The 50470-nt window shown below is 37.6% G+C and overlaps 2 protein-coding genes and 1 long non-coding RNA gene across 3 annotated transcripts; 1 reads left to right on the forward strand and 2 right to left on the reverse strand.

The window, feature by feature from the left end:
- Positions 1–16716: 16716 nt before the first annotated feature.
- Positions 16717–18689, reverse strand: LOC131440736 (probable glucosamine 6-phosphate N-acetyltransferase). Its single transcript, XM_058612267.1, has 4 exons — positions 18497–18689; positions 18023–18233; positions 17775–17964; positions 16717–17715 (listed from the first exon to the last, which is right to left on the reverse strand). Exons 1-4 carry the CDS (start codon positions 18509–18511, stop codon positions 17499–17501), a joined length of 633 nt encoding a protein of 210 aa, XP_058468250.1. The 5' UTR covers positions 18512–18689; the 3' UTR covers positions 16717–17498.
- A 6081-nt stretch (positions 18690–24770) lies between these two features.
- LOC131440737 (ubiquitin-like modifier-activating enzyme 5) lies at positions 24771–27455 on the forward strand. The gene is made up of 3 exons (XM_058612268.1): positions 24771–24874; positions 24932–25169; positions 25632–27455. Exons 2-3 carry the CDS (start codon positions 24947–24949, stop codon positions 26597–26599), a joined length of 1191 nt encoding a protein of 396 aa, XP_058468251.1. The 5' UTR covers positions 24771–24874; positions 24932–24946; the 3' UTR covers positions 26600–27455.
- A 21020-nt stretch (positions 27456–48475) lies between these two features.
- Positions 48476–48952, reverse strand: LOC131440004 (uncharacterized). The gene is made up of 3 exons (XR_009231299.1): positions 48871–48952; positions 48652–48813; positions 48476–48584 (listed from the first exon to the last, which is right to left on the reverse strand). It is a non-coding gene; the product is annotated as an uncharacterized LOC131440004 (long non-coding RNA).
- Positions 48953–50470: the final 1518 nt, after the last annotated feature.

Below are 50470 nucleotides of genomic sequence, written 5' to 3' on the forward strand. Positions count from 1 at the left end.
CAACAACCGAATGAACAAGGCTTCAATTTCGGAGCACTAGTTTCCGGAGATATAATCGACAGTGCAATAACAAGATATTGGATGAAAATCATGTCTTGGTCTACTTGGCTTGGAAACATCACTTCAACTGCAATTGGATTATACATGATTGGTCGATTAGTAAAATTCGTCATCGACACAATCGTGCATGGAAGAATCATATACGATATATATGGATTCGGATGGCAACTACTAGCATCTTTTTGGGACTCGCTAACTACATTGATATCGCATCGTAATGCAGTACGACAAATGAGGGTCATCTCTGTTGACCCAAAAGATGGAGCATCTACCAACAATACTACAAGAGACATCCAGGAGACAGCAATACTCGTCGAAGAATCAGCTACACCGGTTACTTCTGGACGTATATATCCGAGACTATAAGTTTGAAATAAGTGATCAGTTTAGAAAATATAGCACTAAAATTTTGAAATTAAATTCTTTAAAACAATTATGTAATAAAATTCTTAGAAAGGTAAATCGAGTAGGTAGATTTACGGAAGGGGTAATGTAACGCATCAGAAGAATTTTCTTACCAGGTAAAGCAGGAAACCTAAATAAATAAAAGATAAAGCACCGATCGAGTAGGCCAGACATTCTGGCGCAGATAACGTTTTGAGCATAGGTTATATCAGCAAGAGGTGCAATAAAAGTTGGATTCATCCCTTCTCATTTTATCATACGCGATTAGTAGAATTTGTTATTAGATATGTAAGCTGAAAACTTGTATAAAAACCCAAGAAAATTGAATAAAGTCAAGCATTCCTTGGAAGAGTGTTCTCGTAGTCACTACTTCGAAAATCCCTTCTTGGCAATCTGACGATAGTTCTTCAGTTTTGAAGATTTCTAACGTTCGTTGCAATAATCAATTGATTTGCGCACGGAGTTCAGGAATTATTCATCCTCGTTGATCCTCTCGCTCAGATAGTTCTAGAACGTGTTTTTTCCAAGCTTCCGTTCTATACTCACTCCTTAGTGGAGTTTGTACGAAGGCAGCGGGTTTAACCGTTCAAAGAAGTTTCTACCGTGACTTGACAGACTTCCAATTTGCTTCAAGTTAAAAGTGTCCCATCTTAACTCAGTAGGGTCGTTTCCTTCGCACGACCGAGTTCAAGATTGGATACAAAATTTACACTTCCCGTGTAACCACCGCCTTGGTTACAAGTGAGAATCATAGAGCCCGTGTACGTCATCCGATTCTAAAACCTCCACCCGCTGGAAGTCGTGCGATTAGTTCCGCCATTTAGCGGCAAAGAAGGGAGCAGCAACGGTTGGAACAAGAAAATTGATGGTTATGCTATAGTGTACGAATGGTCAGACCGATCTTGTTTACATTACGCACATCCAACACTGACCGGAACAGCGAAAAAGTGGTTTGATGCAAAGGAGGAAGCTACGCTTACGTGGAAATGCTTCAAAACGTCAATTTACAGAGCATTTCCAAGCCGTTTGAATGAAGCCGATGTACACCTCCAAATGGCAAAACGAATACGCGCGAAAGGAGAAGACAAAGAAAGTTACGTTTACGATATGCAACGTATTGCTAAAGAAGGTCGCTTATCGGAAGAAGCTGTCATTTCCTATGTTATTCGAAACATCACCGATGAAAAACTGCAAGAACATCTGATTTCGAAGTTATCGAAGGTTGATGATCTCATTGCTTGCTCATAACGTTATCTACGTTGGAGAACTGTTGTCAGTTCCTGATACAACGTTGAACGAACCACCATTTCACGGGTGCAAAAAGATAACACGAAAAACTGCCTCAGAAGAAACCTCGTTGCACCAAATGTGGTAAAGTAGGTCATCTCAAAGTCAACAACAGAAAAATCAACGGCTGAACCGGCTCAAGTTCGGTTTATGCAAGAAAACAATCAATCGACGAATTCTAACGTCATCACCAACCCTTATTTTCTACACATAAACGAAGAAAATTGAAGAGCGGCAACTATTATTTTCGGAAGCCGGTGTAGTCCGGTTGAGATTCTTTTAGGCCTAGGATCTCCGGTGAGTTTGATAAAAAGTTCAATTTTGCCATCTGATTTTGACTATTCTTTTAAAGTACCATTGGGAGAGACTATTGGAATTAACGGCGCGCGCTTAAGAATGCACGAATCATTTAAAAGTTCAATCATTGTAGGAATTCGCGTTTTTGGTACGTGACTTATTGTCGTACCAAACGACACTATTTCGGAAGAAGTTAATGTTCTCTTGAGCCGTGACTTCATAAATGACATTGACATTGCCGGAGTTGTTATCGGCCGGAAACCTTCGGTTTCACAGTACGATTCTCAGCTCATGAATGATGCTTATGGTAATAACGATGACTTAGCTTTGCGCAATAGTTGATGATAAGATGACTTAATTGAACGTAGGTGACATTGACGAGACAAAGCGTTTAACCAAAGATAAACTCAAGATTACAATATCCCATACGATCCATCGAAAAATGTCGGATCAGTAATCGTGAACCAGTGAAGTAATAGTGTAATTTGGTTGACCCTCCTTTAATAAACGTCGATAAACATTTGAAAATGACGGTAAAATACCATAGTATTAATACAAGTTCGGAAGGAAGTAAACCTTTGTAAACATATCACACAAAATATTTTGTTACTTCCATTCACTTTAATGCTTCGTAAGATATGATTATAAAAATTGAATGTATTCTTAATAATAATTTAATTGATTTTCCAAGTTCCAAGATCTACTCGACATGCAGCAAAATACCGAGATTTCTTTTATATTGCAGCTTAGGCTTGCACAATGGTTCAAAAGCGCAATTTCACGCTCTTAATTGATAACTCATAGGATCGTGGTTTTTGAGGTACAGTATCTTCAGCAAAGTTGCTCAGAATGATAGACGCTATCTTTTGGCAAATTTTATTTTTGTGATTAATCCCCCTAAAAGTGAGATAAACATTTTATTTTAGCTCAGGGCCAACATAGAGGCTAAGTTACTTCGACAAAGTTGTGCAGAAAGTTATTTCAAAAAAGTTTGCTGAAGCTACTATTCCCGTAACTTGAGTGTAATTCAAGATATGATGTATTTTCTGAAAAGGGTGCCCAAAAACCAGTTTTTGTAAGAAAACATATATTTTCAATTTATATAAGTTTTTCATAATATACAAAGTTTTTCATCTTTAAAAACTATACAACTTTCTCGAACATAACAGTTCGGCTGAAAAGTACGTATCGTATCGTAGCTCCAAACACTGCTCAGAATCATCAATTCGTTGTTGTTTTTGATCGATTGTGAGCTCACGCGGCACCCATTCTGCACAAAGCTTTCTCATATCCAAATATTCGTGAATAATATGTCCTTTGATATCTTTAGGGTGTCAGCTATCTCGATCAACTTCACTTTACGGTCATTGAAAATCATTTTGTGGATTTTTTTCACGTTTTCATCGGTAACAGCCTCTTTTGGACGTCCACTGCGTTCATCGTCTTCGGTGCTCATATGACCAGTACGAAATTTTGCAAACCATTTACGAACTGTTGCTTCGGCCGGTGCAGAGTCTGGATAACACTCATCAAGCCATTTTTTGGTATCGGCGGCACTTTTTTTCATCAAAAAGTAGTGTTTCATCAACACACGAAATTCCTTTTTTTTCCATTTTTTTCACAATAACAAAAGTAGCTTCACTCAAAATGCAATATCTCACAAACTAATAATCAGACAGCTGTCAAATTTATACACGTATCTTTTGAAGGTAGGTCCTTACTGAAAATGGTATGGATTTAATTCTAGTGGCGCCCTCTCATAGAAACGATACGAACTTTTCAGCCGATCTGTTACATTCATAATGCAAGCAAATGTCAAACCGTGAGAACCCTTTAGATTCGGTAGCTGATTTGTATGTATTGAGATTTTATGGCACACTTTGGTTGAAATGATAACAATGCAATTAATCTCGCGCTCCACCAAGCGGTGAGTGCGGTCATTTCAGAAGGTACCGGGAACGAACCACATTTTTAAAAAAATATTTATAAGCACGTACATGTCTTCATTATGTCTATTATTTATCTATTATTATTTAACCGATTTTTTTCGTCGATATATAACAATGGACGAAACATGGCTCCATCACTTCACTCCGGAGTCCAATCGACAGTCAGCTGAGTGGACTGCACGCGATGAACCGAACCCAAAGCGTGGAAAGACTCAACAATCGGCCGGTAAGCACAGATTAACAGACAGGACACTCAAATTAGATTCTTCAATCATTTTAACGGTCATTTCGAGTATTCCTTTAGTTGGGACAGTACTCGCATATGTCATGATGGCGCCACGTTACCCTATCAAAAACATCCTGTCTGTCATCTAGACTGTGTTTATTTTTTTCATTTACCAACAGAGTTGCCATTCATACAGAATTACCTGTAATGTATTGATTTGTATACGTCCATGCGAATTTCATGCAGGATACAGATTTAATCTCGGATTTAAAACATATTGCCTATATTCATACCTATATACATAATTGTGCCTACTTCTTATCCTCCATCGCAATACAAAATCGAACCCGTTTTGTTAAAATATTTACTTGTTTCTGGTCTGCCGCCACTTTATTTCGGGTGAAAATTACCAACACAATAAAAAATAGTCTAGATGAACAACGTTGAGAAAAATAATTGGTTACCTTCCAACGTCGCTAAAAAAGTTAAATATATTATCAATGTAATCCAATAATTTATTGTGACGATTCATTTTCAAATATTATGATGAAATCAGGCATCCTTGCAAGCAGCTGATCGGTGTTGACAAGCGAGGGGGAACCAACTAGTAACAAAAATTTTACATAACACAAGGGATGTACCGATAGTAGATAGTTCGCGCAGTTCAATATAGGTGGAACTAGTGCATGACGAAATTTTTTTTTAATAATAATTTACTCATAGTGTCATGTCTGTTAGTCTGTGCGGTAAGGTTATGGCGTCTGTATTTTGGGATTCGCATGGTATAATTTTCATCGACTACTTTGAAAAGGGAAAAACCATCAACAGTGACTATTATATAGCGTTATTAGAACGTTTGAAGGACGAAATTTCAAAAAAACGGCCTCATTTGAAGAAGAAAAAAGTTTTGTTTCATCAAGACAATGCACCGTGTCACAAGTCGATGAAAACCATGCTGAAATTGAACGAATTGGGCTTCGAATTGCTCCCTTATCCACCGTATTCTCCAGATTTGGCCCCCAGTGACTTTTTCCTGTTCTCAGACCTCAAGAGAATGCTCGCTGGTAAAAAATTTAGAAGCAATAAAGAGGTAATCGCTGAAACTGAGGCCTATTTTGAGGCAAAGGACAAATCGTACTACAAAAATGGTTGGAAGATCGCTATAATCGCTGTATCGCCTCTGATGGCAATTATGTTGAATAATAAAAACGAATTTTGGCAAAAAAATGTGTGTTTCTATTAAACGATACGAACTTTTCAGCCGAACTGTTATGATGGGAACTCAGCAGTGCAACCAATTTATCTCCATTGGTGCCAGTTTCATGGAGGACCGTAGATGTGCGCCAAAAAAAGATCGTGACTGTCATGTCTGGAAATTCGTTTGTGGTTAATCTTGGATGAGTAATTGTAATAGACAGGTTTTTCTAATCAAGAGAAAAAAACGTCTATGCTTGGCAATAGTCAAACTTGGAATGAAATTTTATTGAACATAATTATAAATCTAAGGTTGCTATTATTCTGCATCGCCAACTAGATCTCCATTTCCAACGCTCCTCCTCGATGAAAGAATCATAGCTGCAGTACGGAATCTCGCTTGTTTGACACGAGACAAAGGTTTCGTCATCATATCTGCAATCATTTCGTTTGTAGAGAGATATTGCGGATTGATAATTCCCTGCTGCTTCAGTTGACGAGCGTAGTGAAATCGTGTGTCAACGTGCTTAGAACGTCGCTCACTAGAATTCGATTCTAATTGCTTGATCGAGCTTTGATTATCTTCATGCAATGTAATTGGTAGCTGAGTTTTGATGTCTAAATCGTTGAATAGGCGTAATATCCAGGATAACTCCTTACAGCTTTCGGTTATTGCAACATACTCCGCTTCTGAACTGCTCAGTGTTACACAATCTTGCTTCCGGGAACACCATCCTATTATACCACCTGCATACCGAATCAAATAACCTGTAGTTGACTTGCGATCTTTGGTGTCTCCAGCCCAATCAGCATCAACAAATACTTCCAATTTTGTAGAATCTACTCCTAGAATGAGTTCATGTTCAATAGTTCCTTTGAGGTATCGCAAAACACGTTTAGCCTCAACCCAATCAGCCTGCGATGGACAACTGGTTTTTCTACCCAGAATCGAAACTGCCACAGCAATATCAGGACGAGTACACATGGCAACATACAACAACCCACCAATCAGGCTAGCATACTGGTGATTATTGGGTAGTGCTATCTCCTCCTTTGGTTGTAAGTGGCCAGGATCCAATGGAATGGCTGATGGTTTTACATCTTCCATACCAAAACGAGTCAAGAGCTTCTGAATATATGATTTCTGGTTCAGTGCGATATATTTTGTGTTTGACCGTATAACTTGAATACCAAGAAAAAACTTGATGTCTCTCAAAGACGTTACTATAAAATGCTGGTTCAGCTGCTTATTGATCTCATCGTACTCATGTTCAGTCTGGCATACAATAACAAAATCGTCAACATAAACAGCAATGAAGGTATATGTACCGTTACTCCTCCTGACGTAAAGACAACTGTCGTTTTTCGATGGCGTAAACCCCATATTGATGAGTGTATTGTCCAATTTCTGATTCCAAATACGAGCGGCTTGTTTTAATCCATACAATCCCTTTCGCAAACGACAAAGTTTACCATCTGCTTCATATCCTGGCGGGAGACGCATGTAAATCGTCTCTTGAAGATCTCCGTTGAGGTAAGCTGTTCTAACATCAATATGTTTGATCAATAAATTTCTCTGGCATTCAATAAAAAACAGCACTCGAAATGTTAATGGCTTCACGACTGGAGCAAAAACTTCATCGTAGTCTACTCCAAATTTTTGTGTAAATCCTTGCGCAACCAGACGCGCCTTGTATCTAATAACATTGCCGTTATTGTCCACCTTTTTTGAAAATCCAGTGACACCCAATAGTTTTCTTGCCAGGCGGTAACGTAGTTAACTGCCAAACGTTATTCTCGCGCATTGACCGCAACTCATCTTGCATAGCCTGCTTCCATACATCTGCTTTTAGACTAACCACTGCTTCTTGATAGTTACGTGGTTCATCAATGCTATTTGCTAGTCTTCCTTCAGCATAATAATGATTGGGAGGAATGCCTTTAGTTATTCTAGTCGATCGGCGTGGTTCGTTGGGAATTGATTCTACTTCTGGTACATCTTCATCACAGTCAGCATCCTCATATTCACTATCATCTGCGTTATCCTCGAAATCATTCGAATTTTCATTCGTTTCAAGATTGACGTCTTCGATTACTGGCTCAGACTGCTTTATTTCACTTTGATTCTCGCTAAAGTTTGAATCGAATAGAGATAGCGGAATGAAAGACACTTCTTCATTTTGAATCGTATCGACATCGTTCTTTACTAACGCAGAAATCTAGCGTCTCGACTAATTGTTAACGCGTTCGTCTTCATATTGATGAAAAGCCACGCTTTATGTTGTGATGAATATCCAACAAAAACAAGTTTTTCTGCCGTAAACTGTTGTAGAATACCTTCAAACTTGAGGAATTCCATCAACTTTAAGCTTCGATATTCTCCTCCCTGGTCTGATCTTAGCACTTTCGGCGATTTGCCAAATTGAGTTTTCATTTTCTGTACATAATCTTAAATTGCCTCTAATGTTGAAGACTTATTCTGCAACAGATAGACTGTAGTATATCGACTATGATCATCGATTAATGTCAGGAAATAACGACGTCCACCAGGTGTAGCTGTCCGCATTGGTCCGCACAGATCGCTATGTACCAGATCCATTACAGAATTTGAACTTTTCTTCGCTTTCTTCGGAAAAGATAACCGTGCCATCTTGCCTTGTAAACAAGTTTCACAAGGCAGAACTTTACCACATCTTTTTATATTAATACCAGTAGCCAAACTCAGTCGTTCTAGTTCTTCTATGGCTTTGATGTCTCGATGACCAAGTTTACGATGCCAATCATGTAAACAACTAGTTTCGTTGCAGTGTTCTCTAACCGTACCTGCGTGCTCTCTCATTTAAAGATGATACAGACCGTTACAACGGCTGGCTACAGCAGCAATCCGGTTTCCACTTGAAATTGTACATCCATTTTCGTTAAACTCCACAGTAGCACCTTTTTGGACAAGTTTACCAACTGAGACTAAGTTCATGTCCAAATCCGGAACGTACAGGACATCCGTAAACAGTATGGCTTTTTCTTCATTGTCATGTCCGAAACAATGTATCCGACATTTACCAATACCTTTTACTGCAGCTTTTTTCCCATCAGCAACTGTTACTAAATTTGGAACACCTTCGTGAGAACTATTCATGGATATGAAAAAATCGACATTGGCACACATGTGCGAACTCGCACCAGAGTCCACGATCCATTTCATAACTGGTCCTTCTCGTGCACTGAACACAAAACTTTCTTCAGTTGATACTGTTTTGTTTGCCTTTGCTCGTTGCTTGGTAGCCTTCTTGGTATCCAAAGCAACTGATTGTTGACTTCGAAAATTTTCACTGGGATTCTGCTTGTGCCATAATATACAATCAAGCTTCTTATGGCCAACCTTTTGACAATGGTGGCACACGATAGCCTTCAGTTTTCCGTCCACTTTTAATACCGCTGAATCCGTCGGAATCACGTTTTTGCGCTTCTGCACATCGCTGATGATTTTATCTTTCACAAGTGCTAACGTAAGCTCCACCTCCGACCGGTTTTCTAAAGTAGTGGTTAACGCATCAAACGTACTTGGTAGACTGCGAAAAACTAGGATCACTTGCACATTTTCGTCGATATTCGTCCCTGCGTTGGCTAATTTCTCGAACAAATTTTTAAATTCCGCCAAGTGATTTTCAATGTCATCTCCTTCTTGGAACTTGAGATCACAAATCCGCTCCGGTAAATGGACCTTAGAAGTCAGTGACATCTTTTCGTGTTGCTTACGTAAATTCTCCCATAGATCTTTAGCAGTTCTCATTTCCCGGATATGACCATGCTGACTCCTGGTTAAAAGTAACCCGATTGTAGCACGTGCTTTGTGGTCACCTTCGTCCCAAGCTTCAAGCACTGCCGCATTCGCTCCGTTTTCAACCTCTTCCGGTTTTATTCCAGGAACAATATATTTCCATAAACCTTCTCTCACCAGTAGGAACTCCACCTCTAGCTTCCAGGTTTCATAGTTTCCGTTGGTCAGTTTTGCGATTCCAGATCATTCCACCATGAATATCTGCTGGGCCCATAACCTCTTGGATGAGTAATTGTAATATACAGGTTTTTCTAATCAAGAGAAAAGAACGTCTATGCTTGGCAGTAGACAAACTTGGGATGAAATTTTATTGAACATAATTATAAATCTAAGGTTGCTATTATTCTGCATCGCCAACTAGATCTCCATTTCCAACAGTTAAATGCTATGAAATCAATACTGATACCATCTGTTTCTTAGATTCAATAAAACGCAATCAAGTGGACTGTATAAAATTAATTTATTCGTTGCAAGTAAAAAACACGTCATCACGCGTCGGTTGATTTGCACTTGTTTCTTCTTCTGAGAAAATTTATACTGCGCACTTATCTTAAAAAATGGGTGCCAACATGACACAAAAAAAAAACTACCTGTCAAATACTGAACCAGGGACAATACACTGTAAAGAAATGGTTTTGTTTCGTTTGTTTTGTTACACTAAACATCCTCCCCCTGTTGAGTAAGTCTCAAAACTTTAGCTAATCATTGTCTTCTATTGGTAAGATGGCTATTTTGGTTGTCGGTCTCACGTAGTTCCCTCGACTGGTTCGAACCTTTACTACTCTGATGATTCCGTCATTTCCTGGGTAGACTTCAATAATTCGGCCTAGTTGCCAGGTCATCGGTGGTGCATCGTCCTCCTTCAGGATTACAAAAGTCGTTTCGAATTGCAGTGGGTGTTTTATTCCATTTTCCTCTAATTTGAAGTGTCGTAATATATTCATTAGACCAACGTCGCCAAAAACACTGTTTGTATTTTTGAACTAATTGGTATCTCGATAGTCGGTTTTCTGCCAGCTCTGTATAAAAGGGCTCTGCGATTGCTGTCAACTCTCGCCCAATCAGAAAATGTGCGGGACTTAATGCGTCATAATCTAATGGGTCATCTGATTGCGGACAGAGTGGTCGCGAATTTAGGATTGCCTCAATTTGCACAAGAAGAGTGCTCATCTCTTCGTAGGTTAAATGAGCTTCTTTCAATACACGATATAGATGATATTTTGCGCTTTTAACGCCTGCTTCCCAAAGACCTCCTTGATGTGGTGCCCTTGGAGGTATAAAATGCCAAGAAATACCTCGTACTTGGCAAAATGAATCAATTTTCATTTTCAGAGACTGTGACGAAAGAAGCTGACGAAGTTCCTTCAGCTGGCGTTCAGCGCCGACAAAGTTTTTGCCATTGTCCGAAAATATCTCAGAAACGTTTCCTCGTCTGCCAACAGCTCTACATAGCTCCTAAAAACGTATCAGTTGATAATGAAGACACTAATTCAAGATGCAATGCCTTTGTAGTCATGCAGACGAAAAGTGCTATGTATCCCTTCAATGGTGCCTTGGATCGTCCTTGCTTTAGAAAAATGGGACCGGCGTAGTCCACCCCAGTTCTCATAAATGGCAGAGCGGGTGTTACACGGCAACTCGGCAAATCACCCATAAACTGTTGAACATTCCTTGGATTTACACGAAAGCACCGAACACACCTCTTCAATATGCGAGAAATACATCGTTTAGCCTTCACTGGCCAATATTTCTGCCTTAATATTGCAAGTAACCCGTTCAATCCAACATGCAAGTTTTCACGGTGCAAGGTAATGATCAGTAATTCTGTCAAATGATGCCTTTCGGGTAGAATCAGAGGATGTTTCTGATCAATTGATAAGTTAGAAAATCGTAATCGACCACCAACTTTCAAAAGCCTCAAATCTTTATCAAATATTGGATTGATGTTTCGTAATGTTCCGCTAACTGGTAAGCCTTTAAGAATACAGTTGATTTCGTCTTTAAACTCCGTTAGTTGAACTGCCCTTATTAAAGATAACTGTGACTCACGAAACTCCTTTATAGTTAAACCACCACCTCGTCGCTGATCTGCTGGTCGTCTACAGTTATGGACGAATCTGGCAACATATGCAAATACTCGTTCTAGCTTACGAAAATCACCGTATCTAGAAATTACACTCGTTAAATCATTTTCTGAAACGGCTGTTGCCACCATCAACGTAGATGATCCCATTTTGAGAAGTTCGCCTGATTCAACTTCCATTGGGATTTCATGATTGTAATATGACGGTTTTGTCTCGCAAGTGTGCAGAAAGTTTGGGCCTCTCCACCATAAGTCTGTAGAAGTTAATGTCGCCGGATAAATCCCACGCGAGATAAGATCGGCTGGGTTCATAGTAGTCGGCACATAGTTCCATTTATATGTACATGTTAACTGTCGAATGTTGGAAATCCGGTTGCGCACAAAAATTGGTGATTCAGGCTTCAGATTTGCAATCCATGACAATACAATTTTTGAATCCGACCAAAGCACTGTGTCACTTATGGTCACGTCTATTGCAGGCATTACCTTTGTCACTTGCTCGGCTAGAAGGTTTGCTGCGCAAAGCTCCAAGCGAGGTATTGTCATTTCAGTTGGATCCGATTCTCCCTTTTGTTTTCGCTTTAATTCCTTCAAGGGCGCAACCCTTGATTTGCCACACAATAATCTCAATTCAGCAGATCCATCTTTTCTCACACTTCTCAAATATATACAACTACCGTATGCCTTCATGGATGCATCCGCAAACCCATGAATTTCATGTTGTGCTGTGCCACTCACTGTGACGTTTCTCGGAATCTTCAATTCACTAATAGCACACAGCTCCGACCTGAATTTTCTCCACACGTTCAACGGTTCACCAGAGACGATGTCATCCCAATTGATTTCCTCCTTCCAAAGTTGCTGCATTACGAGTTTTCCTATCACCACAACTGGTGCTAGTAATCCGAGAGGATCGAACAATCGTGCGATTTCCGACATTATTTGACGTTTTGTGAAAGATTTAAAGGAATCATCCATAGGCTTCGCATGAAATACAAACACGTCATCAACTGGATTCCATAACAATCCGAGTGTTTTGATGACACCATTCACATCATGGTTTTCAAAATCAAGTTGTTTCTCACAAAATTCAACGGGAATCTCATCCAAGATAGCAGCATTGTTGGCGCACCACTTTCGTAGCTCAAAACCTCCTCGCATTAACATTTCAGTTAAGTCACGTTGTAGCTTCTTCGCCTCTTCCAGATCATCCGATCCTGTCAGTACGTCGTCTACATAGAAGCTTTTCAATGCCTTGCTACTAGCTTCGGGATAATTCATCTGTTCGTCAATCGCCAGTTGGTTCAGGGATCTGGTGGCCAAGAACGGGGCTGCCGATGTTCCATACGTGACAGTTTGTAATTCAATTGTTCTTAATGGTTCAGTTCTATCGTCTCTCCACAGAATTTTCTGATATTTGCAATCGTCTTTGTGGACCTGAACTTGGCGATACATACGAAATCTCAAAACAATATCAAACAACGTGGGTTGCACTGTGGGTCCTGTCATCATAACATCATTCAGCGACAGATTCGTAGAGCTCATTGATGATGCATCGAATACTACCCTTAATTTTGTCGTGGAACTTTCTGGCTTAAGCACACAATGATGCGGTAGGAAATATCCCTTGCTTTCGTCGTCACATTTTTCATCAATAATTCGAGCATGACCCAGAGCGATGTATTCGTCAATGAATGCCTTATATTGCTGTTTCATTATTGGATTCCTATCAAATCTGCGTTCTAACTGCGTGAATCTCTTTTCTGCTACTGCTTTGGAATCTCCAAGTTCGCCGATACTCTCTCGAAACGGTAGTCGTACGGTGTAGCGACCACTTTCGCTGCGTTGATGTGTTTGAATGAAATGTCGCTCACACTCTTCATCCTCTCCTTGATCCAACACAGAATGACTCTGTTCATCAATCAACCAAAACCGCTTCAACATTTCAGTCAATTCTTGTTCAGACGACTCCTTGGACACTGCATGACACATACGAACAGTGGAAATCAGTTTCGAATCAGCTACGCGCCCCGATACTAGCCATCCTAATGAACTGTCTTGTAGCACCGGCAGGTCCACAGACATGTTAATCTTATCCTGGTACAATAAATCGTAAAACATTTCAGCACCTATTAACAGATCGATACGGCTCGGTTCATGGAAATATGGATCTGCCAACGCCAAGTTATGCGGTATTGGCCAGTTTTGAATCTCCACTCTAGCAGTAGGCAATGTTCCAGTAACTTTTGGAACAATCAAGTAATCCAGGCAGAAAGTGTGGTTTGACGTTCTTGACCGAACTTTCGCATGAACTTTAAATTTCACCAATGTTTTCATCCCATTGACTCCTACCACAGGAACATTCGCCGACTTCCTCTTTAGACTCAGAAGATCCACAAATCGTTGTGACATGAAGTTTGCCATGGCACCCGAGTCCAATAACACTCGACATTTGTGCTCCAATCCATTTACATCCAAAACATCAACAATCGCAGTTGCTAATAATATTTGTGTTGTTGTTTCACTAGAGCTGCAAGACACAGTGCATGTCGTTGCAGTCGGTGTCGGAATATCCACTCGCTTAGTAGATTCTTCGTTGATATTCATATCCTTATTTTGGGAATTCTTGTCTTCAGGATGCAACAGCACATTGTGCGTTCGAGAACACATTGAATATTTTTTCTCAGAATTGCAATCTGCTGTTCTATGACCTTTTTTCAGACAAGTAAAACAAAGCCCAATCTGTCGTGCTCTATTATATCGAGCATTTACGTTTAGCTTTCTGAACCAGTCACAACTCTCAATATCGTGATTCTCATCGCATACCAAACAGCTGTCGTCAGTCCTACCCACTGTACTCGTGTGAGCTTTACTAGAACCGGAATAATTCTCAGATCGAGACCTAGGATTTTGATAACGATTCTTCTGTGCTGGTTTCGCCTTTTCGCATCGTTCCAATACGGACTGCTGATTCCGTAATACAGCAATCATGTCTTTGTACGAAGGCAAACTTTTACGTTTTACACTTGATTCCCATACCTTTCGCGTGTTTTCGTCCAATCTAGAAGCAGTCAAATTCGTAATCATTGCCTCAGATAGTTTGTCCATTTTTAGATCATGATATGCTAGAGAACTTACGCATTTCTCGACATCATCGGTCAGCGTTTTCAACTGAGAGAATGATTCCAAAGTCATGGGTTTCAAGTTCAATAATCTAGCTATTGTTTCATTTATCAACGCGGGAAGGTTTTCGAATTGTTCAGTAAGCGACCTCCATGCACCTTCGTAGTCATTATCCCTTATAATCTGTTGATCAATAGCCCCATGTGCTTTCCCGATCAATGCCTTGTCGAGATAGTGTAGTTTGGTCGCTGCGGAATCCGCGGTGCATTTATCGGCGATATCACAAAACATCTGCTTAAACTTAAACCAATTCTCATACCGACCATCAAAGACAGGAAGTGCTGTTTGTTGTAGGACAGTCGTTTGTGGGAATGCCATTGGAAAATTCATACCACTGCTGCCTGGTTGAGTGCTGCCACTGCTCCCCCTACCAGCAACAGCTATAGCTTTATCGGCGGCTGTTTTTTCGTCCTCATATGCTTGCAACATCTCACATAGAGCGATTCGTGTAAATTCATATAACTCCTCAAATTCGAGAAAAACTGGTTCGAACTCACCCGCTTTTGCTGGATCCGCAAGGCAGATGCGATTATGAAAATCGTTAAACTCGTCGTATGCTGAGTCAGTCGTTTTAAGATAAAGACTCAGCGCATGAACACTGAATTTTCGATGATCAACATTTGCCAATTCAATGACTCTCCTTATTCGCGTCACCTTTGCCTGCGCCACACGACAACAACGGCTCAGCGCATCTACACTTTCTTCCATCTTTATTTTATTTTTCTGTGTTTCTTGTTCTTCACGTTGCTCATGCACTGACAACACTGGCGAACTTTTGCTAATGGAGACGGAACGGCATTGAAAATCAACTTTTTTTCCACCGGATCTTAGCATCATTATGCGTCAAGATATTTCGGCACTCGTTTTATCAAACAGTTTTTTCACTTCTATTTCTACCGATCACTTCACAAGCATGACCTTTTGCACGATTCAAACTTTTTCCATGCGCTCATGGAATCAATTCACTGCTTCCCATTTTTCCAACATGGCGTCAACAGCGTCGAAATCGAAAATCACTATCCCTGAAGGTATGTCACAATCTTTCACAAATCAATTCGTTCCGTGATCACGTCACGGTTTATATGCAACCAAGCATCAATTTTTTCACCGACACTGCTTGTTTTATTCTTCGATTCGCGTCACTTCGCACGCAAACAACAAAATTATCCAAGCGATGCCTCTAAAATCACTTTTTTGTTCACTCGCGGCTTTTGAATCCGGCTCGAAGGACCAATGTTTCTTAGATTCAATAAAACGCAATCGAGTGGACTGTATAAAATTAATTTATTCGTTGCAAGTAAAAAACACGTCATCACGCGTCGGTTGATTTGCACTTGTTTCTTCTTCTGAGAAAATTTATACTGCGCACTTATCTTAAAAAATGGGTGCCAACATGACACAAAAAAAAACTACCTGTCAAATACTGAACCAGAAACAATACACTGTAAAGAAATGGTTTTGTTTCGTTTGTTTTGTTACACTAAACACCATCAATACCATCATAATTTGATGTCAGCGGTGCTCTGTATAGGTGAGTTTGTTTATTTTGATCAGCGATGAGTTTTAATTTTTACCACGTTACTTAGAATCATTTTACGATGGACCAAAAAAAATCTAACATTTTAAGTAATATTAGAAACTATTATTAAAACCGCAATCTGTCTTTTGATTTTTATGTAAAAAATAAATAAAGGATAAGATTAAAATTGGGACATTCACTTCGAATTTTAGTGCTGCCCTAACCCTATTCTTATTAATTTGCATTCTGTAATTCGATCAAGTGTTGCTTTTTTATGGAAAACTTGAATTCGATCGAGAAACAGAATGCAGAATTTATATAAACATATATATATATATATATATATATATATATATATATATATATATATATATATATATATATATATATATATATATATATATATATATATATATATATATATATATATATATATATATATATATATATATATATATATATATATATATATATATATATATATATATATATATATATATATATATATATATATATATATATATATATATATATATATATATATATATATATATATATATATATATATATATATATATATATATATATATATATATATATATATATATATATATATATATATATATATATATATATATATATTGTCTGAATACTCTTATTATGTTGTAGTCTAAACCCAGTTTACCGATTTAATACATTCACCATAAAGTAAAGTTACAAAGTAATGAAGTAATTTAACAGAAAACATTTAAATTATCCAATCACGTGCCAGAGACTGCTACAGAATAAACAATCCAATCTAATATTTTTTCTTAATGTTCTTATATGTACTGTCAAAATAGCTATTTAGTGCAGACGTCGCTGGCACCAAGGTATAAGGAATTACATACATTTCGGCGCGAGTACAAAAGCCCGTGCCTTTCGATTCATCTTGAACGATCTTTCCCAAAGGGGTCGTGCGTGGCAACACACGGTAGCGCTTAAGACATTTCGCTTCGCTGCCGCAGTGCTAGGGTGAGTTTGAGAATCACCGATCTAGAAGATGCAAACCGAATTTTATTTCGATAAATTAAAAAGCAGCTTTGTTATGTTAGGGATGACAAAATTATGACCTCTGATTAAGAATTAGCTCACCTTACATTTAGGAATTATTCGATTCATTGGTTTTTGTGATGAATTCAAACAAAAAATCGTTTTGAGGGATGAGTCATTGAAACGACATTTCCGACGAATTACGATACAATTTTGTTAAACAGAAGCATACACTATTCGATACTTTTTGAATCATCGAAATGGAATCATCATCTTTTAGATGAATCGAAAGATGAGTTTATTCTCTCGCACCGAAAGCTATACTAACCTTTAACTAGAAGAATAGCTAAATGAAATGAACATATAATAGCTAAGAAATTTAATTAGAGTTTAGATTTTTTAATAGCAGTCCCGGCGGCTAATTGTCAAGATGGATTGAAAGGATCCAATAACTCATTAGACGACGTTTGATTAAGTGAAACTGGAGCTGATTGTTCGTAACGAATGTTCATTGTGTTTGCATTGCCAGGCTCTAAAACATAGCCAATAGATTTGTAGAAGGGAATCAGCTTATCTTTACAATCTAGCGACATCTTGTAGCATCCAAGACGTTCAGCAAGTAGCGATACCGTAACAACAATTCTGAAATTGAAAATAGAGTAATTTTAGTATTAAGTGATGATATGATATTCAATTCATACAGTTTTCCAAGCTGTTTTCCACGATAATTGTCGTTAACAACTACATCCTCAAGTCGACCGCGCACGGAACATCTATGAATGAATTTGTGTTCAAGTACAAGTGTTGCACTTCCGATTATTTTGTCCAATCGTGTATCAACGATAACAGTCACAAAATAATCTCCACTAGCTCGCATTTGTGCGAATCGATCTTTAAAGAAGACATTAAAATGATTATACATGAAAATTTAATTGTCATTTTTTAATACTTAAAAATTGTACCAACGACACCTCACCCACCGTCGTTAATTGTGAAAGAATTTGTAGAAACCCTCGATGATAGTCTCCTGTCTGCAGTGGTCTTATTTTCAACCATGGTTCACCTGGATTCTGGATAGATACTGGTGGGTGGAAAGTTGCTGATGATCGAGTAGTATCTAAATTTGTAAGCAATGATGGATTGTACAGCGATAATTCGGGCTAAAACGTTTTATAAATTAAAAAATAATAAGTTACATTAATCGTTAACAGTTGTGCGATCAAATTGATATAGGTTTGAGTAAATTTTGCTAAAATTACAGATCTTTAATGAATGTTTGATATTTTAATATAGAATGATCTTAAAATGATTTTTATAATTCGTTCATTCTAACTCGTTTGACATTCAGTTCTGGGCCACATCAATATTCTCCTTAGAATTTTTATTTCTGCCACGTTAACAATTGTTTCAAACAGGAACTTACCTCATGGGCACCCATGATTGCGAACACCTTCGAGTAGTGCTGACTAATAACTAAAACCAGCTCAACACTTAATGAAACTTTCACTAAATCATATGATTTCGTTATTTATTATTTACATCATGTTCTTATTTATATCCTTTAACGTCACATTTAACATAACTAATCTTGCTGTTTCAGAACTTTCAAAACACTGCGGGAAATATACACGATGTAGTATTAACACTGGTGGCGAGATAAGCGGGTTTGGCAGTGTATAATTTTCTTACGGAATTAAGTACGGCACCAAGATTTAAGCATGTAAACATCAGAACAAAACATAACTTAAAATTCTATTTCAGAGTTAATATGTGATGCTTTCGAGTATGTAGTTTAATTTCTACAAGTTATCAAGTATTTCCGTCCTGTAGATATTAAATAAAACCAAAGATAAATGATTATGTATCATTTGAATAGGACCCCTCGACGAGCTCGGTTCACTGTCAGTTTCAGTATTTGGAACCAAAACAACAGGCGTCCGATCACTAGATGCGTCGTAACTATGACAATTATATATATATATATATATATATATATATATATATATATATATATATATATATATATATATATATATATATATATATATATATATATATATATATATATATATATATATATATATATATATATATATTGGAATTTGCCGTAATAATTGAAAGAGAAAGTAAACCAAGAGAAACTATCATTTGCACTTGGGACCTTTTCTAATGTTCATCGAGATATGTTTGTTTCCATGGCATTTGGTCGGAACTAATCGACGCTTGTTATCAATAAAATTATATTATTACTGAATCAACTGGTTCACGATCACTGATTCAACATTTTTCTATGAATCGTATGGGACATTGTATTCTTGAGTTTATTTTTGATAACTTTTTGTTCTCGGTTAAATAAACTGGACGTAATTCAACGGATGATCCTGAAAAGCCATACGTTTACATTTTTCTTCCCCATATCTTTTTATTTTTCCCAAAAAAATGACAACACCATTCAAACGACGACACGACCAGACACTCCGAAGAAAAATCAGCAATAAAACTGTTCGCTAACGATTCACCGTCAGTTACCACAAATCTAGCGACCCCTTGTAAATGATAAAAATAATCTTCTCGAGCAACACTGTTTAAGTTGCTATGGACTAGTTACCAAGGAACCCCAAAACAAATAAACATGTTTTGACAGCGGTGGAATAGTTCTATTAGTGTTAAACTTAGTCCAAATTAAGCAGAAATGCATTTAAATGAGCTCGATTTTCGGAATTTAATCGAAACTATGGATGAAACCAACGAACGAGGACAATGATCTGCTTCCAGCGATTCATCCGTACACTTCAACTGCTAGCTTTTCTGGGCAAAAGGATTCGGTGTAATATGCCGGTGTCACAATTGTTGGTTGATTGCGCAGCAGTGGAAACAGTAGTTCACCTTGTTGGCCACTATTCGAGGATTACTAGTGGAATTTCACAAAGAAATCATTTTACCGTACGTTATACAGGTACCGCAGAGCACTAGCCTCGCTCAGCTCATTGTCGATCATTTCCATGTCTTCCTTCTCACACAACGGTTTCAAGTTAAGACCTGAATTTTGAACTTGGCTTTATAAAAGACATAACTCATACTCCTCAATTTTTACATTCCGCTCAAGACAGGTAAATTCATTAAAATGTTCCGTAATATAATAACCGATCTGAAATTTATTTTGTTTACATTCATCTTGCCTTCGATATGCAGTAACCAAGGTTATGGTGACTGTTATTCAAAATCAATAAATATATCAACTTGTGCTGCCAGTTTAAAAAAATTCACTAGCGTTTTTGATTTGACATTTCCAGTTACTGAGGGGTAGTTAAATTTACGATACAGTTTTGATAGACGAGTGGCAGGTCGTGTCGTAGATTCAAATGTAGAACCCAGCCCGGTGGCAAGGATAAGGCGCTCTAACCAGTGCTATCGTGGTTATAGCTCACTTTTACTATGAATGGTGGCGCTAGAATGGTAATATTGAACTGTATAACCACAGATAACAGATAAACAGGCTCGAACAATTTTTTGAAAATTCTGTGTAAATTAAAAGTTTGCTATACGTTGGAAACACTACTGCCACCTACTCGACTGTTCTCCGCGATCTTTCAAATCGTTCCACTACGTTCCGGAACGATAACAAAATCCTCCTGCCTGTTATAAAATATTCAAACTACAACAATTTTAACACTTATTACATGATTTCCCTAAGTTTTAGAGACAAATTTATTTCCATGTCGCATAAATCACACGAGAATTCGATTGGAATAAAACAATAATAAAATTGCCATTTTAACCAACAGCCAGAGATGCCAGATATTTTCATAGGAAATCTGTATTGCTCTCTATAAAAAATCTGAATTCATCTGTATTCCAATAAAATTAAATTTCAATAACAAAATGATGTTAAAAAATGTTATTCCAACACATTATAGCTGTAGAATGGTAAATTCAATGAGACCAAGACTTTGATTCTTGTCACTGCAATCAAATACTAATAGATTGCGGATACGAAAAAGTTTTTATTTTGCTTTTTGGCAAGCAAAGCCTTGGTATTACATTCCTATAGTGGAATTTGACCTTCTGTTTCAACAGGCTTCTCAGCCGATTCAGAGTATACAGAATTATTGCATGGCTGATGCTACGATTCTACTGACCCTACGAATCCTTCCAGGTCGGGACTCGAACATACGACAACTGGTTTGTAAGACCAGTGCCCTACGCATTGAACCGCCAACCCGGGTCCGTTGCTTTTTGGGAGATTCGTATTAAATTTAGAAATCTGTATCAAATTTGTATTCTGTATGCGTATGTAAAAATCTGTATAATACAGATAAATCTGTATAATTGGCATCTCTGCCAACAGCAATACAAAAATCTAGCGTGAAGTGAATGTTGCACCCAAAATTGTGGCTCATGCGAAAGCGGCACCGAAATAGTGGTGACACCTTGTGTCGACCGTGGTGGCATCTGCAATTGTTCGCCACACTGATTGAGCAAATTTTACACACAGTTCGTATGTGAGCCTGTATATCTGTTATCTGTGACTTGAATATCATCAAACTTGCTAGTTCTCAGTGGACTGCAACTCAAATAATTATAAATGTCTCGACAAACCTGTTCAATTCGGTCCGGGATGAAGTTGCAAGCATAAGACGAGCACAATGCCATGCTATGACAAATGCATTTCAAAATGAATAATGATGGACAATATTTTTTCAAGAATGCTGCTAGTGATTTTTCAGATCCAGTCATGTTGTTAGCACCATCCGCAGCGTATCCCAGAGGTTTGGATTTATATTCAATACTATCTCTTTGAAAGCACTCTGTAACTAAAGTATAAAGTGTTTTTGAATCTGTTTCAACAACATGAATCAAATCATAGAAGCAGTCTGATATGATCAACTTTTCATCCCACCAGAAAAAAGTGCGAACGATTAACGCGAGAGATTTTTTGGCAGCAAGATCTGTTAATTCATCTGCAATCAAACTGAATGGTGTTTTATTCAGGTGTGCACAGAGCTCTCCATGTTGGCCTTTCCCTAATACATTTGTAATAATTGCTGTCGCTTTTGTACGTCCCATTTTAATTCCTCTGGCGATCTCAGAGTCGGGGCATATAAGACGAATACAATCCGACACTTTTTCAATATCAGGTGCAGACATGTTATTTGATGCTCCCCATGTACATAATTGTAATTCTGCATTACGTATGTTGTGCTTGTTAGGCGATTTAAATATTTCTACGACACTTTGCGGCATTTCTTTGATTAATAATTCATTTTGTTTGTGTTTGAGAGTGGAGCCATGCTTCTGCAAATCAACGATTCCTACTAAATATCTGACTTCTTCGCGACAAATGTGACAATAAGCCGAATGTAGGTCAGAACAAGGAGCTAGCCAGGGCAGTTTATTTTTCCAGTCCTTGACGTACTTTTGACATCCTTTAGTCTTATCATTAGATTCCTGCGTGTGCATCTGTAAATACGTAGAATGAATTTTTTGATACGACAAGAATTAGGAGTAAATTTGTAGAGTAATTTGATGATTTATTTATTGCAAATATCAAAATCAGAATTAAATGTTTGATCGTTTTTGATCGTCCCAGAAAACCTTAATATTTTTACAATTTAGTAGGACTATTTACATGCTCGTAAGGCAATTTGATTCAACATGACCTATGCATATGACACAATCCTTGGAAATAGTCCTACTGAACTCTTACGGCCAAAAAACTAATAAAACATGTTGGCACACAGCAGTATAGCGACTAAACAGCTTAACATGTTTATGCTATTACAAAGCGGCCTTATGAGCTATTTATAGTATTATATCTGTTAATTACCTGAGGATATATGCGATTGGAAATATTTTTAGCGTTTGAAATATTCTGATTTTGTTGAAAGCATTTCACAGGACACGGATCTCCAGATATCTCTGAGTCATCATTCAACGGAAGGTCTTTATTAGACGATTTATCATACGGAAAGCTCGCTGGAATCCGAAATTTGACTTTTAGAAACTGCAATGAATGTTTATTAGCATTTGTTTCAACTTCATATTATTTTTTTTACCTGTCTCGACACTCCGGTGCTCAGTCACAATATGTCATTCCTTAAACTGTTCTGGTGCATCCATCTGCACTTGGGACGTATCATTAGACAAAGCTTAAAATAAAAACAGAGGAATTAGTTTTTAGATTCAACAAACAATAATTATCTACTTATTCCTTCACTACTGATAGAACAATCCATATTATAAATAAGTGTATCGGATTTATCTTCCGATGACTGCGGGGATTCTGTACAGTCCGATTTTTTCACATTCTCTGGATGTTCGATAAAAAACATTACATGCAATGTTTATGTGAGTCAAGTCATCTTACCTCTTTTTGTAAAATACTTATGCAGATCCACAGACTACTTTTTGCCTTTTTTTTTAAATTTGGACGCGGAATTTTTTCACACGAAAAAAGTAATAATTAACCGTCACATATGTTATTCAGGATTTCTGCAGCAACACTGAAGTCTTTTTTGACCAACATCATAAATTCTCGGTTGATTTTTCATTAGAGCGTATAAGCAACTGACAGTTTCTCTTTAATCACTCTTTCACTATTACTTTGTTTAAAAGTCGAAAGCTTCGGGTGTCATTTTTGCAAAGAGTAGAGTGACTATAATCAGAGTGGCGACAGCTGTTCGTTTGGAATGACAGCTACCAGTTCCAAACGAGCAAACGACCTGTCAAATCAATGTAAAGCTAATGGAATGTTTTTAATTGTTGCCAGCATTACGGATGAGATGTCGTCACTCTGGTTATAGGCACTCTAGCAAAGAGTTAAGTGATAAACGTGGAAAGCGCATGGTTATTAATAGAAGAGAAAGTAAATAAAGAGAAACTGTCACTTGCTTATACGCCCTAATGAAAAATCAGCCGAGAATTGAATTCATTATTTTACCCTATTAGAAAACAACACAACGTTCATCGCTATTTCAATTGATTTATTGCTAATGCATCACGAATTACAAAACATTTATTTACTTTTTCATTTAACTGGGAAAAAAATATGTGTCAGAATTTGTAAAATCTGGGAAAATGTGTAAAATCTGGCAAAAGATCTGGTCCGTTAGAGTGTCTTGCGAAGCGACAAAAATCTGGCATTTGCCAGATAAATCTGGCAACCTGGCAAGCCTGGTCGTTACCAAAGACACCATATTAACAAGATATCCAGCTCTCACATTTCCCGAACAAATCATTGGCAACATCCTTTTTTGCGAGCATGACGCCCTTAGGCGAGTCCGCATCGAATCTCGTACATAGACGAAGGGGAGAGAAATGTCAAATTCGTGCGCGCCAAAATAGCAGCACTGCGCACCCATACAATTGACATGATAAATTGAATATGATGCCGTGTGATGGCGTTGCTGAACTGAAGATTGACTTCGCTCCAAGCTGACAGGGTCTGTCGTTACTAATATTTGAGAGCATAGCAAGAGGTGGATCCCGTAGAGCAGTGTGCCAATCGCACATTACCACAATGCGTTGATGCATTTCTCAATATAGGCACTTTCGTTTTACTTCAGTTGCAAAGGTTGCGTCAAACACTGGTTCATTTTTGACAAGTAGCTGCTTTCATAACCTTCACTGCGAATCTTTGTTATGATAACGGTAAAATAAACACAAGTTGGATAGTTGAAATTACCATGAGGAACAGGTTGCGGTTACTGTAATATTTTTTCTGAGTGTACAAACACATCTAAATCCGCCCTATCTCGCCACCAGTGTTAATTCTACATCGTGGGTCATACAGAACTTACAGGTGACACGTTTCAAAATATATTGATATAAGGTCTATTGTTTCTTAAACAAATTTCAGACTAAAGGCTGTAAAATGTCTGTTGATCAATTAAAAACCCAAATTCAAAATTTACAAGATGAACTAAACCGCATTAAACGAAACGTCAGTAGTGAAGTAGTGGTCACTAGAGATAAAATCGAATCAATGTCTTCGGAAGTTACAGATTCTAATCCGTATAGCCGTTTGATGGCTTTGCAAAGAATGGGTATAGTGAACAATTATGACCGAATCCGACAACGAAGTGTGGCTATAGTTGGTAAGTTCGCCTAGTATACTATGAAATAGAATCGAGTTTGTCAATAAGTAGAAAGTAAAGTGGTCTCTGCTTTTCGTGTTATACATAGATTTAAAATAATTCTGAGGTAATTAAAATACTACTGTTAAGGCCAAGGCGATGTTTTAGGCGAATAATTTGCAAAGTTAAGGAAATTAATATGAACAGCCGCTAAAATATTTGCTTCCAAATGAGTATGAACCAAATTTTCTGTAAAAGCAAGGTATACACGTTTTTTTATAACGGCCAATAAGCCATATTATTTTATTTTTTTGAATCATTCACTAATTAATCTGAACAACACTTCAACATTTATGAGACAAAAAAATCATTAAAAGAAGCACGTATGATGAACAAGATTTTAGTATGCAGTATGCTTTATACAAAATTTTGGTATGCAGAATGCTTAGTAAATGATCTTCTAAAATTTTCACTTTTTTACAGGCGTTGGTGGCGTAGGTAGCGTTACGGCCGATATGTTGACTAGGTGTGGTATTGGTAAACTAATCTTATTTGATTACGATAAAGTGGAACTAGCGAACATGAATCGCTTGTTCTTCACTCCCGATCAAGCAGGACTATCAAAAGTTGATGCAGCAGCTAAAACTCTCAATTTCATAAATCCAGATGTCGAGATACTGACCAATAATTATAATATTACGACGATGGAATTTTTTGTACACTTTGTTCATGCGATTCAAACCGGTGGTGTTGAAGAAGGAAAACCAGTTGATTTAGTTCTTAGTTGTGTAGATAACTTTGAAGCTCGCATGGCCATCAACACGGCTTGCAACGAACTATCTTTAAATTGGATTGAATCAGGTGTTTCGGAGAATGCAGTTTCTGGTCATATTCAGTTTATTCGTCCAGGAGAAACTGCTTGTTTTGCATGTGCTCCTCCATTAGTAGTAGCTGAAAATATCGACGAAAAAACATTGAAGCGAGAGGGAGTATGTGCTGCTAGCTTGCCAACTACAATGGGCATCGTAGCTGGGATGTTAGTTCAAAATACACTAAAATATCTACTCAACTTCGGAACAGTATCTGATTATTTGGGTTACAATGCACTAATTGATTTTTTCCCGAAAATGATACTAAAACCAAATCCAACTTGTGACGACCGGTATTGCATCGAAAGACAGAAGGATTTTTCCAAACGCCCAAAAAAAGAACACTCAGAGGTTGTGGTGGAAAAGGATGAACCTATTCACGAAGAGAATCTCTATGGCATAGTACTTGTAGAGGAAAATGAAGCAGACAAATCTGCATCGATTGATAGTTGCAACCCAATAAGCGTTGGTTTGAAACAAGTGTTTGAAACTCCTAGTGCGGCGCCACATTCCATTACACCTGTTGTAAATAACGACGACGTTAGTTTGGACGATTTAATGGCTCAGATGAAAGCTATGTAAATCAAACGTCATATTTATGATTTCTAAGAATGGATATACAGGGTGATTTTTTAAGAGCTTGAGAACTTTTTTAAACAATAAAACGCATAAAATTTGCAAAATCTCATCGGTTCTTTATTTTAAACGTTAGATTGGTACATGACATTTACTTTTTGAAGATAATTTCATTTAAATGTTGACCGCGGCTGCGTCTTAGGTGGTCCATTCGGAAAGTCCAATTTTGGGCAACTTTTTCGAGCATTTCGGCCGGAATAGCCCGAATTTCTTCGGAAATCTTGTCTTCCAAAGCTGGAATAGTTACTGGCTTATTTCTGTAGACTTTAGACTTGACGTAGCCCCACAAAAAATAGTCTAAAGGCGTCAAATCGCATGATCTTGGTGGCCAACTTACCGGTCCATTTCTTGAGATGAATTGTTCTCCGAAGTTTTCCCTCAAAATGGCCATAGAATCGCGAGCTGTGTGGCATGTAGCGCCATCTTGTTGAAACCACATGTCAACCAAGTTCAGTTCTTCCATTTTTGGCAACCAAAAGTTTGTTAGCATCGAACGATAGCGATCGCCATTCACTGTAACGTTGCGTCCAACAGCATCTTTGAAAAAATACGGTCCAATGATTCCACCAGCGTACAAACCACACCAAACAGTGCATTTTTCGGGATGCATGGGCAGTTCTTGAACGGCTTCTGGTTGCTCTTCACTCCAAATGCGGCAATTTTGCTTATTTACGTAGCCATTCAACCAGAAATGAGCCTCATCGCTGAACAAAATTTGTCGATAAAAAAGCGGACTTTCCGAATGGACCACCTAAGACGCAGCCGCGGTCAACATTTAAATGAAATTATCTTCAAAAAGTAAATGTCATGTACCAATCTAACGTTTAAAATAAAGAACCGATGAGATTTTGCAAATTTTATGCGTTTTATTGTTTAAAAAAGTTCTCAAGCTCTTAAAAAATCACCCTGTATATATATATATATATATATATATATATATATATATATATATATATATATATATATATATATATATATATATATATATATATATATTTATTTATTTCTGTTTATGTCCATCGGATAAACGAATCTAAATGGACAGATTGGGTGGGAAAAAGCTCATTTGAGTTGAGTCTTGTTTGTCATTCTCATACGGGCGTAAAAACCACCATCTTTTAAAACAGTTACAGGAACAAAAACAAGAACAAAACAACTACAATAATCTTAAAACGGCTAACTACATACTAAATAAATAACATAAAAATAAATATTGTAAAACATTGTCAAAACATAATGGCACATCGTTTAATTTTACTAGCAAAGCGACTAGATGATTCACCAAACTCGAAGTGATCTTCGACTGCAGTGAACGTTCGAATACAAGCGGCTATCGGTTCATTATATCCGAAAAGAGTCCTGTGGAATCTGTGCTGAAGCAGAGTTGCATTTCGCAGTGTTCTACTCGGTGTCCGAAAATTCATTTCACAACGTAACTCAGGTGCATCAATCTCTCCGTTAATCAATTTTGCGACGAACAATGCTTGCTGAATTTTTCGGCGACGTTGCAAAGTATCGATACCAATTAGTTTACATCTATCAGGATAGGGTGGCAGATTTGCTGGATCTCGCCACGGCAGGTGTCGCAGTGCCAAACGAACGAAGCGTTTTTGAACACGTTCAATTCGCATGCACCATGAAATTTGATGAGGAAACCAAACAACTGACGCGGTCTCAAGGATTGGCCGAACCAGTGAACAGTACAAAGCCTTCAAACAATGTGGATCTTTGAATTCCTTAGCGATTTTAGAGATGAATCCCAATTGACGTAACGCTTTCGTGATTATTAATGATCGATGTGAATCGAATGTCAATTTTTCATCCATTTGTATTCCCAAATCATTCACCAGGTTCACTCTAGTCAGGACTGAACCACCAATACAGTAGTCGAATTTAACAGGATGCATATTACGATGAAACGTCATCACCTGACACTTTGAAACGTTGATGAAAAGTTTATTCACGCAGCACCAATTGACGAAGAGTTGTAGTTGATGCTGTAGTCGCCGACAATCCTCCACAGTTCTAACTACGACATACAATTTTAAGTCGTCTGCATATATCAGTTTGAAACCATCTCCCAGAGCCAATGAAACATCATTGAAGAACAGTGTGAATAGCAATGGTCCCAAATTACTGCCTTGTGGAACTCCAGAACAATTCGAAAATTGCGATGACGTACAATTATCCAATTTTACTCGTAAAATCCTACCAGAAAGATACGAGTTTAACCACGACACAAGCTGAGCAGAAAATCCGAGATGAGACAATTTGCACAACAGTATTTTATGGTCAATTTTGTCAAAAGCAGCTTTTAGATCCGTATAGATAACATCCATCTGTGCCTTAGTCTCCATGCAAGCGATGCACTTTGACGTAAACGTAATTAAATTAGTTGTTACTGATCGTCCTGGCATAAACCCATGTTGGTCGAATGAGATGTAGTTCTTTGCACGATCCATGATAGCCTCGCTGACGATAATTTCAAAAAGTTTTGAAGAAGCAGAGAGACTGGTTATCCCGCGATAATTTGCCACATTTCGTCGATCCCCATTCTTGAATACGGGGCACATGAATGATTGTTTCCATACAAGTGGAAATTTTGCTAGTTCAAACGATCGATTGAAAATAGTGCTAAGCGGTCCTGCTAAAGCAGTAATACAACGAGTTAAAATAGCAGCGGGTAATCCATCAGGCCCGGGAGCGAACGAGCATTTCAATTTTTTTGCAGCTTTTTTAACCATCTCTGGAGTAACGATAAAAGTGCTCAAATTCACCATATCCACGGGAACGTAGGTGGTAGCTTCTTCAGCCTCATTTAAAGACGTCGAATTTACTGAGTAAACACCTGCGAAGTGTTTTGCAAACAACTCGCAGGATTCTGAAACTGACGATGCAACCTCACTATGAAGAAAAACATCTGCCGGAATGGATGAGCATTTCCTTTTAGAGTTCACAAACCGCCAGAAACTACGTGGGTTACGTTTTAGATTAGATTGCATTCGAAGGACGTACGATTTATACAAGCTAGCATTAAGTGATCTATACGCATTGACTGATCGATGATAATTAGAAATATTGAGAGAGGTCCGTTGACGATGTAGTTTACGTTGAAATGCGTTGCGCTCACGTTTCAAACGACGCAGTTGAGTCGTACTCCATGCAGGGGAAACGAGCGGTTTGACACGAGGAACGTTTAGGTCAAGCCATCGGTTAATCTCCAAACAAAAACCATCTGCCATATCATCAACATCGCCAGTTGAGAACAATAAAGTCCAATCGATACTGTTCAAATGATCCGAAAGAGCAGAGAAATCTATCGAACGATAATTCAATGGGCGCACCGTACTGCTGCTACTGTTTGACGAAAGTTGTGCGTTTCCTTTTTTTTCAGGGATATATATACCAAGCGGTGGATGATGGCTGTCTACGGGAAGCAGCGGGGCAGGGCAACGATCGACTCTAGTCTGGCTACTTATCGGGATAAAAACCAAATCAAGTGTGCGTCCTAATAAGTTACACTCGAGATTCGCCTGTACGAGGCTCAGAAATTCCATACCGTCTAGTAAAGTGTGACTGGCTGGAGGCAATTGCGAAGTATTGCAAAAAGTACCGCTTTCACTCCGTGCCCAACGCATTCGTGGCTGATTATAATCACCACAGACTAAAACAGTATCACGATCGGAACTTTTATCAAGGAGTTCATTCACAGAAGCAATGTGCTCATTTATCACATTCAAATCTTGACTTCGATCCGGAGGGATATAAATGGCACATACTGTTACATACCTATTGTTTATACGAATCGAAACAGATAGCTGTTCTAGATTTTGTCCATTGGTCGTCGTTACCATCATGCTTGTGTACCGATGAGCGACTGCGATCAGAACGCCGCCAAACCGAGATTTATTACTGTTACGAGAAGAACGATCGCATCGAAACACGTTGTAGGCAGTTCCAAATAGCTGGAGCGACGTGATGCAATTGTCGAGTCCAGTTTCAGTTAGTACAATTATGTCGAAGTCACAATCGGTGGATGTCAGAAACAAATCGTCGATTTTCGTTCTTAAGCCTCGCACGTTTTGATAATAAATCGAAATATCACTATCACAAACAGGCAAATGCTGTAAAGGACAATGATTGAATGCAGAAGAACTAAATACATACATATATATATATATATATATATATATATATATATATGTATATATATATATATATATATATATATATATATATATATATATATATATATATATATATATATATATATATATATATATATATATATATATATATATATATATATATATATATAACAAGGGAGGGAGAAACCGTCCACGGCATCTGAAAGTAGAAGAAATCAAATTGATTTTCGTCTAGTAGTTTTCTATTATGGTTTGGATGAACGAAGCAGTTAAGATGAGTATACATGCTTCACGGAGTGTGATATTCATAAATATATATATATATATATATATATATATATATATATATATATATATATATATATATATATATATATATATATATATATATATATATATATATATATATATATATATATATATATATATATATATATATATATATATATATATATATATATATATATATATATATATATATATATATATATATATATATATATATATATATATATATATATATATATATACTTTATGAATTATGTTAATTTTGAGGAAATGTTAGCCTTGTTATTTCATTAAAATGGCTGTCCATGCACGATAATGGAAGAGAGCGAAAAATGTTCACCCATACCACTGTTTCTCCTTCTCTCGGTAAGAGAGAATGTTTAATTCCATAATTCATAGCAAGCGATTATCTTCACTGAACTAGATAGAGCTGAAGATTGAATTTCTCTTCATTCTTTCCATCGAATAGTCAAGGAAGATTTGTAGTTTCATCCATATAAGATTATCATCCAGCAGTTGAAACCGGCGGATTATGGAGCTAGTTCATCGCGAACTAGATGCTCGAAATGAGATTTGAGTGACAATGATGAGCGACGAAGCCCCTTACCCTTGCACGGTGCGACAAACAAGCAAAATTATCGTTGTTATGCTGAGACGAATCCTTTGCAGGCTGTGGAGAAGTCCCTTCAATAACTTAACATGTTTTTCAAACCCACGAAAAGTAACGTATAAATGATGGGTGTACGTTATTTGGCCGAATTTTGTTTGGCATGAATTTGACTGGCATAACTTTTGATTGGCATAAATTTGTTTGGCATAATGTCTTTTGACATAAAATAAAAGGATATACTGTTTCATTTGGCATAATTTTCATCTGGCATAATTTCAATTGTGCATATTTTATTTAGATATTCTGGTTATTTTGGGAATATTTCCGATTAGTGCACGATTCTTAGTCTCGATTTTAAAGTGAATATATTTGTTATGTGTCTATCAATGTGGCGTAGCCACATAAACGAAGCCAAGGAGGCTCGGTGGCACTCCGCACACAAACCTGTAATCCACTCGTTTGCCCGGTCTATTCAAAGCTAGGAGCTATCCCTTGCTCTCGCATTAAAAAACCGCAAGGCGGCGAAGCCGCCTTTTGTATTTATTTTCTAGTTTTAGACCACAACGAGGACAAGGCAACGTAGTCCGAGTCGTCCAATCACTAATCGGAACACTAATCGGAAAACCTATAATCCAAGTGTTTCAGGCCGTTATGTGTTTCAACCTTTTAAATTACTCCCAGAATAAAACGAATCAAAAGAAAATATGCACAATTGAAATTATGCCAAATGAAAATTATGCCAAACAACAATTATGCCAAATGAAATAGTATATATTTTTCATTTTATGCCAAACGACATTATGTCAAATAGATTTATGCCAAACAAAAGTTATGCCAAACAAATTTATGCCAAACAAAGTTATGCCAAACAAAATTCGGCCAAATAACGTACACCCATAAATGATTATTCAAAAAACGAGTTATAAATAAAAACGAGGTGAGCGACACTCCAATGCTCTACTAGGTGAAACTAAACCTTCATTCTTCTACTTTCCGATGCCGTGTTCATTTTCTCCCTTCCTTGTTTGGTTCCAGTGTAACCGGAGAAGAAAATGTGTCAGATTTTTTTGCGCAACCCTGTATATAAGGGGGAAGTCACTCTAAATTTTGTCTGCACTCAATCACAACGTTTAGTGAGTTCAGAAAAGTGATTGGTGAAACTAGTGGATGTTTAGAAGAGATTGTGCGGAAATAACTGTTTATGAGGGACTTTGCTGGATTATTTAGGATTAGATCCGTTTATTTGTCTGTGTTAGTCCAGAATTAGTTTTAAGTTATTTCCCCCTAGTATATGGTATATATTACGAATGTGTATATTTACATGTTGCTTATACAAATAACATTTTAATTTCTTATTTCGAATTATTTTTTCCGAAATTCAATCATTTACCCCATCGATGATTAACCGCTGCCGAGCAAACATTTAAGGTTAGTTTCCAATTTGTAGAGTTAAATAGAATCTTCATGTATAGCAAAGATTGACTTTGCCATTTCAGTGTTCCAACAAATTCAATTCGCTTCGCTCCTATAGGGATGTCGGAATGACGATAATTTAATGAAGTAATTAATTAATATCCCAGATAACCTTTTGTCGTGAATACGACTTACTTTACTATGGGGCGCCTTTTCAAAATTAGCCATGTGGAAGAATGGGCAGAACTTAATCGTGAATATCTCGACTTGTATTAATGGTAGCAACATAATTCTTTCACCATTTCATCAAAAATATGATCAAGAATTCAGGATAATATTTTGAACAGTGTGCGATAATCACAAACAACTCAAAAATTAAGTTTTCTTAAAATTTGAAAACAACGCGGAAAACTCTTTACTTTCGCTTGGGTTTTTCGCGCAAGGACGACGATTTTGAGGTAGTCAGGCACATATCTTCAACTGAATGCGTATAAAAGGGGAACCGTGGTAGAAAATCGATCATTCGTCATTTAACACTCGATGTGGATAGACGAATAACCTACTACGACTAATTTCGATTTTGTTTTATTTTTTATTCGCAGTTGTCTACCTACCCAAGCTATGGGTAAAAACCGCCATAGATCCGAGAAGGATCCAAAGGATGCTAAGCGTCTGAAGCCAAGTGATGTACAGGTAAACGACCGTTTGCTGAGTAAAAACCAATATGCTGATCTGCCAGTAGATGTCGAAGAGGAACTGCAGAAGAAGGAAAAAATGCCGCCTTTCTAAGTGAAGGGCTTCCCACCAACTCTACGCTCGGATTTCAACACACTGATCAGCAAAGGACTACAGGCAACAATCCGTTTATGTACTGAAGGCTACAAAATAACTGTTCCGGCTTTGAACCACTACAAAGGAGTGGAATGCTATCTGAAGCAGACAAAAGCGGAATACTTCACACACGATATTGCCGCCAACAAACCTATGAAGGTTGTAATTCGAGGACTACCCGACATGATGGAAGCCGAACTAAAGCAGGCACTGTCGGAGGCTGGACTAAAGCCTTTGATGGTATTCAAAATGAAGCGCCATAATACGGACAAAAAGTTTAGAGATCAACTGTACCTGATTCATCTGGAGAAGGGCTCCATCACCATGAGTCAACTAAAAACGATTAAATCGTTATTCCATATAATCATCGAATGGCAAAAGCATAAACCCGTACATCGATGTGTCACGAACTGTTTGAACTACGGCCATGGAGCGAGGAATTGCCACATGAAAAGTCGGTGCGGGAAATGTGCCGAACCACACAATACCAACGATTGCCTACTAGATGACATCGCTGTAAAATGTGTGAACTGTGATGGCGACCATCCATCTACTAGCAAATCGTGTCCCAAACGTGCTGAGTTCACAAAAATTCGACAACAGGCATCCCGTAAACAATCAACGCACAAGAATGTTCCACAGAAGGATGAAATTAATTTCCCACGGCTCCCACCGAAGAGGGATATTCCGAATTTGCCGCCACTTCCTCGCAGCAATCCAAAGACTTCAGCCTCTGGATCCCAAAAAGAATCTTCCTCAAGAATCCCTCCTGGATGGGGCAATAATCAACCACAAGCAAAGGATGACTCTGGTGATTTATTCTCTGCTGAACAACTGATCGTCATTTTTGAAACAATGACAACAAAACTACGAAACTGCAGAACGCGGTTAGATCAAATCAACGCCTTAGGCAAATTCATCATCGAATATGCAATATAATGAGTTGGTTATAGTAAATTGGAATGCTTGCTCACTCAGGAGCAAAACTGCTGAATTGTCCGACTTTCTTCAAGAGAAGAATGCCGATATTGCTATTTTAACTGAAACTCATCTTAAACCTGAAATTTCTATTTTTATTCCCAATTACAGGATTCACAGGCTCGACAGGACAACTACCAGAGGAGGGGGAGTTGCCATTGCCGTTAAACGATCCATTCAGCACAGGCTTCTGTCAGCCTTTAAATTGCAACTCATAGAAGCCATCGGAATTGAGATTACAACGACGATGGGACCCATCATCATCATTGCAGCGTACTGCCCCAAACAAACCAATCTTCGAGATGGTACGTGTGCATCATTGAAGCGAGATCTGGCTATGCTCACTCGACGACAGAACAAATTCATCATTGCTGGGGACCTGAACGCACGGCATGAGCTGTGGGGAAACAGAAGACAGAATCGAAACGGATTCGTACTTGCCGAAGATTACGAAGCTGGACAATACAACATCTTCGCTCCGGATCAACCAACGCGACTTTCCAGATCGGGAGTTCATTCCATTTTGGATATATTCATCAGCAACATCGCCATAGACAGCTCTCCGGTTGTCTTCAACGAGCTCTCTTCCGACCACTTTCCAGTAATATTGACGTTGGGATCTTCACCAGAAACAGTGCCTATTCAACCTCGGAGGAACTATTATCGCACCGATTGGGTCCAATTTCAACATATCGCCGACCAACTTATTAATATCGATTTGCCACTTGATTCCCCGATGGAAATCGATGCAGCCCTATCTTCCTTCCAGCATTCAATCACAGTCGCTCGTGATAGGACGGTTCCAGTACAACACATGCCGAGTTCCTCTCTTCAAATCGACAGTGTCACCAAGAAACTCATCCGACTTCGGAATATCTACCGGAGGCAGTATCAACGAACTGGCATTCTAGATAGGAAGACTACTTATAACAACTTAACTAGGATAATCCAGGAAAGGATATCTGAGCTTCGCAACAGGAACTTCCAGCAAAAGCTTCGAGTAATTCTCCCACATTCAAAGCCATTCTGGTCCTTAACGAAGGTGCTTAAGAAAAAACCGAAGCCTATTCCTCCTCTGATGTCACCCCAGGACGCAGCTGAAGGAATACCTTTAATCACACCAGTAGAGAAGGCAAATGCGCTAGGCCAGCAGTTTGTGTGTTCTCACAATTTAGGACTTAACATTGTTAGTCCATATGAAAGAGCCGTTGCTGATAGCGTAGCTGAGGTTGACCAATCAGACAGCTTGGTTCCTGAGGAAAGTAGAGTCACTGCGAATGAGCTGATGGCTTTTGTGAAAAAATCCAAAAATATGAAGGCCCCCGGTTTCGACAACACATTCAACATTGAGCTGAAACATTTGAGTATTCGCTCATTTGTCTTCTTAGCTAAAATTTTTAACAGGTGCTGGGAGCTTGGTTACTTCCCTTCAATGTGGAAGTTAGCTAAAGTTATCCCAGTTTTGAAACCGGGGAAAGATCCTTCCTTTTCCAAGAGCTATCGGCCCATCAGCTTACTCTCTGCCCTATCCAAGCTGTTTGAAAAGTCAATACAAAGGCGAATTCTTGCTTTTGCAGATGAACAGGATATATTTCTGGAAGAACAGTTTGGGTTCCGGAAAGGAAGATCCACCATCCACCAGCTCACAAGGGTTAACAACGTCATCCAGCAAAACAAATCAGTGTCCAAAACGACTGCCATGGCAATATTGGATATTGAAAAGGCATTCGATAATGTGTGGCACGATGGCCTGGTGTTTAAACTGCATCGGTATAATTTTCCCATGTATCTTATTAAAATTATCAAAAATTATCTTGCAGATAGAGCATTCCAGGTTTCTCTGAATAATGCACTTTCAGAAAGATTTACTATTCCTGCTGGTGTACCCCAGGGAAGTATCCTAGGTCCCATTCTATACAACATTTTCACATCAGACATCCCACCTCTTCCAGGTGGTGGTGTTCTGTCACAATTTGCTGATGATACTGCCATTCTTTACAAAGGTCGTGTCATTAATGCTCTGAAAAATGAACTACAGACAGGTCTGGACGCTTTAACGGAATATTTTACAAGCTGGAAAATTGTGATCAATGCAGCAAAAACTCAGGTCATCTTGTTTCCACATTCAAGATCTCCAAAACTTGTTCCATCAGACGAATGCAGAATACGATTCGGTGATGAGGTCATTCAATGGTCCGATGAAGTTATCTATCTAGGACTCACCTTTGACAGACATCTGATATTCAGGTCACATGTTGACAAAATCGTGCAAAAATGCAGCATACTCATTAGGTCTCTGTATCCGCTGATTTGTAGAACATCTAAACTATGCCTGAAGAATCAGATGGCTGTCTATAAACAAATCATCTACCCTGCAATTGAATACGCAATCCCTGTTTGGCGGGGCTGTGCACGAACACACAAACTTAGGCTTCAGCGCATTCAAAGTAAGATCTTAAAGATGATTCTAAATTTACCCCCTTGGACAAGAACTAGTGAAGTACATGAGATGGCCTCACTGGATATACTAGAACAAAAATTCGAACAATACTGCACGAAATTTGAAGAGAGGTGCTCAATCCCTGAAATACAAATAATTCAAAATTTGTACGTATTAGGTTAAGGATAGTTATAAGTAGGTAGACATTTTATAAATAATTAAAATAAATATTATGATTAAACATTAGTATGTAAAACAAGAGTAACTAAAACACCTAATATTAATAACGAATCGTATGAACAACAAAGATGAAAGGCCAAAGGGTCAAAACACTTGTACTGTAAAATGTTGATGTAATACACAAAAATAAGATTAATAAACAGATATTTATGCAAAAAAGGCGGGTGGGTAATGTCAGAGACATAACTGGATGTCGTGAATACGAAAACAACTGACATGTTCCTTAACACATCCGAATATCAATTAGATGATCAATCCTTTTGCACATTTTTCGCAAAACAAAGAAGGTTTCACTTTCTGTTGAGAGGCTTGTTTTCACCTGATTTCGTTTGTAGCTTTTTCACTAATGGGCGGTCCTAACGGCTATAAAAATATCTGCATACAGAATTTTAATGTCGATTATTTCCTTTCGGATTTGCATTATTTATTGATGAAAACTATCAATATGCTGTAGGGATTCGTTTCTAGCATTCATAAGGGTCAAATTGCGTAATTCTCTTCAACATTAAACTCTGGAACATTTTTCGCAATAAACAAAGAAGGCTTCACTTGATCTCGATTACTGTGAATTTCACACAGCGAAACGTGCAAAAATCTAACCAAACTGTTCTAGATTTGCACTAAACTGAGAATATTTCCTTTCGATTTGCGAACAACAAATTCTAATAGTTCTTTAGAAAATTTTTAGAGCCATTAGAACGACTGATTTTGTGTAATGCTCTCCACCGTTGTTTTTTCACCAATGCTAATGACTGGCAGCTATGACGTAATCGCTCTTGTCGAAAGCGAAACTAGTTATGCAGACGACACAAAACACATCTGCTCGCACTGGCGATAGAATCCAAACTGATTCAAGTTTTGTTGAGAGGCTTGTTTCTACCTGATTTCGTTTGTAGCTTTTTCACTAATGGGCGGTCCTAACGGCTATAAAAATAGCCGCATACAGAATTTAATGTCGATTATTTCATTTCGGATTTGCATAATTTATTGATAGAAACTATCAATATGCTGTAGGGATTCGTTTCTAGCATTCGGAAGTACCAAATTGAGGAATTCACTACGATATTCACCACTTTTCGGAACAGTTTTCGTTCAACATTTGTTGTACAGCAGCAGATATTTTGTTTTCTTCCTCAGAACGCGTTCTGATTAGCTGGTGTTGACATGGGTCAAATGAAACAGGTTTTTCAATAGTGTACTATTAAAATACTTCAATGCTTTTGATATACACGTTTGAGTTGAAAAATTTCGATTTTATTGGTAGTGATATTATATAAATCCTTTCACAGATCAGTGCGCTATGAGCTTTTAAAAAAACGAGAAAGGCAAACGCGCCTTATGAATTATCCTCTTTGATACTCGTTAATACCAAACATATCAGAAAAGTTTAATTTTGAATTATTTGAGATTATGTCACACAACTGAAAACTTTATCATAAAATTGTGATCATATTCCCGATGGCATGTAGCAAAAATTATCTTAATTCGTTAGATACAACAAGAGATATTCACGATCAAAAACTTATCACTCTCTCAGAGGGTAAATTTTGAAAAAGCACCCCATAGTAAAGTAAGTCGTATTCACGACAAAAAAAAATGAAAAAAGAAAATCGATCATTTCTTTTCGTGCGTTCGATGGAAGCAGACGTCGTGGGAGTGGAATCATCAACCAGCAGCGACGGAGAATGCACCTTCTGCGTGGTCGCAGGTCGCATCTCTCATTCGCTTGCTGGCCATCGAGGCGAGAGGACCTTAACCAGCAGCAGCAGCGGGAGTTAACCAGCAGCGACGGAGAATGCACCTTCTGCGTGGTTAAAAACCTCAAACGCTCAGGTCGCATCTCTCATTCGCTTGCTGGCCATCAAGGCGAGAACCAGCAGCGACTGAAACTGGATTCTGAGTCTGTTATTGGATCTAAATTTAGGTCTTGAACTCAGGGTCCAGTTCTCTATTCCAGACTTCTATTCGGTTCTTCTTAAAACCATAATAATACTCCTAAAGAATTATGCGGAATTTACTTTACTGTACCTCTATACAACCCATTTTTGTCGTGAATACGACTTACTTTACTATGGGGTGCCTTTTCAAAATTTACCCTCTGAGAGAGTGATAAGTTTCTGATCGTGAATATCTATTGTTGTATCTAATGAATCAACATAATACTTGCGACATGCCGACATGGAAATATGATCACAATTTTATGATAAAATTTTCAGTTTTGAGACATAGTCTCAAATAATTAAAAATTAAACTTTTCTGAAATGTTTGGTATAAACGAGTATCAAAGAGGATAATTCATAAGGCGCGTTTGCCTTTCTCGTATTTTAAAAGCTCATAGCTCAGTGATCTGTGAAAGGATTTATATAATCTAACTACCAATAGAATCGAAATTTTTCAATTTAAACGTGTATAGCAAAAGCATTGAAGTATTTCAATAGTACATTGAAAAACCTGTCTCATTTGCTCCTGTCTCATTTGCAGCCAATCAGAACGCGTTCTAAGGAAGAGAACAAAATATCTGCTGCTGTACAACAAATCGTCCGGGAAAAATGTTCCGAAAAGTGGTGAATATCACAGTGAGTTCCTCAATTTGGTCCTTGTGAATGCTAGAAACGAATCCCTACAGCATATTGATAGTTTCTTTCAATAAATTATGCAAATCCAAAATGAAATAATCGACAATAAAATTCTGTATGCGGCTATTTTTATAGCCGTTAGGACCGCCCATTAGTGAAAAAGCTACAAACGAAATCACATAAAAGGAAATCTCTTAACAAAAATTCAATCAGTTTGGATTCAATCGTCACCAGGGTTGCCACATATACAGATTAATCTGCATTTTACAGATTTTTCAGATAAATTTGTGACCAAGATTCTGTATATGCAGATTACAGATTTTTCTCAAAAAATACAGATTTGTACAGATTTTTGATAGCGTGGATTAAAAATTGAAGAATGATCAAGTTAAAAATTATTAAATTGTATTGATAGTTTTTTTTTAAATGAAAATATTATCCTGATTGTGTGTTAATTCTAAAAAGAGGATAGAACTTATATAAAAGAGTATGTTAAGGACAGTAAACACAGATGTTCTATCTTCTAATAAAGATTTGTTCATGCCTACTTTCATTTACAACTAGTGTAGCGTAATTGCTTACGCTTTTAAAATTGCTTCTGATAAGGTGGAAAGATGATGGCCTCGGTCATAACGTAGGGTAGTAAAGAGGAAAGATTGCTTATTGCATTACACCTAATGAACGAAAGTGAAAATAATCAGATTAAGTTCTCACTTTCAGATGCGATTTTAAAAGTTTTTCGTCAAATCATTATTTCGAGAGGCTCAAACGCAAAAGCAACTTCCAGCGTTTTTTCAACTACAACATCATAAAATTCCGACTAAGAAAAGTTTTGGTTTCTTTAAATTTGGGTTCTAAAGACTTTTTCATTCCGTTGTGCTTCGATTTCTTATCACTTCTATGTACAGATTTTCAATACAGGTTTTTGAGCTCCCGATACATATTTACAGATTTTTCTTCTGAAAAATGCAGATTTAAATGTGGCAACCCTGATCGCCACTGCGAGCAGATGTGTTTTGTGTCGTCTGCACGCTTTCGACAAGAGCGATTACGTCACAGCTGCCAGTCATTAGCATTGGGAAAAAACAACGGTGGAGAGCATTGCACAATATCAGCCGTTCTAATGGCTCTAAAAGTTTTCTAAAGAACTATTAAGATTTGTTGTTCGAAAATCGTAGGGAAATATCCTCAGTTTACGGCAAATCAAGAACAGTTTGCTTAGATTTGTGCACTTTTCGCTGTGTGAAACTCACAGTAATCGAGATCAAGTGAAGCCTTCTTTGTTTTTGCGAAAAATGTTCCAGAGTTTAATGTCGTAGAGAATTACGCAATTTGACCTTTCTGAATGCTAGAAACGAGTCCCTCCAGCATATTGATAGTTTCTTTCAATAAATTATGCAAAACCGAAATGAAATAATCGACATTAAATTCTGTATGCGGCTATTTTTATAGCCGTTAGGACCGCCCATTAGCGAGAAAGCTACAAACGAAATCACATAAAAGGAAATCTCTTAACAAAAATTCAATCAGTTTGGATTCTATCGCCACTGCGAGCAGATGTGTTTTGTGTCGTCTGCACAGCTAGTTTCGCTTTCGACAAAAGCGATTACGTCACAGCTGCCAGTCATTAGCATTAGGAAAAAAACAACGGTGGAGAGCATTGCACAATATCAGCCGTTCTTATGGCTCTAAAAGTTTTCTAAAGAACTATTAGGATTTGTTGTTCGAAAATCGTAGGGAAATATCCTCAGTTTACGGCAAATCAAGAACAGTTTGCTTAGATTTGTGCACTTTTCGCTGTGTGAAATTCACAGTAATCGAGATCAAGTGAAGCGTTCTTTGTTTTTGCGAAAAATGTGAAAAAGGGGAATGCGTACATAATTCATACAATTGATATTCGGAAGTGTTAAGGAACATGTCAGTTGTTTTCGTATTCACGACATCCAGTTATGTCTCTGACATTACCCACCCGCCTTTTTATTTCTGGGATATTAATTAATTACTCCATTAAATTATCGTCATTAATATCCCAGATAACCGACTATGTCCCGGGTTGGCGGTTCAATGCATAAGGCGCTGGACTTACAACCCAGTTGTCGTATGTTCGAGCCCCGACCTGGAAGGATTCGTAGTGTCAGTAGAATCGTAGTACCAGCCATGCAATGGTTCTAAACACTCTAAATCGGCTGCGAAGTCTGTTGAAACAGAAGGTCAAATTCCACTACAGGAATGTAATACCAAGGCTTTGCTTTAAGATAACCGACTAAAATTTAATCGACTATTTTGAAACAAATAAACGATTTTTGTTTATTTAAAAGATATTTTTATTCAGGCCTATTTGCGTACAAGCTTTACGTGACCGAATTCGCCGATTTTTTAATTAATGCATTTTTTGAAGTGGATCTCGTTGTCACTCTTTTTCTATGAGGAGAAGAGCATCCATTTCCCTCCTACGAGGGTTGAGAGGCACTTTGTTCGTGGCTCATCTCGTCCTCCATTGGCACAATCGGTGATTGTGTTGTTGATTTCCGTCTTCTTTTCGTTTTCCTTGTTCGCAGTCTTGAGCTCGTTGCTAGTTGCTGTAGAAGCGCCTTGTTGTACATTGGTTGCTGTTGTTGGTTGGTTTGATGGTGAAACAGGAGTACTGCGCTCACTAGTTTTCATTGTTGAACGGTTGACCTTTTCTTTGGTTGAAGACGTTCTTTTCGCAGTTTCAGTGCATGGTTTACCGTAATGTGCAGGTTGTTCACAAAACTGACATGTAACCAGTTGATTTTCATACGTAATCAGCGTTTCACATGGATGTATTCCACCTTGTCCACAAATGATGTAAGATGGAATTGCCTTACGTAGTTGCATACGTACCACTCGCACGCCATTCCGGATGCCGGGGAAATAATTCCGCCATATTTCTTTTTCGATGGAAAGAACTTCACCGTACTGCGACATGATTTCCCGAACGGACTGATCGCTGGACTGCGGGGGAAGGACATGCACGCGTACTTGTATGGCATTGTCCACCATGTACACGGGGATTTTGTATTTAATGTTGTCACACTCAACACTGTGCACCTCGTTGTTAACCGAAGCGAATGCAATTACATCACTTTCACGTTTAAACATAATGTACACACAGTTAGACGCCTTGTTGAATTGAATCTCAGTTACATTATTAGCGTCTAGATGCATTCGTTCTTTAAGTAAGATTTCAATTTCATTTGCTGCTGGTCTAACTTTGCAACGCTTGAAATCTATACAAATTTAATTTGGTCTTGTAGGCCAAGTTTCAGGTTTTGTTAAATCGTATTTGACCATTTCGTACACTCTATTGTTTACTGTACTATATTGTCTTTGTTTCTGTTGTTTCGACCGTAAATGATTTTCGACTGTGTCGTGTGAAATGCGAGCACGAACTGACTTTTGACCTTTGTTCGGGTCCCGGTTCTCACTTTAAGCGAAAATATAAAAAACGAAGACTTCCTATTCATTTGGGTTAAAACTGTGTAAAATTGAAAACGTTATGCTAATGTATGCCCAGATAAACTGTTTTGCCTTTCTCATATATAAAGGCTATCCAATCACAGTGAAAACAAATTTTTCAACCGAGGATCATTGGGCCGAATGTTACCATTCGACTCAGCTCGACAAACTTAGTAAATGTCTGTGTGTGTATGTGAGTGTATGTAACAAAAATATGCACTCACTTTTTTTAGAGATGGCGGAACTGATTTTCACAAACTCAGATTCAAATAAAAAGTCTTATGGTCCCACAGTCTGTTATTGAATTTAATTTGGATGCGACTTCCGGCTCCGGAGTTACAGGGTAATACGTGAAAATTAGAGAAAAAATGTGCTTTCAATTTTCTCGGTAACGGCGTAATCGATTTTCACAAACTAAGATTTAAATGAAAGGTCTTATAGTTTTCTAAAAATTTCTAGAACATTTTATTCCGGTTTCAGAGCTAAAGCGCGATAAGTGGAAAATTACCAAATTTCATAAGTACTTTTTCACGATAAATAAACAAATGAATAAATGAATAAATAAATAAATAAACTATTATATGTACTTCCAGCATCGGAATACGAGAACTTGTATAATCGAAGTCGATTCGTACGGCCGCCAACTAACATGACGTACAAACTCTAGTACTAGTTTTTATTCAAATTTCGATGATTTTATACGATTTCGTACTCTAAACGACGGTTTCAATTTTTATTGAATGCAAAAATATGCATTGATTTTTGGTAGAACCATAAGACCTTTCATTTGACCCTAAGATTGGGAATTACTGTTCTGCAATCTCTGAGAAAGTGAGTAAGATCCAATTTTGAGCATATGACTATTATCTCCCGTCGTTAATCAAAAACCGGGAACTAGGATAGCCGGAATGTGTTAGTTTAGTTGTCTACTAATAATGGCTATCAATTTGTGTAGTTTTGAGTACAATTTAAAAAAAAATTGCGTGTTTTGTTTCGCCGGTGTACAATATTTAACACACTTTATCTTGTAACTCCGGTACCGGAAGTTGGATCCGGATGAAATTCAGGAATTCCGTAATGAGACCTTTCATTTGAATTTAAGTTTTGCACAATCCGTTCAGCCATCTCCGAGAAAACTTAGTGAGATTATTTTACACTTACAAACACAGACATTGCTCAGCTCGATGTACTGAGTCGAATGGTATATGACACTTAGCCAATTTTCATTAGTCGATTTTTCAAGTAATTTCCTAACTTGTCTATATGAGAAAGGCAAAAATAGAACTCACTTCGATTTCTCAGCGATGCTTGAACCGATTTTCACAAATCTTGGTTTAAATTGAAGCTCACATTGTTTCAAAAACTACTGCGGTTGATAAAAATTTTAGCTATTTTATTATGCTGTTGATTCATGCTGTTTACCTTGAGTCACATATGCAAAAGTAACAAAAACGCAGCTTCACTTCGTTTGTTAGATTTTATTTAATTGGTTAAGCGAAACAAAGCATGAGATAGTAAGCCTAGGTTTAACTGGGTTCAAAACTGTTCCAATTTGTAGGTCATGTTTGTTGTTGGCAAACGAACCAACTTCGGCTATGCCGGTCATTAGAATCCACTTTCGGAAGTATAGGAAATTGTTATCTAAAACTGCAAAAAGGATCTCACTAACTTTTCTTCAAGATGGCCAAACCGATTTTTACAAACTTATAGGTTCAAAGGAAAAGTCTTACAGTTCCATACGGAATTCCGGTTCCGGAACTTCAGCGTAAACAGGAGATATAGACAATGTTGCACATATTCTTCGTGTAACTAATTCATTCACCCATCATCGGTGCGAATATCCTGTCTATACTCATTCCCGTCTAGAACAACGTTGATTTATTCACTGCACGAAAGAGATTCTTCTATCCTTCGCCGAGATGTCTCCCTAGTAGTCTTTGTCTCTGATTTAATATTGTCACGAATTGATTATCCAGACCTGTTACAAACCTTTACTGACCTTTCCTCAGCATGTGTCGCCGTTCCGATGTCATCGGTTGCGGAAGTGGTTCAATATTATTTTAGTTTACCTTAGGGAATGACTTCCTATATCACCAGCGCGCCAGTAAACATTTTTTATGTGATATTAGCAATCATAGGAATATATCAAGAAAACTTCATTACAACAATAGGTTGAGTCTAATAAGTTCATCATATCTCGTGAGGTAGCAGAACATAAGACTATGGTACTAATACATAGGAAAACGTCTCAATTTGCATGTTTCAAAGACAGCACGATCGATTATCGCGAATTAGGTTTTGACGATGATCACTGCATGAATATTCGTTCCACATTCGCGTTAAGTCATTCGGGGGTATGTTCAATGCGCATAACAACTGCAAGGAATAGATCTTCATGCGAGCCACTAAGCAGCGTCGGCTTCGTTCGCACCCCAATGATCATACGGATGATCATGGCGTTCGTTGCATTCTTGATACTCAAGCAACATTGTTTAAAGATTTTGTTTAAATAAGTTCGAACAAACTTTCCTATTTCTATTCAATGAACAGTTGTTTTTCGAATTTCACAGTAATATTTATGATGTTATGAGTAATAAGAGAAAGGTATCATTACACCACTAGGTGAATTAAAATAAGTTTTTGATTTATAAAGCGCTTCTCCTTTATTCCAAATAAAGATTTTCATCTTTGTTTATCTTTTCTTGTTGATTTCTACAGTGCTTCTACTTTATTCCAAATTGTTCCTCTCATTATATTGTTCTGCTATGAAAATAAGTATAATGATAAAGTCGAGAATTATTGAATCATATTTCAAATCAAGTGTGGCTTATCACTCAGAATGATTCAACGGATAAAAACCTGTTCTAATCCACCTAGCGGTGTTATAAAACCTTTCTCATATGACTTATGAGAATATATATGACTCAATAATATTATAAAGGGATTACTAAAAAAAAACAATCGCGTCAGTTTATCCGGGAAACCGTATTCGTGCATGATCTGCCATAACTGTTCTCGATTGATTGTGTCGTATACCGCTTCGAAGTCAATGAATAGGTGATGCGTGGGTACGTTGTATTTACGACACTTCTGGAGTACTTGTCTTATAGCGAATATGCGGGTGGTGCGGGCTCCAGTAAATCCCGCTTAGTACGGCCCTGCAAATTCCTTAGCTTTCGGTGATAAACGACGCCAAAGGATTTGGGAGAGTACCTTGTAGGCGGCGTTCAGCAATGTGATTGCGCGCTAATTGCAAGAATTCAGCTTATCGCCTTTTTGTAGACGGGACTTACCACTCCATCCATCCATTTCTGCGGTAGAATCTCCTCCTCCCAAATCTTAGAAATCATCCAGTGCAGCGCTCTAGCCAGTGCCTCTCCTCCATGTATGAGCAGCTCGCCTGGTCATTGCCCGCGGCTTCGTTGTTCCTCAGCTTGCCGATCTCCTCACTTATCTCCGACAGATCATGTGCTGAAAATCTGTTGTCGGCTGAGCGTGCACCCAGATTGACTCATGTGTCGTTCGCTGTATCTTGTGCTTCGTCATTCAGATTCTCGTCATAGTACTGCTTCCACCTGTCGATCACCTCACGTTCGTTCGTGAGAAGGTTACCACTGGTATCTATGCACATTTCGGCCTGTGCCGTATGTCATTTGCGCGGTACAGCTGTTCCATCGTTTCGCGATCTTGGTCTTCCTGGTGGCGCTTTTCCCTCCGGAAAACCGTGTTCTGTCTGTTCCGTGCCTGTATGTATCGTTCCTCGTTCGCTCTAGTGCAGTGTTGCAGCATCCTCGCCTTTGCTTCATTCTCCTCTTCGACCAACTGCTGACATTCGCCGTCAAACCAGTCATTTCCTTGATTCGATAACCTCATACCTAGTACGGTTGACATACACTAGCGAAACCTTTTCTATTGTTAACAATTTTTACTCAATTTGATAGGAACTCTTTGTTTTTTGCATTTTCGCTAAAAAATACGGTTTAAAATTTTAAACATATCCCGCCCTGTTGTTTCGGAACCGGTGGTGAGATCCGAAGTTTCTGAGAAAATCAATTTTCTTGAATAAAATTAAGTTTTTGTATGATTGGAAACTTGTTATGATCTGCGTCCTGTTTTTGATGGAATAAAACTCTTGTCAGAATTTCTTACGAAAATTGTAAAAATTTAGTTAATTCATTCAATAAAATGCCAGTTTCCATTTCAAGTATCGTTACGGCAGCTCGGACTCATGTAAAAATTTACTTTTTTGTCATAAGCTTATTATAACTTGGTGATTGGCTGTAGTCATTGCGCAGCTGTTATTGACATGTAAACAAACATGTCACCGAAAAACACGCTGCAAAAAAATGAGCCATTCCAGAGTAATAACTGTTTGAATGTTGCTAACTACTTATCGACACACTCCTAATGATACACTCAGAAAAATAAAATGGTAACTGTTACTATATAGAGGGCCAACTTGACCATGAGCGTATAGTGGTTTTCAGCCGACTATGAAATCAGATGATTTCAACAATGGTCAAGTTCATGTTTACTATGAATGGTATCGGCTCTAGAATAGTAATATTGAACAGTGTATTGTATGAATAACTAATACGATTGAGATGGTTAGCCTAACCATGACCGAATATTTTTTTTACATTGTAGTTCTTGCTATAACCAGAGTCATGGTATTTTTGACATTTCACTTCTAGTTATTTCGAAACTAAAGGCAGTGGTTGATTCAACAATGCTGAAGATCAGCAAAACATGAGCTAATGTTAAAAAGTTTTATGAATTTAAATTCTAAAATAAGAACAACAAAATAATTTCATTAAACTCTATTTTATTTTCGTATCAAATCAAATGATAATATACCTGGTGGAATATTGCTTAGCATTGCTTGATAGCATCAGTTGATTCAAGGTTCTGTCCGGTGGAGTTTTTCCTGAAGCAGGAATTGGCAGCAGGAAAGAAATTATTAGCCAAGTCCAGATGCAAACCTCGATACTCACCTGCGACTTTCCTTGTGATACGAGCGAATTGAATCCGGGAATCAAATGATAATCTTCCTTTTCATCAATCGCTTGATGTTGTTTCTACAGCGACCGATAATGAATAATAAACCGTATACGAGATGTTGATTTCACTGGAAAACATAACAGTTGCCGGAAAAACTGTTGAAAAATTGAATTTCAACCTCGGAAACTAGTAAGGCTACAAACTTTACCTACCTGCAAGACCTACCAAAGTACACAGTCACAATATAGAATATTTTGTTCAAATCCATCACTGATGTGTTACCCAGGTACGAAATTTTCTGCTAAATTAGATTAACTTTATGTGACAATAACAGTACACCCGTTTATTGACAATTTGTATAGTCAGCACAAATGTAATACATAGTAGGTTGAAAAACACTATACGATAATGTGCTTACTACATAAATTCTGTTGATATGGACTACATGAATAGTGTTTTCAAACTTCATAATCGTATTTTAAACCATGTATCTAATTATGGTAACATTATTAAACTGTGGACATATTTACATGGTAGCGATAACTATTTAGCTCCTCATATATACAAGGCTCGAGAGCAATTTCACCTTACTAGAAATTGTGATTTTAACTATCTGTTCTTATATTTGAGATGACTACCATTATCAGGATGACCATGCCAGAAAAGTCATAAATACAAATAGTTTAGTCAAGTCGTAGTCTCTGTTGTCTAGTAATTTATACAATACCGATGGTGAATAGTAATATATCATGGTTGTTGCTACTATTTAAGCGTATAGTTGAAATGACAATGGAAAACAGTTTACGGTTACTATGGTATTTTGCTCAGTGTAAAACATTACACCGAAGCGAAATATGCAACTTTATGCAGCTGATTTTAACAAAATTTATAGGAAAAGATATGCCCAATACTATAAAAAAAATCTAAGTGGAACTCGATGGAACTTTTTTTTAAAGCCTTTTCAATGTTAGTTTTAGTTATTGAATTATGGAAAACCCCTTAAAACTAGTTTTCTATTCATAACTTGTTTCGAGTTATTTTTTATGCATACTTTGTTTGGAATAATTGTTGAAAATATAAAATTCCATAATTTTGTAGAAGGTAATGCATAAGTTTATTCTTTTCTGGGAAAATTTTACATCATTTTACCTTGTGTCGAAGCGAAATATGCTACTTAATGCAGCAAACTTTTACAATACTTATAGGAAAATATATTCCTAATCCAATTTATTTTCCAATGAGAATATCTTGAGTACTATTCGTGTGACTCATTTTCACCATGGCCATGCTGAAACCATGAATGGTTATAGAACAGAGAGCGTCAAGCTTCTGCTATTTCTATAACTTACTTTTGCAGTGAGCATGGCACGATCAACATCTCGTCTTAAAAATCGCGATAACTGAATTAATTTACACGTTTAAACATGGAATCTCTTCGTAAAAATATGTTCTTTTCCAATACTTTATCATATTTTGTTTAGAAAACATTTTTCCAATATGTGTGGAGCTTTTGATAATTTTTCGGATTTTCATTAATTAAGTTGCGCGTGCAAGCATGAGCTTGTTTATGCGTGTTTACGCGCGTCTAGACTGGTAATCGCTTGTTACACTCCTCCTCGGAAATTGGATAGAAATATCTTTCATATATTTGCATACATGCATAGCATGTATAGTAATATTCTATATACATTATTATCTTGTTATACATTATATTAATTTGAAAGCTGGAAAGGAATTGTCACTGGAAGCAATTGATATGCTAGAACTTAGAACAGAACAAGAAAATACAGAGCAAGAAATTAGCGACACAGA

This window comes from Malaya genurostris, chromosome 1 (assembly GCF_030247185.1).
Source record: "Malaya genurostris strain Urasoe2022 chromosome 1, Malgen_1.1, whole genome shotgun sequence".
NCBI classification, from domain to species: Eukaryota; Metazoa; Arthropoda; class Insecta; order Diptera; family Culicidae; genus Malaya; species Malaya genurostris.

Excerpts from the sequence above, each read along its gene's own strand:
- LOC131440736 (XM_058612267.1), bottom strand. Across the intron at positions 17,965-18,022 it reads GTCGTTGGTACAATTTTTAA|ATCGATTCGCACAAATGCGA; the intron begins GTATTAAAAAAT and ends TCTTCTTTAAAG. Across the intron at positions 17,716-17,774 it reads GGAAAACAGCTTGGAAAACT|AATTGTTGTTACGGTATCGC; the intron begins GTATGAATTGAA and ends TTTCAATTTCAG.
- LOC131440737 (XM_058612268.1), top strand. The coding sequence starts at position 24,947 with ATGTCTGTTGATCAATTAAAAACCCAAATTCAAAATTTACAAGATGAA. Across the intron at positions 25,170-25,631 it reads ACGAAGTGTGGCTATAGTTG|GCGTTGGTGGCGTAGGTAGC; the intron begins GTAAGTTCGCCT and ends ACTTTTTTACAG.